Here is a 72,089-nt window from a genome sequence, read left to right as displayed (position 1 = left end):
ACAAAACCCCTATGACACCGTGTGGGGTGGTTGGAGCGCAAGATAACTCTCCAACGGATCTGCTGATTGGGTCCAAAATTTGGCCTTAGTAATATTTTGTCCAAACATAGTTTAAGGTCGAAGATAAGCAATATCGGTCCACTCCTTCAGGTACCTCCCCCACAAAATTTCAAAAATGTTCGGAAATATTGTTCGTACGGTAACTCTTGAAGGGAGTGGCCGAATTGGTCCTTACTTTGCACATCCTAATATATCTACCAGGTATAGATCAGGTCCAAATATGGACTATATTTGTCCACTTCATCCAGTACCTCCCAAACAAAATTTCGGATAAGTTCACTTTAAGACCTGCTATCGAATTAATTTTATTTTTGTTGACGCAACTTTCATTGGCTGCCTCAATTATGATGGTAAAAGTTTTTTCAGGGGCAAAACCACACTTCTTAAGCAGACAGCCCGAAGGGAGTAAAACCCCCCTATGGCACCATATGTAGTGGCTGGAGATCGACTTTCATAATGGTCAATGTCGATCCATTCCTTTAAGTAATTCCACCGCAAAACTTCTGCTCTTTAATCTAATTAACATTTTTGTCGGTTCATGCGTTCAAAATTTTTAAAACCCTCTAAATACATACGTTTTTTGGGAAAAAATTGTTTCAATATACACAGGCTGAGGGTATATCTCTGCCGGCCAAGCCGACTGATACTTTTTTTACTTGTTCTTAACTAATGTTAGTTATACAATTTTCCACTTATTTACACTTTTGTAAGTTAGCACTTTTTACTTTACGTTGACACAGTCACGACGGGGGTGTGGGTATGTACGTGTTAATCGCTTTAAAACTCAAACTTCGAATGACGATCTTCTAATTTACATCGTCATAAAAAACCTCTTTTGTTTTCCAATGTTGAGTGGAATGCATAAAGAGGAATTGCAAAACATAACAATGTTCTCCCGCTTACATATTTATACGTATGTATGTATGTATGTACTAAAGCATACCGCTACACTACAGTATGCATCAAATAAATAGCACATACAGTATCTGAAAATTATATTACCACTTTAAATAAATGGTACAATCATGTACAGATGGTTTTAGCCTCATTATCACACCGCAGTGGCTGAAATTTGATATTTAGTCTTTCTCGGGGCTACAAAACTTTCCCCCAGAAATTTGCCGGTATCGATCTACGTTATGATATAACCCCCATAGAACGGTGCCTCCCGATTTTTGGTATTTTGAAGGTTTTAGCTGCATTATTACACCGAAATGCATAAAATGTGGAATTTAGCCTTCGTTCGGGGTACAAAACTTTCCACCAGAAATTTATATATATATACTAGCAAAATGCCCGCTACTTCGTATGCGGAAAGGATATAAAAAAACAAATAAACAATATATAATATGGAAATGACAAACACTGAAAATTTGGTCGCACTAATACCAATTTTAATCAATATTTATTTTTATCTTAGTACTGTACGTACCCTTAAGTTCGTTTTTAAAAAATATCAGCCGTATCTCACCCTTACACATTAACAGCGAGATCAACGTTGCACACCAATACACACCCTAACTCCAAAAAATAAAAATTCCAGCACTGTCCCTACACCCAAAAACAAATTGAGTACCATCAAGTAATTTTCGTATACTTATGGTACGTATTTCGACGACATATCTCAGCCATACACGGACATTAATACAAAATAATTACAGTAAATTCCATAATAATTACAGTAATTCCAAATCTCAAGATTCCAGCTGTATCCGTTCGTCCAATTCCAAATTGTACCAAACTTAGTATCAAGTCGAACTCCTCGTACCCATAAGTAAGATTTTCCAAAACTACCTCAATCCTTCACTTTAGTAGTAATCTTACTTACAAATTTCAGGATTCAAACTCTATCCGTTAAACCAAATTAAAATTGTACTAAATTTAGAACAATTTAGAATTTTCGTACCAATTTTCAAAACTTCCTCAACGCAACAGGGCTACAATAATCATACTTTCAAATTGCAGGATTCCACCGCTATCCGTTCACCTACATACAAATTGTACTAAATTTAGTACCATTTAGTGCTTTTCGTAACCATAGGTTTGCTTTTTCAAAACAACCTGAATCCTACTCTTCGACTATAATCGTAATTCCAAATTTCAGGATTCCAGCTCTATTAATTCACCCGAATCCAAATTGTATCAAATTTAGTACCATTTCTTTCCCAAACAAAAATTTCAGGATTCCAGCTCTACCCGTTCACCCAAATCCACATTGTACCATATTTAGTACTTCTCGTACCCACACGTACGACTTTTCAAAATTTCCTCAATACTACACTCCTACAGTAATCTTAATTCCTATTTCCAACACTATCCGTTTACTAAAATTCAAATTGTACCAAATTTAGTGCTTTCTGTACCCATAAGTACGAATTTCCAAAACTACCTCAATTCTACTGTCCGACAGTAATCTTAGTTCCAAATTTCAGAATTCCAGCTTTATCCGTTCATCCAAATCCAAATTGTACCAAATTTAGTACCATTTAGTACTTTTCGTACCCAAAGGTACGAATTTCTAAAACTATCTCAATCCTACACCCCTACAGTAATCTTAATTCAAAACTTTAGGATTCCAGCTCTATCCGTTCACCCAAATCCAAATTTAGTACTGCTCGTAATCATAAATACGAACTTCCAAAACCATTTCCTTATTTCAACGCCATTTCCCAACCTTGATTCCCATACCAAATTTGAAGATTCTAGCTTTATCCATTAAAAATATGCAATTGGTACCAAATTTAGAAACTTTTAGTACTTTTCGTACACTTATAGGTCGAGTTTCTAAATACCCTTTGGTACATCTTCCTAACTCTCCATCAATGACCACTCGTTCAAAATTTCAGATTTCTAGCTCTTCGCGTTTGCCTAATACAATGGATTCCATATTTAGTACACTTTAGCACTTTTCGTACCTTTCTACGACGAATTTCCAAAAACCCCTTTACACAAAAACAAATTGTACCAAATTCTGTACAATTCGATTTTCCAAAACAACCTTAATCCTTCACTTCAACAGTAACCATAATTCCAAATAACAGGATTCCAGCGCTATCCGTGCACTCAAATCCAAGTTGTACCATTTGGTACATTTCGTACCCATAAGTACGAATTTCAAAAACTACTTCCATCTCAATCCTATACTCCAACAGCAGTCTGACCAAATTCCAGGATTCCAGCTCTATCCGTTCCCCCAAATCCAAATTGTACCACAGGTAGTACCACTTAGTACTTTTCGTACCCTTACTACCTCAGTCCAACACTCCAATAGTAATCCTAATTTCAAATTTCAGGACTCAAACACTATCCGTCACCCAAATCCAAATTCTACCTCTATAGCCTACCGCGAACGTGTTGCAAATTCTAACTCTTTCCGTTTACAAAAATTCATACTTTAAATTAAAATAAATAAAATTAAAATACTTAAAATTCAGGATTCCAGTTCTATCCGTTCCCCCAAATCCAAATTGTAATAAATTTAGTACCATTTAGTACTTTTCGTACACATAAATACGAATTTCCAAAATTTCCCCAATCCTATGATCCAACAGTAATCTCAATTTCAAATTTCAGGATTCCAGCTCTGTTCGTTCACTCGAATCCCTATTCTACCAAATTTAGTACTTTTCGAACACATAAGTACGAATTTCCAAAACCACCCTCATATCTCAGTCCTACACTTCACAGTAATCTTAATTCCAAATTTCCAGCTACATACATACGTTCACCCAAATCCAAATTGTACTAAATTTAGTACCATTTAGTACTTTTCGTACCCATAAGTACGAATTTTCAAAGCTACCTCAATTCTACACCCCACCAGTAATCTCAATTCCAAATTTCGAGATTCCAACTATATCCGTTCACCCAAATCCCCATTGTCCCAAATTTAGTACCATTAAGTACTTTTCATTCACATAAGTAAGAATTTCCAAAACTTCCCCAGTCCTACACTCCAACAGTAATATCAATTCCAAATTTCAGGAATCCAGCTCTATCCGTTCACTCAAATCCAAATTGTACTTAATTTAGTACCAATTATTACTTTTCGTACACTAAAGTTTCCAAAAACCCTTTGGTGCATCTTTCTTACTCTTCATCAGTGATCCTCAGTCCAAATTTGAGGAATCAAGCCCTATCCGTTCACCCAAATGGAAACTGTACCAAATTTAGTGCTATTTAGTATTTTTCGTACCCTATGTACGAATTTCCAAAACTTCCACAATACTAAACTCCACCAGTAATCTCAGTTCCAAATTTAGAGATTCCAGCGCTATCCGTTCACCCAAATCCCCATTATACAAAATTTAGTTCCATTTAGTACTTTCCGTACACATAAGTACTAATTTCCAAAACCACCCTCATATCTCAATCCTACACTTCAACAGTAATATTAATTCCAAATTTCAGGTTTCCAGCTCTATCCGTTCATTCAAATCCAAATTGTACTAAATTTAGTACCATTTAGTACCCATAAGTACGAATTTTCAAAACTACCTCAATCCTACGCCCCACCAGTAATCTCAATTCCAAATTTCGAGATTCCAGCTATTATCCGTTCACCCAAATCCCCATTGTATCAAATTTAGTACCATTTAGTACTTTTCATACACATAAGTACGAATTTCCAAAAGTTCTTCAATCCTACACTCCAACAGTAATCTCAATTCCAAATATCAGGATTCCAGCTCTATCCGTTCACCCAAATCCCTATTGTACCAAATTTAGTACTATTTAGTACTTTTCGTACACATATGCACGAATTTCCAAAACTACCCTCATATCTCAATCCTACACTACAACAGTAACCTTAATTCCAAATTTCAGGTTTCCAGCTCTTTACGTTCACCCAAATCTAAATTGTACTAAATTTAGTACCATTTAGTACTTTTCGTACACATGATTGGTAATTTTGCATTTCCTTTTAGAAGCACCACTTCCCAACCTTGATTTCCATACCAAATTCCTATATTCCTATATTCCTGGGGCCTATTACTGATTTCATTAATTATTTAGCGATTTCTTCAAATTACAGATTTTGAAATTGAAAATTGAATAGTTATGACTGTACATCTCCATATACGATAAAATTCTTAATTGCAAATAAATCGTGGTAATATGCACAATTCTATTGCACTTTCATTGATTTGCAAACATTTAGTTATTACCAAAAAGTCAGGTCCATACAGTTTTTAGTTGTTGTTATTTCTGGCCGATTTCTGAATTTATTCCCCTAATGTTGTCTTCAACAGCAACTCATTTGTTCATTTGCGTAATTGATGTTTATACACCATTATCACCAACTGCGACATCTGTTGCAATGGAAGATAACAAATGTCTTGTCTTTCTATTATTTAGTGGTTTACGATAAAATAAGTGCGCCTAGAAGTAAACTACAAAATTTTAAATTATGTGTGATCTCTTACCATATGAAGAAGTTATGGCATTGTTAATTTGACACATGTCTTGCAGAGGGCCAACTAAGTGAATAAGTACGTAATAGTAATGAAAAATAAGGATTTTTGTTGTTATTATTTTTTGTGGTTCCAGGACGAATTTTCAAAACCCGGCCTTATCTCGCACATTTGCATCAACAGTGACCCACTGGTAAAATTTCAAGCTCCTAGCTTTAGCCGTTTTGGCTGGGCGTTGATGATGAGTCAGTCACCAAGCTCATTTATATATATAGATATATAATTGTTCCACAAACATCCCATACGGGACAAGGGAGACTTCTCTCATATCATTGAGTGCACCCCGATTCATATTGGCTCAATGATAAGGGATCTACTGTTTATTGCCGAGTCCGAACGGCGTGTCTAAGACACCACTTTTGTAGAGAAGTTTTACAAGGCTGAAATACTCAGGAAATGTCGCCAACATTACTGAGGGGTATTTTGCCACCGTCGAAAAATGTTTGATGTTGACTGGCCGGGGAATCGAACCCACGACCTTCAGCGTGCAAGGCGGGTGTGCATACCATTGCACCACGGTGGCACCCAAATGAAAATAGGCTATATCATTTTTTGAAATTTAGCGTTGACCTGGAGATATAGTATCAAAATCGGAGGTATCTTTAGAACTGTTACAGATACAATCCCCAAATTTTGTATGTGTGACGGAATTTTATGTAGAAACAAAATTTACAAGATTATATTCAAATCGATTGAGATTTGGATATAGCTCCCACATACATATATTTTCGGCCGATTTCCTTATTTTATGTACCAAACATGCTATTTATGTCCAATTTCAATGAAATTTGGAATGTCTGACGGAATTTGGTCTGGAAATAAACGTGCCTAATTTTATCAAAATCGGATTTTGGATATAGCTCCCGTACACATATATTTTCGTCCAACTTCCTTATTTTGTGCACCAAACACGCTATATATATCCAATTTCGCTGAAATTTTGAATGTCCGACGGAATTTGTTCTAGAAATAAATGTGCCAAATTATATTGAGATCGGTTCAGATTTGGATATAGCTCCTATATATATTTTCTGCCGATTTCATGTATTTGAGGCCCCAAACACGCTATTTATATACAATTTCAATAAAATTTGGAACGTGTGACTGATCTTGGGCTAGAAATACATGTGCCAAAGTATATCGAAATATCTTCAGTTTTGGATGTAGCTCCCATATATATCTTCGGCCGATTTTCCGCATTTGATGCACCAAACACGCTATATATTTCCACATTCGCTGAAATTTAGAATTTGTTACAGAACTTGGTCTAGAAATAAATGAACCAAATTATATCGAAATCGGTTCAGATTTGGATATAGCTCCAATATATATTTGCGGCCGATTTTCCACATTTGATGCCCCAAACACGCTATATATGTCGCTGAAATTTGGAGGTTCTGACGGAATTTGTTCTAGAAATAAACGTGCTAAATTATATCGAGATCAGTTCAGATTTGTATATAGCTCCCATATATATTTTCGTCCGATTTCCTGTATTTTATGCAACAAGCCCGCTATATATGGCCAATTTCGCTGAAATTTGGAATGTGTTACAGAACTTGCTCTAGAAATAAATGTGCCGAATTATATCGAAATCAGTTCTGATTTGGATATAGCTCCTGTATATATTTTCGGTCGATTTCCTGTATTTTATGCACCAAACTCGATATATATGTCCAATTTCGCTGAAATTTGGAATGCGTAACGGGATTTGGTCTAGACATAAAAGTGCCAAATTATATCGAAATCGGTTCAGATTTGGATATAGCTCCTGTATATATTTTCGGCCGATTTTCTGTATTTGATGCATCAAACGCGCTATATGTGTGCAATGTCGCTGAAATTTGGGATGTCTGACGGAATTTATGCGAAAAATAAATGTGCCAAATTATATGGAGACCGGTTCAGATTTGGACACACTATATATGTATGTCCAATTTCACTGAAATTTGGAAAGCGTGACGAAATTCGTTCTAGAAATAAATGGAACAAATAATATCGAAATCGGTTCAGATTTGAATATAGCTTCCATATATTTTCGGCTAATTTTCTGTATTTTATGCACAAAATACGCTATGTATGTTCAATTTCAATGAAATTTGGAATGTGAGACGGGATTTGGTCTAAAAATAAATTTGACAAATTATATCGAGATCGGTTCATATGGGAATATAGCTCCCATATATATTTTCGGTCGATTTCATGTTTTTGTTACGTATGTTCAATTTCAATGAAATTTTGAAGACTTAGCAGTCAGTAGAAGTCATCATTATTTACACAAGTACTTATAGATGGGAAGAAATTGACCAATGATATAGCTATTAAGTATCATATCTTTGAGAGACTTCTTAAGATTTATGTTTTATTATGATATATCTAAATCATTAGGAATACTTATAGGCGAAAAGGCTTTCGGAGGAATGTTACCTCCTGAAACATACGAAAATACCATACTAGCTCCATAACAACCCTGAATAGGTATATAACGCCTTCATATCTCCTGTATTTATTCGTTAAAATATAAAAAAGTTAATATAATTATGGTATTCCATTATATTTTATCGTAGCCGGGGCAGCAAAACGCACCGGGTTCAGCTAGTTCCTTATAAAAATAATACTATATGTAAGTTATGGACAAAGTCGGTTACAGCCTTCGAGGATTATCGTGCTCACCATTTTAGCGATAAAGTGAATGTAACTCCATTAGAAGTGAAGTTTTTAAATCTCTGTTTCCGCAAAAACAAATGTGCTGTACCAGTTTTTTCATCGCAGTGGAAACGACCCCCAGAAAACTAGATAAAATACGCGATAATTTCAAAATTTATTTTAGGTGAATTTCTACACATATACCAAATAACTCAGAATCGTGAGTCTTACATTCCTATACATGATTTTTTGAAAAACCTGTTTGCGGAACGATATTAGAAGAAAATTTCAAAAAACACATAAAATCTGGCTTCAAAATTTCAGCATAATTTAGTGGTAGACGCAGATCAAATTTTGAAAAGTTATACATTGGTGAGATGATCCATATTACGTTGTCTTCTACTTTTACTTTGGCAGGAAAATCGTGGAAAGTGCAGTTTAATCACAAATCGAGAGAAAACAAAAAAGACACGTAAGCTTCAACCCATTTTTACCCATTTTCTAACATATGTGTAGGCAAAGCTTCCACGCAAATTTTATTTTAAGGCCAATATTTTTGCCAAATCTAAAAACATTTTATTTTATCCAAAAGCATTTAAATTGTACATTATACAACCACAATTCGCGAGTGGTAAATGGGTAAACCTTGGCTTCAACTATGTTAAATTTTAAAAACTATTGGCCATATATCCTATTGAGTCTAAATGTTGAGGGTATAATTAATGGGAAACTCGAGAACATTACACAAGTTTTTGAAAGGATAAAACGCGGAACTACAAAAAGTGAAAAGTTTTTGGACATTGAGAAAAATATTTCTGCGAATCTTAGATAAAGTTCAAAGATGTTGCATATCGGTCCACTCCTTCCGGTACCTCCCAAAAATAGGGGGACATCTCTTGAACGGTGTAACAGATTTTGTCCACACTGTGGATGTATTAATATTTTGTCCAAATTCAGTTTAAGATCGAAAATGGGCTACATTATGCAAGTTCAACATATTTGTTTAATTGTAGTTAAAGGTCTGTCTATTCGAGGATCCTTTGGACAATTTTACCGAAAATATTCTTTGTGGTCCTATTTATAGCGATATTGTGAGTTTCGTGGTATTATGAGTCAATGCTTCCTGAAATAATGTCCCCAAAGCTCTAAATTATACTAAAAGAATGACTTTCAAAATAAGATCAACTTTCAAAATGGACTGTTATATCCAGAAACTCCACCGCAGCACTTTTGAGCTTTAATCCAAATACAAATTTTGTCTACTTGTTCAAATGCCGGCGTGGACGATTGATACGTTTTTATTTGTGGTTATTTTAAATGTTAGCCTTTCTGAATATGGACTATCATCTCACTCTCTTATGTATCTCTTTAATAATTTAATATTGTTTATTTGTTAACTACCACATCAAAGTTCAACAAAGGGTAAATGTACTCACATACAATTTGCAACAATTACAAATGCCTTGCTTTGCGTATGCACGCACAAACACATACTAACATTCACTCAAATACGAATTTTGCCCATTCAAAACGCCCATCGTAATAGATCCAACATCTAATAACTGCCTTGAAAATGCAGAGAAATTATTGTTGTCATCATCAGCAGAGTGTAATGCATGATTTATAAGCATTTGTTGTACCAACACCTTCCACACCAGTTCCATATTACATAGCTTTGAGTTGTGGAAAGCTGAAAATTCCTTGCAGCACAACACATACATACCTAGCAGGCAAACATTAATCCTGCGTTGAAACAATATATTTTACAGAATCTTCATTTCATCTAGGGCGGAAGTTGAACCCTTTCCTTGTCATATTTATCTATGTATGTGTGTGTGTGAAACGTGTACACATAGCGCACATAATAACCATATTTATGCATAGGTATGTGCAGGGACGTACGAAGGATTTCATTTCGGGGAGGGCCCAACCTGAACAAAAGTTTTAAAATGTTGTGAAGCGTGACGTAGAACTTTTTTAAATGTTGTTTTTAGTTGTATTTATATTAAATGTTGTTAACAATAGAGTTTGCAATATTTAAGATGTCATTTTGCCATAAACCATATCGGACCATGTTCGGTATAGTCCCCATAAAAGAGTTCCCCCTGGTGTTTTTGGTATTTGAAATTTTTAACCATATATGTATATATGAAACCTATAGGATTTGCTCTTAGTTGGCGTTTGTTCTAATTCAAACAGAAATTGTCATTGTTTTCGCTACAGTAAGATTTTGTGTATTTCGAAGATCTTAGCCATATTTTTAAGAATATTGGCTATCCCAGCAAAATAAATTGGAAGTAGTGCAATGTAGACTAGTTCTTTCACGGCATGTTTTTATGCAGTTCAAACGGAGTCGTGAAAGAGGCACTCCATTCCTCACATTTTAACCGCATTTGGATGCAATCCAAAGAATCACATCCATTTGTCACATTTTAACAACATCCGGAGGCAGTTCAACGGAGTCGTGAAAAAGTCACTCCAATTCCTCACAATTTAACAGCATCCGGATGCAGTTCAAACGGAGTCGTGAAAAAGGCACTCCGTTCACTACATTTTATTAGCAGTTGTTAGAGATCCCTACATGTACATAAATCAGTTTGTACATCTCTACGAGCCCTAACCACTATTTATTCGTACACACAGCATTTTTCAACAATGTGATATTAAAATGTGCATATCTTTAGTACTATAATGACTACACAAATAAATTTGTATTATTTTTAAAGATAATTTTATTGTCTTTAGATATATATTAATAAAAATAGATATTAAAACAAGTAAGCAAAGGCTATAGTCGGACAGGGCCGACCATACGATACCCTACACCACTACCCTGCGAGTTAGCTTTCAGCAAATCAAAGTTTCTTTTGGACAAATAAGCTCATTGTAAGAAATAAATTTTTGGAGTCTGCAACCTTATCACATTAAGTTTAAATAACAATATAATATTTGTTCCACAAACATCACAGAAGGGGAGGGCGTGCACCACGATTCATATTACAGCAATAGTATGGGGCCTACTGTTTATCGACGGGTCCGAAAGGCATGTCTTAAAACACCACCTGTAAAGAAGTTGTACATGGTTGAAATACTCAGTAAATGTCTCCAACTTTACTGAGGGGTATTTTGCCATCGTTGCAAATTTGATGTTTGCTGGCCGGGAATCGAACGCCCGACCTTCAGCGTGCAAACAATTGTACCATGGTGGCACCAATAAGTAATTTTTGATCGGACATTTAGTCTGGACCTAATTTTTTGCATATTTTGACATATTTGCTAAACCATATGCATGACTTTGTGTCCTAAATATCCCATCGAATTGGCTAAAAGTTTGTATTAAGTATTCGTTCATCACAATTTTCGACCTGAAATTTATCGGTATAGGTCCAGGTGTTCATATACATAGCTCCCATAGAACCGTACCTCCCGATATCCGGTATTTTGAAGGTTGTGGCCTCAATATCAAGCTGAAATGGCTGACATTTTGTATTCAGTCTTCGTTGGAGGTAAAAAACTTTCCACCTGAAATTTGTCGTTATATGACCACGTCTTCATATAGCTCCCATAACCAGAACCTACCGATTTTCTGTACTTGAAGATTATGGTCTCAATATCCCTCCGAATTGGCTAAAATTTGGTATTAAGTCTTCATTGGGGGTATTAAACTTTCCATCTGAAATTTGTCGGTATAGGTCTAGGCGTTCATATAGCTCCCATACAACGAAAGCTCCCCATTTTCGACATTTTGAAGATTGTAGCTCTGGTTACAGATTTCTCTATTTTATTGACTTGTCTGAAGTGAATTTCAAACAGAAAAATGTAAACATAAACATTTAGAAGATATTTTGTAGCATACGAAAATATGTGAAATACAGAAATTTTCCATATGCAAAAATAATATGTGCATATGCATAATTTATACATTTCGTATATTTTTGCATATGTGTTATATTTCGATTGGAATTTAATTAGAAGCCAAAAATATGCAAATTTTACAAAAATAGGTGTTGCATAAAATTCCGCTGTCTACATATCATTGAGCTGATATTAATCGGGGTGCTCTGATTGATATGAGAGAAGGCTCCCTTGTCCTGGGATGTTTGTGGAACAATTATATACAGTACATTTTAAGAAATATTCTTAAATTTGAAAATTGGCGTTGTTTAGCAATTTCTGCTACATCTTTAAATTTTGGACAATTGGGCAGGTAATATGAAAGGGTTCCACGCAATTTGTAAGAACTGGAAATTTGTCTGTCATGATAGAGACAATTTGTAGCATGGGAGGAAGATGTGGTTCTCTTCACAAAACTCATTATATCTTAGGTAGTAGGTCCGTTACCAAGCACACATATTATTGAAATTTTCATCAGAGGAAAGATCGATAGTTAATTTTTCATATATAGACGACTTTGCCGGTATATGGCCTCCAGGGATTCAAATATGGACCAAAAATAAAATGTTTTTATTTAGCATACAAAAGTAATGATCCATTGCACCCGCTAAATAATATCAGATCATCATCAAAAATTGTAGGCATCTTCTTCGACCTAAACCCCTACCTCATGCAAAATTTTGTGACTATTGATCTATAATTGCGACCTCTAGTATGCTTTTGATTACATTACAAGCAAAACACTGGATATATTAGGCTGTAACTCTGTTATCTGACCACATAAATAAACATAATTGGCATTAGTTGAAAGGGCAAGAGTTGTCCTTCCAAATATTATTTATGTGGGCGGAATGCGTGGTCCAGGAATAAAGATATTACCGGTATATTAAAAATTTTCACAATTTTCACACAAAAGTTGTGGTCCATTTAACCCTCTAAACATCATTCGATCACCATCTCAAATTGCAAGCTTCTTCTTTGTCATATAATCTTACATTATTTAAAATTTCGAGGCGATCGGACTATAATTGCGACATACAGAGCAGCTACAAAATCGGATAAAAATTTTGTTTTTGGTCCATTTCACCCGCTAAATATTTCTCGATTATCACCAATAAGAATAGGGATCTATTCTGGCCTGAACCCGACCTCCATACAAAATTTCGTGACGATCGGTCCATAATTGCGGCCTAGAGCGTGTTTACAATTTATAATGGACAGACGGACGGACGGACGGACGGACAGACACACATCTCAAAATCGCTTTATCTCGTCCAGATATGAAGATTGGTATACCACATTGGGGGTCTCCGACGAATATTTCGCGGTGTTACATGAATTCTTACCAAAACAAACTTATAATACCCTTTTCCACATTGTGGTATAGGGTATAAAAAGGCCCTTTTAAAAAATAAACAAAAACGAAAGTTCATTATTTTAAACAAAAATATTGTGACCACTATTAATTCGTACAGTCACCAATTATCATTGTTAGAATTATGTTAGGCCATCATTGTTTTTTACAACGGTCTCGACCCACTTCAGCATGATACTGACTAGCTTTTGACAAACTTCTCGGGTTATGTAGTCCCAAATTTTCTTAATTTTGGACTTTAACCCGTTAACAGCCCATTGGGGTTCATTTCGAAGCTTTCTTTTCATAATAGCCCACAAATTTTCTCTTGGATTAAGGTCTGAACAATAGGATAGCCAATCCAAGACCTCAATTGCATTTTCTTCAAGCTACTTTTTCGTATTTTTAGCAGTATCGGAAAAAACACCATCCTGTTAGAATATGTTTTCCCCATAGTCTGCTAATTTTAATACAGATGGTATCAGATTTTCTTCCTGGATTTTTATATATTTTATATATACATTTACCATTCCATCTATGAAATGGAGCTGACCAACACCTTTTGAAGACATACATCCTTATACCATAACGCTAACTGAAAACTTTACTCTACGTTTTAAGCAGTTTTTATTGTATGCCTCGACGCTTTTACGTACTACCCTTTTTCTTACATCACCAAAACAGACATATATCAAACTTGGATTCATCACTAAAGATAATGCTATCCCATTGCCGTTATACTCAAAATCTTCCCTTTTTAGTCCATAATAGGCGTTTATTTCATTTTAAACGCTGTAAACAATGCCTTTTCCTTGGCTTTTATGCAAATTATAAGGTTGATTTCGAAATACCGGCTTAATCTTTAACTTACTTTACAGAAATTATAACATTTTCATATGCAGTCGGGTCCACTCGCGTTCTAAGGGCTTTCCAATTGCTTCAGACCACTTTATGGCTATATCTCGAACAGTGCTTCTACGATTTAGTTTTTATCGCGAGGACTTATTTTGGAAGTCCGGCCTCCGTTTGAAACATTATTACTGAAATATCTTAATATTTTCCCTTTTTTCATATTTTCTTTTTTTCATATTTTCTTTGTATTGTAGATCTTGGAATTTTATGATCAGTCGAAATCTGTCCATACGTCGCTCTAGATTTGAATTTATCGATGATTAAAATTCAAATTTCCTCCCAAATAGGTTTGCCACGTGCCAGTTTTAGAAACGATGAAAATTAAAAAAAATAAAGTGAAAATTTTATCTTTTTTGACTCCTTTACATACCAATTTTCTCATTGTAACGATAAATTTAAATTTTTTTGATTAAACTTTGCTTGTTCGTTTAGATTGAGCGCAATTTATAAACTGAACGAATAAATAGTGGTCAAATAATTTGCTGCAATAATAAAAGGTCTTTTTGTTTACTTAATATTTTTGGCATTTTAACACCGTGTTTAATATTATTTCTATGTCAGTTTAGAGGAAATAAAATGACCTTTCAGAAAAGTATAAATATGTCGGTGTTATTATAATAATTAAACCTTTATTCTGGCGTTTGATGTTAAAGAGTGAAAAAATACCTGGTGTACGAATTAATAGTGGTTAGGGCTCGTACAGGCAGCGGAATAAATTTCCAAAAAGAGATAATCGTGTTAACATTTCCAAACATTTGTTAATACAAACTAAATAATATTTAATTTGTGAACATTTTTCCGGTAACTCACGAGAAGAAAATTTCCCAATGGTGTGCTGTTGGAGTACATGTCGAAACCTTAACTGGTGATGGGAAGACAATATCAAACCCATTTAGCAGATGAAGAAAAAGCACTTAAGCTTGGATTAAATGAAGAGCGGAGGAAACACACATGTTTGCAATTGAATTCAATAGAGAATTTTCATAATTTGTGTTAATTTAATAAAGGTATTTATATTTTTGTTTTACACAAATAATAAATGTATTTTATTTTGTTATTCAAAACATGTGCTCTGGACTGCCTCCTATTCTACCCCAAAGGGTCAGTTAAAATGCAATGCCAAAGGGTCAATTAAAATGCAGTGCCAAAGGTTCAGTTAAAATGCAATGCCAAAGGGTCAGTTAAAATGCGATGAAATGGAGTGCCTCTTTCCGGGGTCACTCCCTTGTAAAAATCATGAGTGAAAATTCATAATTTGATGCACTTCCAAATCACTTGTACATATCATTTAACTGCCTCTTTGGAGGCAAACTTTTCGCTGGGTATATTATGGAGTTTGGGATTCCTTTCGGTTGGAGAATTTTAATGCAATCCTTATGAAATTATTTTCGCGAATATGTCGAATGGAGTTATGCAGGGGTTTAATGTCATGTAGGTTATAAAAAGTGCGTCGAGTTATCACACTCTAACTTCAGTTCCATATTTCAAAAAGTTTTAATTATCATTAAACCTTGGACATTAAACTTTTATTACTTTTATTCTTATAAACATTTTAATTGCATTTGGTATAAAGTAATCTGACAAGGTATATTAATAACTCAGCATTCATCTCTACATAAACTACTCTTATAATATTTATCTTAATAAGATCTGCATAGGTTTCTTTAATTCCTAAGGGCAACTTTAACGACTTCTATGAAAAAAGAAGAATAATTCGAATCCGAGAGTGCAGATTGGACTTGTATTGAATATTTCCAATGCAGCTATTGTATCGATAAATTAGAAATTACTCGTAATACTCTTTGATGCCATCAAAACACTACACTAAAAAATTTACATTTAGAAAAAAAGGAGTCGGGAGATACAGACTACAGTTCGTAACTCCGAATTCTACTCGTAGTATTGTTTGAGACTACGGAAATAATTTTTGGGCATTGCCAAACCATGGTCGAGCTAATATCTCAGAAAACAACTTTCAAAAAAATTTTGCTCCTGACAAAATTCTACAAGTGGAAAAAACTTTATGAATTTTGGTCAGGGTGTATTCTCCACATTTGCTATAATGTTACAGAAGAAGTAATATTTATTTCTTAAAATTTTGCTAAAGACCGTTTTTGCCATTTGTTGGAAATAGAATTCAAACAATTTTACAATTCAATTTATTGCTTCAAAAATCACTTGTGCCCAAAAGCGTTTTTAATTTGTCATAACTTGTAAACGGCTGAAAATTATAATAATTGTTCCACAAACATCCCAGGCGGGACAAGGGAGACTTCTTTCATATCAATGACTGCACCCCAATTCATGTTAGCTCAATGATATGGGACCTACAGTTTATTGCCGAGTCCGAACGGCGTGTCCTAAGACATCACTTGTAGAGAAGTTTTACATGGCTGCCGTTGAAATTTTTTATGCTGCCTGGCCGGGGAATCTTACTCACAACCTTCAGCGTGCAAGGCGGGTGTGCATACCTTTCCACCACGGTTGAAAATAAACTTATGAAAATTTGTGACTTTTATTTTCTGGAAAACAAGTAAAGAAGCTTTGCGACAATGATATGCCACCAGCCTGTGTTAATTTAGACGTTTATCTATTACAGATCGAATACCGGCTATACAACCAAAATCTATTCTTTTTTCCACAAAAGTTATGCATTCAGGCAGTTTTCAGACTTTTATCAACTTTTTTGGACGTATGAACTTCCTGATAAAAATATTGAAACTGTTGTGGTATTTATCTTCACGATTGTGGACGTTCCGAATAAATCTTGCATTTTGTTAATAAATTTGATTTGAATTACAGGGCAAAAGGGTTACACTTTTGCGTAGAAAGTACCTGAAGGAATTTACCGATATATAAATTTTGGAAGTTTATCTTATTTTGAGAGCCATTATTTTCGATAGTTGTAACACATACTAGCCATTTTAGGTGTACAGAGTCTAGTTTTTGGATCCTCGAACAGTTATGTTGAACTTTTGAGTGGGACATACCTGAAAATGTTGCTGACATTTTGTTTGGGAGGTACCTGAAGGAATGGACCAATATAATCCAAATTCGAACCTGAAATGTTGAACTTTTGTGGGGAGACTCCCGAGGAGTTGAACCGATATGACTTAAACTCAGTTTGGACAAAACATTAGGAGGTCCGAAATTCATTTTTCATTATTAAATTTTGCGGTAGTTTTCGACTACATACATATGTGTGAAATCTGACATTTTGGAAAAAAGTGGTTTTTGATTTCCTTTATTTTTGCTGTGTTGATTCTGCTCCTCAGCAAAACTTTTAAGTACATTTTCAGGTTTTTTGACGGTTGCGAAGATATCACACTTGGAAAAAGTCGAATTCTATAAAAACTGTATGCAAAGAAATACTCATAACTTCTTTAATATTGATCCAAATAGAAGAAATCTTGTTTTTTGTATCTAAATAGTTTTTATAGAATTCGACGAACTGAAATATTTTGTCGAGGAGCAGCATCAACACGACAAAAAAGGTAAATCAATAAACACATTTTTCCAAAGTGTTCGATTTCACTCAGAAATCCCCATATCTATATTACATCTACAACTTCGTTGATGATAGGAAAAAATAATTAGATGCTACATACAGCAGATTTTAGCAGTTACCGACACACAACAATTCTTTTTTATACCCTATATCACAATGTCGAAAAGGGTATTATAAGTTTGTTTTGGTAAAAATTCATGTAACACCGCCAAATATTCGTCGGATACCCCCAATGTGGTATACCAATCTTCATGTCTCGACGAGATAAAGCGTTTGCTAGTTAACGGGCCTACTGCCTAGTATATAATGGGTTCTGTGTAGAGAAGCACATTTTTATCCCATGCTACATATTGTCTCTCCAAAAGTTTATGTAACACCACGAAATATTCTTCCTAGACCCCTTATTTGGTATGCCAAAATTCATATCTCGACGAAATAAAGCGATTTTGCGACGTGTGTCCGTCCATTAAAAATTGTAAACAAGCTTAAGGCCGCAATTATGGATCGATGGTAACGAATTTTTTAAGGAGGTTGGGTTCGGGCCAGAATAGAAATGATTAGTTTTTGGTGATGATCGTGAAATGTTCAGGGGATGAAATGGACCAAAAACAAAATTTTAACCAATTTTGTAGCGGCTCTGTAGGTCAAAATAATAACCCGCAAAATTTTAAACAAAGTTTGAGTTTATGATGACGAAGAAGCGTACAAACCAATGTGAAGATCAGATAATACTTAGCGGGTTAAATGGACTGAAACTTTTGTGTGAAATTGGTAAAAATTTCAATAACGTAGCGGTTAAACAACGGAAGTAGTAGTAGTGGGTTTCATTACATTTTAGTTTGTGTGAACTAAATTTTCCTTTCCTGCTACAAAAATGCCTTTGTCATACTATATAACTTTTTGGTTTTGGTCATAAGTATTATACATTACATCTGTGATATTTGATAATTAAATTTTCACAATCATTGAAAAGAAGTTCCGTGGAGAGCGATTGTCCAAGGATAGTGGTATAGTGTATCCCATGGTCGGCTCCGTCCGACTATAGACTTTTCTTACTTGTTACTTTATAATATTGTTTACCAAGAAATTGTTATACCCTCCACCATATGGAGGGTATAATTAAAATTTGTCATTTCGTTTATAACACATCGAAATATTCGTCGGAGACTCTATAAAGTATACATATATTATTGATCAGCATAAAATTCTTTGTCGATTTAAGCATGTCCATCTGTCCGTCGGTCCATCCGTCTGTCTGACTGTTAAAATCAAGATACAGCTCTCAATTTTAAAGATAGAGAGTCAATATTTGGTAAAGACGTTTTTATTACTTGCAGAATGGTTCGTATTGAAAATGGGATATATCGGTCCACGTTTTGATATAGCCCCATAGAACGGTACCTTCTGATTTTCGGTATTTTTAAGGTTTTAGCTTCATTATCCCACCAAAATGGCTGAAATTTGGTATTTAGTAATCGTTGCGTGTATAGAACTTTCCACCTGGAATTGATTGGTATAGGTTCACGCCTTCATATAGTCCCCATAGAACGGTACCTCCGGATATTCGGTATTTTGAAGGTTTTAGTTTCATTATCCCACCAAAATGGCTGAAATTTTTTAATTAGTCTTCGTTAAGGATATAAAACGTTCCACCTGAAATTTGTTGGTATAGGTCCACGCCTTTATATAGCCCCATTTAGTCGCTATAGTTGCACGTTTCGATATAGCCTCCTAGAACAATACCTCGTAATTCTGAAGGTTGTGGAGGGTATAACAAGTTCGGCCAGGCCGAACTTAACGCCGTTCTTACTTGTTCTATAATAAAATTACAAAATGTTATCGAAGGCAGTGAAACAAATTTCTTATTCGATTTCGAGGTATAAAAACCTTGATTTCGTGCACTTTCAATCACACAATGGTGAACTTGAAGTTTTTCTGGGCACAGGATAAGTGTAAAGTTATCTATATTAATCTCGAATATGACATATCAAATATGGAGTAAATTCGTTACGGAATTCTGTGTTAAAGAAGAAATTCAGTTTTTAATGGAAGTTTATCTCAACAGGTGTATTCAAACAACAAATTTGAAAATATTTCTAAACAATTTGAAAATATTGTTACTAAAAACTGATAGATTTAAGTTAATTTAGACGGATCTCTCTTAATTTAAGAATTTGAATTGTAACGTAAATTTTCAACAACAACTCAACAACAATAACTCTATAGAATTCCAATCATTACTTTTCTATGTTTGTTTTGTTATACGCTTTCAGTTTCAGGGGTCCGGACCTCCTGGGCCCAACCCTGCGTTCCTCCCTGGGTATGTGTGAGCTTTACTGTAACAACAAAGGCCGGCATCTGCATGCGTGTAGATGTGTTTATAATGTAATTTTCCCCTCTTCAATTGTTTCCATGCGAGTCTGCTCGAAACGTGAATGTGTGCATTGGAAAATGTATGTGTATGTCAGTCGTTACATGTTTGTTTAAAGTTTATTCAACTTTTTCTTCTTATTTCTATGGGGGAAATAAATCATAGTCATGAGCGGATGTAAAAACTGAACTGGAAGGAAGTCTGCTAAATTTGTTTCAATAATACGGATGTAATATTTTATGCAGAATTCTGCATTTTGATGTTGTTGTTGTTTCTATTTTTCTCACTACTTATGTGGTATTACCAAGAATGATCTGTAGTTTTTAGTTTATGCTTCATGTAGGAAGTATTTGTGACCCAATAAACCTTTAAATTTTATCTTAAGTGTTGTTCAAAAGAATGACATTTAAATATTAGTTACCTCTTAGAAGAGATTTTGAATAGGATTTACCTGATTTTCTTTTCGAAAGCACCAATCTCTGCCCCATTAATGTGTTAACTACAATCTCTCTGAAAATAAGGCAGTATGCAATCAACACCAAAGCGATGACAATGATGAAAATGAAGAACACGATGGAATTTACAAAATTTCAATGAATTCAGGTGACATTCCTTCAACATTAATTGCAATATCATCTTGCTTATGCGAGAAACAGAAAATTAAATTGGATTTCTTCACTATTATGGCATTGATTAATATTCTTTGTTTGCTTTTTATTCTACGAAAGTAATTCATTAATGGTCGAATTCATAAAGGAGGATATGAATCTGGTGTGAAGGCTAAGAATGAAAAATAATTGATTAAAAACGCGAAAATAATGGAATGTTTATTAAAGTCTGTAATTGAGTGATGAAGATACGCATATATAACAGGCAAGAGCCCCGAAATTCTTTACCATAACAAAGTGAAGAACAATAATCTGAACTTTGGAAAATATTTTTGAAAATAAATTCAATACTTTTTATACCCTCAGCCTTTAGGCTAAAGAGGGTATTTACACTTTGATACGACCAAAAATGTGTCTCATCGAAATAATGGTTTGATACCCCAAGTATGTTTGTACGATATCCGTTTCAGACTATTTTGAGTAGATCTCGAAATGTCCGTCCGTCCGGTGCGCACGATAACTCTCGAACGGATCAATCGATTCGGTTCAAATTTTGGGTATCGAAATATTTTGCCCAGATTCGATTTAAGTTCGAAGATGGGCCATATAGGTCCACTCCTTCAGGTACCTCCCCCACAAATGTTCAAAAATTGTCGCAAAACTTGTGCGCACGATAACTCTTGTAGGGAATAACCGATTTGGTCCATACTTTGCACATCGTGTAATTTCTACCAAACTTAGATTAGGTTCCAATATGGACTCAATCGGTCCACTCCTTCGGGTACCTCCCACACAAAATTTCGGGAAAGTTCAGTTTAGGACCTGTTCTCCAATCGCTTTGATTTTTGTTTACGCAAGTTGTATTCGCTGTCCTCTATACGACGCTGTAAGTTTCATTAGGGGCAAGTCCATACTTCTGGAGAAAATAGTCGAAAGTTACAAAAAACCCTATGACACCGTGTGTAGTGGTTGGAGCGCATGATAACTCTCGAACGGATCTGCCGATTCGTCCAAAATTTGGCTTTCGTAATATTTTGTCCAAACTTAGTTCAAGTTCAAAGATGGATTATATCGGTCCACTCCTTCCGGTACCTCCCCACAGAAGTTCGAAAATGTTCGGAAAATTTGTGCGTACGATAACTCTTGAAGGGAGTAACCGATTTGGTCCAAACTTTGCACATTATGAAATTTCTAACAGACTTAGATGAGGTTCCAATATCAATCGGTAAACTCCTTCGAGTACCTCACACACAAAATTTCGGAAAAGTTCAGTTTAGGACCTGCTCTCGAATCGCCTTGGTTTTTGTTGTACCATCTTGTTTTCACTGTCCCCTATACGAAGGAACAAGCTTCCTCAGGGGCAAGTGCATACTTCCTGAAAAAATATCCTGAAAGTTGAAAAACAAACCCTATGACACCATGTTTATGAGTGGAAGCGCAAGATAATTTTCGATCGAAAATGCCGGTTCCGGCCAAAATTTGGCCTTCGTAATATTGTTTCCAAACTTAGTTTAAGTTCGTAGATAAGCCATATCGGTCCACTCCTTCAGGTACCTACCCCACAAAAGTTCAAAAATATTCGGAAAAATTGTGGGCACGAAAACTCTTGATGGGAGTGACCGATTTGGTCCATACTTTACACATTATCATAATATCTACCAGATATAGATCAGGTTCGAATATGGACTATATTTGTCCACTCCATCTCGTACCTCCCACTCAAAATTTTGGATAAGTTCACTTTAAGACCTGCTATTGAATCACTTTGATTTTTGTTGAAGCAACTTACATTCGCTGCCTTAATTACGATGGTAAAAGTTGTTTCAGGGGCAAGTCCATACTTCTTGAGAAAACAGCCCGAAGGGTATAAAAACCCCCTATGGCACCCCATGGTCTATGTCGGTCCATTCCTTTAGGTACCTTTTCAGCAAAATTTTTGAAGTTTAATCCTAATCAACATTTTTGTCGGTTCATACGAGACCAAAATTTTGAAACCCCCTAAATACATACTTTTCTTGTGAAAAAAGTGTTTCAATTTGCACAGGCTGAGGGTATATCTCTGTCGGCAAAGCCGACTGATACTTTTTACTTGTTTCTGTGTATTCACCAATACGATCCGAGAAGTGGCATTTAACTGCATTTTACCACAAATGTGGTGATCCTTTGTGAAGAAAAGATCTGAAAAAATGTCACAACGTTGTCTAACTTCGTACTTGATCTTTGGTTGAAAATCACTCCTTCTGATAGTTGTCGGACCCACCAAACATTGGCCCCTATGCCAGGAGGCAGTTACTTGCGTACGAAAAATGGCATTTTTTCTGGGACACAAAGAATAATTTCGGTGAAATTTCAAAAATACACTTAAGCGAAAATCTTGAACTTATGTGAGAACAGTACCAGATGATTTGTTCGAAATAGATACATATGATGGAATTTGATGTATGTTTTGAAGAATTATTACTTGCACATAGTTTCCGCCATATCGGATACCCTACCCATAGGTTATATTCATTAATCATTTTAGATGATGGCTGCAGTGTATTTAAAGCACAGGAGGTATGGACATGCTACGTAAAACTTATATCATCGTAATAAGAACTACAATGACTGATTTTTGTGCAAATTACCAATTAACTGTTCTGTCTCTTTTATACGTTTACCGCAAGACCACTTTTGTGAGGCTATATTGATAGTTAGACTATAGCTCCTTGCATAATAGTTTGTTAGAACTTTCCGCTAATCATAATGGCCACGCCGTCAACATATGCAACGGTTTTTCTTGTACTTTATAAAATGCTATAAGTAGTTCGTGTATCACTAGAAGTCACAGTCCTGATGATAAGACACCACCTTGTGTTGTGCCCCTGGTGACAACCATGCTACTGCAATTCTTACCAATTATTCGTAAGTTTGTGAGGTATTTATGAACAAATTGAAGCTTGTCGTTATTGAAGACACCTTCTATGTAAAGAAAGCTGTAACGTTTTGTATGCCGTTTCCATATTTTTACCGATAAACCGGACGAATGAGAGGATTGTTTGAAAGCTTGGCCCTTATTTCACGATCCAACGATCTCTGCAAGTTTTTAATAGATAGGAGGATAGGCTGATTATTTCTGTTATGTATGACCTGACTTCTCCGCGTTGGGTATGTATATCATCGTAATTTTCCTCCATTGATGTTGCAGTGGCTTAAAAAGCTAAGGCATCGACAACAATGCCTGTTTGTTGGCGCGGACTCAGGTTCCAACCTCAATCAATAAACAAATGACATCAGGAAGAATATCAAGTTAACTCAAAGTGGTGGTATCCCTTCGCGTCTTATCCTTATAACCTACTGAGGTGTCAGTAGTCCTTGGGTCCCCGACCTAAAACTCCTCTTCTCCCTTCATAATCCTCTGAGGCATACGCATAGTGGTGGCACTTACTTGGGAAGGTGTGACAAAAATACTTCTAGATAATATATAGAACTGAAATTGTTGTTTTGGCCTAAAAACACTCTAACAAAAATGTTGTAGTCCAAGGTCCAAGTTTTTGCGTGGTTGCCATCATCCTGAATTTAAGTATTTTACTGTTACAAAACATTATTCAATCAAATTTGCTGTAATACGGTACGGCATAGTATACCTCACGGCGGAAAATTTTCAGTATGGGTTTATGATTTAGTATACTCCTATATGATTTATATCTCGATTTATTTCCGCAGATGTTAACCAAATACTTAAACCCAATGGGTTTATATAATGAACGCAGAGTTCAGAAAACCACCTTATAAATAAATGTGATATAGATCCACTTTTGACCATAGCATCAACATAGGGTTATCATCAATTTGTCGGTACTTTATAAGATTTAACCACCTTTTTCTGTAAAATTACCTATAATAATGTATTTTTGGTTCCCAGCGCGGAGAGAATTTCCAAGCTTTGGTGTGTAGCAACAAAAAAAATATTTATTTAAGTGTATTCCCCCAAAACCATTTTATTTTTCTTTCACGAGTTTTAATTACGGTACCAAGTTACCATGATAAAATAAATCACTATTTTCACACAAAACATTACTTACTTACTTAGCTGGCCCATTACAGAACATTTGTTTGAAATACCGCACCTTGTCATCTCTTCTACTTGTTTGCTCCATCGAAGCCTTCGCCTGCCAGTTTTGCGTGACGTGTTTATAAGCCTTTTTAGCGGGTTCATCATCGCTCATTCTTATGATATGGCCTAGCCAACGCAATCGTTGCATCTCGATGCGTTTATCTATACTGGTGTCGTTGTATAGCAAATACAGCTCGTGGTTCATACGACGTCGATATTCACCATCAACGCAGATTGGTCCGTAGATCTTTCGAAGAATTTTTCTCTCAAACACACCAAGCACTGCCATGTCTGCTTGCGCAAGTTCCCAGGCATCGGAGCCATACATCAGCACGGGTAGTATCAGTGTTTTGTAGAGCGTTATTTTCGTTTGACGAGATGTGGCTTTGTTTTAAAACTGCTTACTTAAGCCAAAGTAGCATCTGTTGGCCAATACAATTCTCCTTTCTATTTTACAACTGATGTTATTTGTTGTGTTTACGGCGGTGACGGGGTAGACGAGGCCTTTTAAAACCGCAAAATTATAAGAGCCAACTTCAACAGTTGGACTGAGCTCTAAGGACGCATTGCGCGTCGGCACCATCAACTTGGTCTTCTCGCCGTTTACTTCTTATACTGATAGACCCTTGATGCCTATATCATCAGCATAAGCAAGTAACATGTGGCTATTGGTCTCGTATAGCATTTTCCAGCAGGATGTTAAATAAATCACACGAAAGGTTATCTCCTTGCCTGAAACCTCTTTTGGAACAAAATTCTTCGGAGAGGTTGTTTCATATTTTACCTGAGGATCGAGTGTCAGTTAAAGTCATTTTACAAAGCCGAATGAGCTTTGGTGGGATACCAAATTCAAACATGGCTTGGAATACCTTTGAACGTAGACGGCTGTCGAAGGCTGCTTTATAATTGATAAAAAGGTGATAGGTGTCGGTCTGCATCTCTTGGGATTTCTCCAGGATTTGCCACACTTGCCAGGTCTAAATTCGCATTGGTATGGACCAATGACCATAGACTTTAGTCGTTCGCACAATATCCCTGACGCGATCTTGTAGGTAATAGGGAGTAGATTTATGCCCCTGTAGTTGGAGCGTACAGTCTTATCTCCTTTCTGTGTACGGGACACAGGATGCTCAGGTTCCAATCGTCGGGTACTCGTTCTTCCTGCCAGATGTTGCTAACTAGCTGATACATACACCTTATCAGCGTGTCGCCTCCGGTTTTGAACAGCTCGGCTGGTAGGCCAACGGCTCCTGCTGCCTTATTATGCTTCAGCCGGTTTATTGCTGTCTTTGCCTCATCTTGGCCGGGTGGTATACATTCAATACCATCTTCTGGGATTGGATCTGTTGTATCTTCGTCGACTTCGCTACTATTGGATACCAACAGTTTAGAAAAATGCTCTTTCCATATCCTTAGCACACTATCTGTATCAGTTACCAAATTACCTTGCTTGTCTCTACAGGAGGATATGCCTGTACCAAAGCCATCAGTTTAATGTTTCACTCTTTGATAGAATTTTCGGACTTCATTCTGTCTCCTGTACATCTCGATTTGTTCACACTCCCGCTTTTACATCTCTCTCTTTTTCCTGTGGAGAAGACGTTTCTCCTCTCTCTTTTTCTCCCGATATCTCTCTTGTGCGCTACTCGTGTTGCTACTTATTGTAAAATAGCCCTTTTTTCGGTAGCAGCACGACACGACAGGAGGTCTCTGGTATACAAATACTGATTTTGCGGCTGTTTGCATGGAGTGGGCAATATTTTGCCATTGTGCTGATATGTAATCGGGACGAGAAGTGCTCTGATTAAGCAATTGGGCCAGTTGAGTGAAATTAGCTGTGGCTATTTGTCGTGATTGAAGCTTACCGATGTCCAACTTCCGTGTTGTGTCTATTCGTACCTTATTTGCTACGTTTAGTCTGGTACGCACCTTTGCTACAACAAGGTGGTGGTCCGAATCTATGTTTGCTCCTCGGAACGATCGTACATCCAACACGCTCGATGAATGTCTTCCATCTATCACAACATGATAAATTTGATTACTTGTTCTTTGATCTCGAGGCAGCCAGGTGCCCTTATGGATATCGAGATGCTTAAATCTGTTACCGCTAACTACCATGTTTTTTGCCGATGCGAAGTCTATCAGCCTCATTCCATTGTTAGATGTTTCACTATGGAGACTGAGTTTCCCAAAGATATTCTCCTTTCCAATTTAGGCATTAAAATCGCCTACAATAATTTTAACGTCATGGGCAGGACAACTGTCATATGTTTCTTCTAGCGCTCGTAGAATTTATCTTTGGTCTGTTCGTCCTTATCTTCGGTTGGGGCATGAGCGCAGATAAGGCTAATGTTGAAGAATTTTGCCTTTATTCGTATTGTAGCAAGTCTTTCATTCACTGGTATGAAGATGGAGACCAGATGTTTTAACCTCCGACCAACTACAAATCCGCAACCAAACTCATGCTCTGTGTCATGGCAACTATAATACAGTGTGGCACCTTTAGGTGTTGTTGTAAGCTGATTTTTTTAAGGGAGGGTTACTAACCCGGCGACCAAACCCAAGTTTTTAACGTTCTTATAGGTGAACACGCTGCACATTTTAGCTCACTTCCTTTAACGGGTGTTAAAGGCAGCTACGCCAGGTGCCACCACGGGGAGGTCAGTGTTCACTTGAGATGAGAGAGGGACCAAGATAAATCCTGGACTTTGCCATGTTAAAGCCGTTCAGGACCATTCCTTGGAATCTTTCATCCCCTATGTCACACAAAACATTATATTGGGCTAAACTTTTGGTCATAACTGCTAAAACCGCTAATATCCGCAAAGAGTCTAAACCGTTTTGAAATCTACAAACACTTGGCTTTACTTTGGTACTAGTGGCGATTATAGCAAATGTTTGGAAAGTAAGTAAAACTTTAAGGAAATCCGTACATATATATTAAATATTTTAATTTTCACCAATATTATAACCAAAATATTTGGTAACCCTTGCAAATTAGAGGAAATGTCATAAGTAGGAAAACGAAGCTTAGGATGTTTACTAAATCATTCAACTTTTGTTAAGGCGTGGATAATATTCCTTTGTTTCAGAAACACTTTTACAATAAAACCATTGTTTCTCATTTTAAAAAAAATATTTTTTTTTTTTTCAAAATTAGTGATACTCGTATTTGTAAGCCTTTTTCTCCTTAAGAACCGCAAAAAATGTCAAAAATAAGTAGGGTTTCGAAAGATTTGAAATGTTTAGAAGTGATGTACATCTTTAAATGTTTTAAAAAGTGACATGCATTTTTTGATTTTTGTCGTTGGGTGCATCCACTGTGTTGTACGTAGACCTTTGGACCCATCGGCTTGGGTTTTCACTTAGAATTTGCACTTAATCCCCTAATGTATCGGTAGCCTTGGGTCCCCAGCCCAGAACTCTGTCCTTTCGCTTAACCCGCCACCCTTGGATATTACTCTCTGAAGCATCGTCGTCTTTGGGTCCTCAGCTTAGAATTCGATCTTCGCGCTTAACCCCCTGAGGGTCGGTAACCTTTGGGTCCCCATCCTAGAAGTCCGCCCCATAAATCCTTGTACAAGACCACTGACGTGTAGGACGACGTAGCCGTACAACAGAGGACACAGGGAGTACTTAGCCATGTCTGCTTCGAACGACAGCGAGAAGTACTAATTCAGGTCTCTATCATGTTCCGAACGTAGCCAAAGTCTGGAAATCACAGATTACGCGCGTACTTATAAAAGTCACCGCTGTGAGTCGAATCGTCGGAGTCAGAGGAGCAGCTCAGACCGAAGATAACCCTCTATTGTTTCACTTTTCCAACATATTGCTAAATTATGGAAAGCTTAGATGTATCTATGATATTTAATATGCTTGTCTTCCTATAGACTAATAAATGGATAGACAGAGAAGTTGTAATTGTACGGAAAGTGTCAGAGTTTTCACTCAAGTGCACAATCTGTTGGGGTAAAATGAAAAAATTTTGTTGAATATTTTTATATGAGGATGTAGATGCGGCCAAGATTGCCCAGATATTGTCTTTTACCAGAATTAATAGTTTAAAAATGTGTAGTTATTTCCATTTTAAAAATTGAGTGCTAGCAAACTGACTCAATTCAAACTTAGTGCGAGATTTTTTTTATACTTTTATTAGTATATGGTCCTACCGTTTACAACGTATTTATTCTATGTACATACATATTTTATAATACCACAATATACATTACCCTATACCATGTAACATATTTTTAAAAATAATAATCATTTGTATTTCACATTTCTCTAATTATCACTATTTTCTAATCTCATGAACTTACTTGTGTATATAGTACTAGCAAAATGCCCGCTACTTCGTATGCGGAAAGGGAATAATATACAAATAAACAATATTTCATATGAAAATGGTGGACACTGAAAATTTTGATGTACCAATACCTATTTTAATTGATATTTAATTTCTTTTAACTACTGTTCATATACCTTATGTTCGAATTTCCAAAAAATACCCATTTTAATTTCAATTCCATCTTTTATTAGAACGGTACGGGTATTTTGAAGATTTTATTCACATTTTCTTACCGAAGTATCTGCAATTTCGGCATTTGTGATATCAACCTGTAGCAAACCTTTAGTCAAAAAATGTTACTTAAGACGCACGCTTTGTTTGACATGGCCCCTATATGTAACTGTTGTTTTTTACACATTTTAATTTAGCCCTTTTTGTTCACAGGGGATAAAAACCTTTTTGTAAAACAATAGTTGCATAGATCTTCGTTTTCAAATGTACTTTCTAAAACGTTCAGTATAAAAAAAGAAACAATTTTGTTCAAAAGATACGTTTGACTGTTTGATTTCAGTGTAAAATTTAGAAAACACCTTCGTGTTAACATGAAAGCATTAGCACACTTTTCGATACAATTTTAAAACTTCATGGTATTACATGCAGACACATTGCATACATTTTAAAGGCGGATTTTTATAGACATTCTCAATACCAGTGCTTCAATATTTATTACTACTTAATACTTCTAGTACACTTATTGTACTAACACCTTAGCCCAATACCAAATTTATTGCACTTTCGTACTTTGCGCACTGTAACTATAAAATTTCAGCATCACCCAACATCAAATTTGGTACTATTTTGTATTTTTTTATTTCTAATACCAACTCAATAATTCAGTCCTTAGCGACCTCCATACCTAATTTCAGAATTTGTATGGATTTCAAAACCCCTTATCTGAACACCAACAAACAACCAATTTTATTACTTATAATAGGTAATTGTGTCAAAAATAACATCGTATACCATTTAATACTTTTCGTACGAAAGGTCGAATTTCAAGAACTACCTCAATCTTCCACTCCAAATTGTACCATATTATACCCATATCCAAATGGTACCAAATTTACAATTCGGAAATTCGTACTTATGTGTACAAAAAGTATTTTGTACACATAAGAACGAATTTCCGACATCTGTCTCAATCCTCCACGCAAAAGTAATCATAATTCCAAATTTCACGATACTTTTCGTACACGTAAGTACGAATTTCCAAAACTACCTCAATCCTGTACTCCAACAGTAAATTGTACCATTTATTTATTACTTTGTACTTTTCGTACACATAAGTAAAATTTTCCAAAGCTATTTCCATAACTCAGTCCTACCCTACAACAGTAATTGTAATTCCAAAGCTCTATCCGTTCACCCAAATCCAAATTGTAACAAATTTAGAACAGTTTAGTACTTTTCGTATACATAAGTACGAATTTCCAAAACTACCGCACTCCTATACTCCAACAGTAATCACTATTCCAAATTTTAGGATTCCGCCTCTATCCATTAATCCAAATACAAATTGTACCAAATTTATTACGCTTTTGTACTTTTCGTATACATAAGTACGATTTTCCAAAGCTACCTACATAACTCAATCCTACATTTCAACGGTAATCCTAATACCACATTTCCAGGTTTCCAGCTCTATTCGTTCACTCAAATCCAAATTGTACCAAATTTAGAACAGTTTAGTACTTTTTGTACACATAAGTATGAATTTCTGAAACTACCACAATCCTATACTCCAACAGTAATCACTACTCCAAAATTTAGGATTCCGCCTCTATCCATTTATCCAAATCTAAATTGTCCCAAATTTAGTACTTTTCGTACACATAAGTACAAATTTCCAAAGCTACCTCAATAATCCACGTTTCAGGTTTGCAGCTCTATCTGTTTACCCAATTCCAAGTTGTACCAAATTTAGTACCATTTAGAACTTTTCGTGCACATGAGTACGAACTTCCAAAACCATTTCCTTCTATAAACACCACTTCCCAACCATGATTTCCAGACCAAATTCCATGGTTTCTAGCTATATCAGTTGAAATTATACAAATGGTACTAAATTTAGTAACTTTTAGTACACTTATGGGTCGAATTTCCAAAACCCCTTTGGTACACCTTGCTAACTCTCCATCTGTGACACACATTCCAAATTTTAGAATTCCCGCTCTATCCGTTCACCCAAATCCAAATTGTACTAAATTTAGTACCATTTAGAACTTTTCGTGCACATGAATACTAATTTCCAAAACCATTTCCTTCTATAAACACCACTTCCCAACCATGATTTCCATACCAAATTCCAGGATTCTAGCTATATCAGTTGAAATTATACAAATGGTACTAAATTTAGTAACTTTTAGTACACTTATAGGTCGAATTTCCAAAAACCCTTTGGTACACCTTTCTAACTCTCCATCGTTGACCCACATTCCAAATTTCAGAATTCCCGCTCTATCCGTTCACCTAAATCCAAATTGTACTAAATTTAGTACCATTTAGAACTTTTCGTACACATGAGTACTAATTACCAAAACCATTACCTTTTATAAACACCACTTCCCAACCTTGATTTCCATACAAAATTCCACGTTTCCAGTTAAATCCCTTCAACATATACAATTCGTACAAAAATTAGTACTTTTCGTACACTTAGAGGTCGAATTTCCAAAAACCCTTTGGTATATCTTCCTAACTCTCCACCAGTTACCCTCATTCCAAATTTCAGAATTCTAGCTCTTCCCGTTTGCCCAAAACAAAGGGTACCATATTTAGTACCTTTTAGTACTTTTCGTACCCTTCTAGTTCGAATTTCCAAAAACCCAGCCTTATCTCACCCCTACACACCGACAGCAACCCACAGTCAAAATTTCAGCTTTCTAGCTTCAGCGGTTTCGTCTGGGCGATGATATACATGTCACTCACTCACTCACTTATCACTAAGCTCTTTTATATATATAGATACTAGCAAAATGACCGCTACTTCGTATGTGGAAAGGATATAAAAAAACAAATAAACAATATATAATATGGAAATGACAAACACTGAAAATTTGGTCGCACTAATACCAATTTTAATCAATATTTATTTTTATCTTAGTACTGTACGTACCCCTTAAGTTCGTTTTTAAAAAAGATCAGCCGTATCTCACCCTTACACATTAACAGCGAGATCAACGTTGCACACCAATACACACCCTAACTCCAAAAAATAAAAATTCCAGCACTGTCCCTACACCCAAAAACAAATTGAGTACCATCAAGTAATTTTCGTATACTTATGGTACGTATTTCGACGACATATCTCAGCCATACACGGACATTAATACAAAATAATTACAGTAAATTCCATAATAATTACAGTAATTCCAAATCTCAAGATTCCAGCTGTATCCGTTCGTCCAATTCCAAATTGTACCAAACTTAGTATCAAGTCGAACTCCTCGTACCCATAAGTAAGATTTTCCAAAACTACCTCAATCCTTCACTTTAGTAGTAATCTTACTTACAAATTTCAGGATTCAAACTCTATCCGTTAAACCAAATTAAAATTGTACTAAATTTAGAACAATTTAGAATTTTCGTACCAATTTTCAAAACTTCCTCAACGCAACAGGGCTACAATAATCATACTTTCAAATTGCAGGATTCCACCGCTATCCGTTCACCTACATACAAATTGTACTAAATTTAGTACCATTTAGTGCTTTTTATACCCTATACCACAATGTGGAAAAGGGTATTATAAGTTTGTTTTGGTAAGAATTCATGTAACACCGCGAAATATTCGTCGGAGACCCCCAATGTGGTATACCAATCTTCATATCTGGACGAGATAAAGCGATTTTGAGATGTGTGTCTGTCCGTCCGTCCGTCCGTCTGTCCATTATAAATTGTAAACACGCTCTAGGCCGCAATTATGGACCGATCGTCACGAAATTTTGTATGGAGGTCGGGTTCAGGCCAGAATAGATCCCTATTCTTATTGGTGATAATCGAGAAATATTTAGCGGGTGAAATGGACCAAAAACAAAATTTTTATCCGATTTTGTAGCTGCTCTGTATGTCGCAATTATAGTCCGATCGCCTCGAAATTTTAAATAATGTAAGATTATATGACAAAGAAGAAGCTTGCAATTTGAGATGGTGATCGAATGATGTTTAGAGGGTTAAATGGACCACAACTTTTGTGTGAAAATTGTGAAAATTTTTAATATACCGGTAATATCTTTATTCCTGGACCACGCATTCCGCCCACATAAATAATATTTGGAAGGACAACTCTTGCCCTTTCAACTAATGCCAATTATGTTTATTTATGTGGTCAGATAACAGAGTTACAGCCTAATATATCCAGTGTTTTGCTTGTAATGTAATCAAAAGCATACTAGAGGTCGCAATTATAGATCAATAGTCACAAAATTTTGCATGAGGTAGGGGTTTAGGTCGAAGAAGATGCCTACAATTTTTGATGATGATCTGATATTATTTAGCGGGTGCAATGGATCATTACTTTTGTATGCTAAATAAAAACATTTTATTTTTGGTCCATATTTGAATCCCTGGAGGCCATATACCGGCAAAGTCGTCTATATATGAAAAATTAACTATCGATCTTTCCTCTGATGAAAATTGCAATAATATGTGTGCTTGGTAACGGACCTACTACCTAAGATATAATGAGTTTTGTGAAGAGAACCACATCTTCCTCCCATGCTACAAATTGTCTCTATCATGACAGACAAATTTCCAGTTCTTACAAATTGCGTGGAACCCTTTCATATTACCTGCCCAATTGTCCAAAATTTAAAGATGTAGCAGAAATTGCTAAACAACGCCAATTTTCAAATTTAAGAATATTTCTTAAAATGTACTGTATATAATTGTTCCACAAACATCCCAGGACAAGGGAGCCTTCTCTCATATCAATCAGAGCACCCCGATTAATATCAGCTCAATGATATGTAGACAGCGGAATTTTATGCAACACCTATTTTTGTAAAATTTGCATATTTTTGGCTTCTAATTAAATTCCAATCGAAATATAACACATATGCAAAAATATACGAAATGTATAAATTATGCATATGCACATATTATTTTTGCATATGGAAAATTTCTGTATTTCACATATTTTCGTATGCTACATATATTTCAAAAATATCTTCTAAAATGTTTATGTTTACATTTTTCTGTTTGAAATTCACTTCAGACAAGTCAATAAAATAGAGAAATCTGTAACCAGAGCTACAATCTTCAAAATGTCGAAAATGGGGAGCTTTCGTTGTATGGGAGCTATATGAACGCCTAGACCTATACCGAAAAATTTCAGATGGAAAGTTTAATACCCCCAATGAAGACTTAATACCAAATTTTAGCCAATTCGGAGGGATATTGAGACCATAATCTTCAAGTACAGAAAATCGGTAGGTTCTGGTTATGGGAGCTATATGAAGACGTGGTCATATAACGACAAATTTCAGGTGGAAAGTTTTTTACCTCCAACGAAGACTGAATACAAAATGTCAGCCATTTCAGCTTGATATTGAGGCCACAACCTTCAAAATACCGGATATCGGGAGGTACGGTTCTATGGGAGCTATGTATATGAACACCTGGACCTATACCGATAAATTTCAGGTCGAAAATTGTGATGAACGAATACTTAATACAAACTTTTAGCCAATTCGATGGGATATTTAGGACACAAAGTCATGCATATGGTTTAGCAAATATGTCAAAATATGCAAAAAATTAGGTCCAGACTAAATGTCCGATCAAAAATTACTTATTGGTGCCACCATGGTACAATTGTTTGCACGCTGAAGGTCGGGCGTTCGATTCCCGGCCAGCAAACATCAAATTTGCAACGATGGCAAAATACCCCTCAGTAAAGTTGGAGACATTTACTGAGTATTTCAACCATGTACAACTTCTTTACAGGTGGTGTTTTAAGACATGCCTTTCGGACCCGTCGATAAACAGTAGGCCCCATACTATTGCTGTAATATGAATCGTGGTGCACGCCCTCCCCTTCTGTGATGTTTGTGGAACAAATATTATATTGTTATTTAAACTTAATGTGATAAGGTTGCAGACTCCAAAAATTTATTTCTTACAATGAGCTTATTTGTCCAAAAGAAACTTTGATTTGCTGAAAGCTAACTCGCAGGGTAGTGGTGTAGGGTATCGTATGGTCGGCCCTGTCCGACTATAGCCTTTGCTTACTTGTTTATATATATAGATATTCACAGTGGTGTAGGGTATCATATAGTCGGCCCGCCCGACTATGATCCTTTCTTTACTGGTTATTGTCGAATCCGAACAGCATGTAGAAGATGGTAAGACACCAACTCTAGAAAAGACTTTCATTGATAAACTATTCAGGAAACATAAATTAATTTATCCAATACGAAATTATAATTTGTCCAATACGCATTTTAATTTTCCAAAAAGTTTATAACCAATGCTCCACCATGAATATTAATTTTCTAAACGTAAATTCACCAACTGAATATATAATTCTCCATAATTTTTCAAAAACAATTTAATTTTTTATCCTGAAGCAGGTTCGAAACCAATAACAACACAGATAACATCATATCCAAGGCACATTAAATGCCAAATTATTATTAAATTAAATGAGAACATATTTTTTAGCTCCTTCGTGGAAATCATGAGAAAACTTCATTATTAAGGAATAATATTTCGTTTGTTTGGTTGGAAAATGTTTTTCTTTTATATTCTGTTCAAAACTTTATGGTAGAATATTCTTTGTGTTAACGGAAAAACAACACCACTGGTAACGGCAACAACATCAGTAGAACCACCAGTAAAAACAACATTCCTTGGCTCAATTTAATATTCATTTAGTAGAAGAATCAACACAATTGTTTTCCATTTAGCCATGAAAATAAAACATTTTTACCGCTGATGTCAGTGCCATACGTGCACATTTCAAAAACTATTTTATAACGGTATATATCGAAGAGAATGTGTGTACGTAAACATATAATTAACAACACATGGTCAATTGAGTGCGGCGGATCAGTGTTGTTGTTTAGGTCACTTTCCCCAATAAAAGATAATAATAGGTCGGATTGATTTTTAGCAGGAATCGAAATTTCTTTTTTGAAGAAATAACGATAAGAGATAACGGTAAGCACGAGAATAATTAATTATTTGTATGCATAGAGTTGGATATGGGATGGGGAAGAAACTGATCCACAGCAATTGGTATTGTTTAAAAAACTATACGATGTAGATTTGTTGAATTATATGGGTAGTTAAAAACTGAGGTGGTATTAAGGGCTCATACTTAGGGTAATAGTTATATTACATGCTTTGTGAGATTTCATTAAGTTATTTTACCAGGACTAAAGTTGTACCAAAACGGAATTATTTTTGCCTGCAGACTTTGAACTTCTGTTCCACACAGAAGCTTCGACTTTGTGTCCCTCACAGAACTTCGCTTCCCTCTTCGTAGATAATGTTTGAACAATTGTATCCAAACCAGTAATTTTAGTAGCTATAGGTGGTCATTACAATCATCATTCTCGACCATCATTAGCAAAGTTCTCGAACTCCATAATATCGTAGAACCCGATCGTCATAATTTCTTATTGACCAAACAGTGACATTCATGCAGATTTCGCATAATTGGATGTTAAACCCAATCAATTGGCCCCATATTAATTACGGACTCATCTCGTGTCTGAAGATTCGTTGAGTTTTCTACCCAGAATATCTGAAAAATTACCGGATTCGGGTCAAGAAATATTTTGGTATTAAAACCAAGTAAGATGCGGCAACACTTGAAAATGTGCTTGCCTGAGTATGCATTTGTGAAATTCGCACCACACAAAACTGTGAAGAAATGTACATTGCTGTGGGTTGTACTGCCGCGTTTATACGTTGATATGTGTGTATTAATTTGTCTGTTATTGGAGTTGACGGAAAACTTTCGTTGCCATAAGGCCTCAAACATCTCCAGGAAAATAATCAAATATGTGGTTTCGGCTATACTTGTTAAATGTTATATGAGGCTGTCATTGATGCCTAAAGTTTCACACATATACAAACACCCGCATGCCAAAATGAACTCTCCTACCCAATGATATGAGGAAACAAAAGTGTCAAAATATTATTGTTTATACTAGGGTTTCGCAGTCGAAGCCGGAGTCGGAGTCGAGCAATTTTGCTGGAGTCGGAGACTGAGTCGAAAAAAATTACTAGATTCCGACCTGGGGCAAATTTTTTTCTACATATTAATACACGGTTTATTTTATTCTTATATGAAAAATATTCGAACAAAAAATTTTGTTGGCCCAATTGAGCTCCACCATAATCAATTCCTGTCTAATTTGCCATGTCAGTGTGTCTGTTGATTTCAGTACAGGTTTTAAGTTATACATTTTAAATTCGTCACATAATTCTTATCAAGCCGAATTATTTTAATTGCAAATATTGTTTCCTGTAGAGTTCAGCATTTTTGTAGTCCTTTGAATCTGAAAATGTTCAATGCTTAAAGATTTTCTCACGGGGAAGTTTGCCAGTCGAACATAACTTCGGTTTTATTGAACTTTAATTTCAATGTGATAAGTTCAGGAGTTATATGCCAGTTTTGTAGTTGAGTATTATATTAGAACGAACGTTCTCTCATGAAAAAGCTAACAAATAGGAAAACATTGGAGACTTGTACATATTTTATTAATTTTTAGTGGTATTGGAAATTTCCCTCGGAGTCGACTCCAGAGTCAGAGTCGGAGACGAACTAAAAATGGCTCGACTACGAAACTCTGGTTTATACTTTGTGCGTGAATTTGTGCTATAACATGAGATTATATTTTTCCGTTATGGTTGTTCTTGGTTTTGCTGTTGTGAAACTCTGACGACCATGGTTCATTATAATTGCTGATGTACAGAACTCTTTCTGCTTTTAATGCAAACATGTGGTTTTTCTATAGAAATTTAGAATTTCAATAGAATTTTAATTTTGGGGTGAACGAAAGGAAAATTTGACTTTGATGTAGAGATTGACATACGTGTTTGATAGAAATATGAAGGGAGAAGAGGTGAAAGAGAAATGTATAGCAAACAACCGAGTTTATGAAATGCAAAATTTTGGTCGTTATTAACGGTAATTTCTAGACAAACAAAAAGTTCAATAACAAGGAAAAAGTAAACGTTATTTTTTAAATAATTGTCTATTGCATATGCAGTAGAATGTTTCTCTTTTTCCGAACGAACCTACAATAGCTATCCATGGAACATGTGCTAACCAAAATACATTATCATGTGCAACATTTCAATTCTGGTGCAACAACTAAAGCGACATTAAATTCTGGTTCTGAAATGCATTCTTTCCGAGAATGTTTTTTATAAACTCCTATTTCCACATACAACTACTATTAAAATAATCTTTAGAACGCATAGGCTTAGGCTAAGGGTATATTCTATTGAAGTTATAAATTTCAGTGACATCGTAATGTGAAGGGTAATTCCCTTTCCACATTGTGATGTAGGGTATATAAACAACTAAAATCGTGAGGTACCGTTATGTGGATGCTATAGATAACTAATGGCCTCTGTTGACGATATTTGGGAGAGAAGTTTCGCGACCCCTGGGAGCCTCAATTGTCAAATTACAGGGGCTAATATCTTGATAACGCCGAAAATTGGGAGGCGCCGCACAATTTCACGACCGTGGCCAAAAATGGTCAAAATCAAATACTTCTGAATACAAATTTATTGATGAGAATTTATAGTAATCATTTCAATTTGAAGGAATTTGAATGATGGAATTGAATTGATTTGTCAAGTAGTTTTGTCCATGTGAAGGTTCAAATCCGATAATTGTTGGAAATATGTATTTTTGGCCTTATTTTACTAAAATTAATAACTTTTATTATGCTCCAATATTTTAGTATTTAAAGTATTTTATCGTTCTAAATTTTTTTTAAAGTTGCTGAGGATGTTATAAACATGGATTTAACTTTGTTTGGAAGTAAATAGTGATCATATGGTGTTTACAGCTATCCAAGTCTGCGGTACTTAGTACATCGATTTTGTGAATTTTAAATTAGTTGAGTGGGAAAAATATGTATAGAAGTATATATCGATATTATTTGCTGTTTGAGTTGTGAAAATTAGTACTTCAAACGTTTAAAGGTTTCAACAGCAGAGATTTGCAGACGAACATGTTATTTCTCTTTTTCAGTGACCACATCACTCTGGGTTTTTTAACAAAGCGTTTTGCGGTGTTGGCTATAGGGCGAAAACGAATGAACCGATCATCATATATTTTTGTGGGCTTATTAAGTACGTAATAGTCTTGCTGCAAAATGAGAGACATTTAAAAATATCAATTTTAAAAAAATTGGTGAACAGCGAAATTCAAAATTTGATTTTTTACAAAAATGGATCGTTTTTGACCATTAATCGGTACCGCCATATTTCAGATGGAAAGTTATAAACCCCGAACGAGGACTGAATACCAATTTTCAGCTATTTCGGTGAGATAATAAGGCTTAAACCTCCAAAATACCGAAAATCGGGAGGTACAGTCCTATGGGGGCTATATGAAGGCGTGAACCTATACCGACAAATTTCAAGGTGAAAGTACAATTAATATGAACTCGCGACATGGTTCGCCGTTATATGGGGGCTGCACCAAAACATGGACCTATATTGAATTTTTAGTGGAGAAGTGTTTTGAACACAGATAAACTCAAATGTCAAATTACGGGTACTTCGGTCAATAGATATCTCTAAAATCCACAAAATGCCTTAAATCGGAAGGTACCGTTATATGGAGGCTATATTAAAAAAGTTTTGTTACTACTTGGTACCTCAAATGTCAAATTACACTGTACAACATTTTTAAGGTGATCTTGTGCAAACAATTCGAACTGAGGATTTTTTGGAAGTACAGACCCAAACGACAAGAAACCCTAGTTGGGTTTTGTTGTGTCAGATCCAGCTCGGATTTTATGGCCCCATCTAAACATGGTTAAATATTGTGTTTCTGTCTCTGAAACCAATGCGAATCTTCTTCTGACCTCTGTGGCAAATTTGTAGATAAGGACAAAAATAAAATATTTGGAGAAATAATGAACTCGAAAAAGCCAACATATAGGAAAAACTATATTTATTGCCTTAAATATTAAAATATATGCAAAAATTCCACAATTTTTATACATTTTGCACCGTATCTCCAAAACCGTTAATTTTTTCTTAATATTTTCTTTTGGAAAAATATTTCCTGGAATGTAATACACAACTTGTCAGAACATGTAATTGTTGTAAAATGCCTCTATACCGTTGTTTTCAGTACATTTTTCAACGACGATTTAATAAAAATGTCAATAATGTAGTGAAATCCGAAATGCGAGAATAAACTGTTGGTGTGAACTGTGTTTGAAATATGTGTTGTAAAAGATATGATGCAACATGAAGTAAGTATTTTAGAGTTTCAGAATGTTCTAAAGAATTGTTGAGAACTTTATTTGGAAGATTTTTGCAAAAGGTTACTTGGTTCAACTCCCAATAGTTTAGCCGATACTTACCACAATTTCAGCAATTTTCTATATTTTATAGATTTTGATGCTCTAGACGGAGTTTTTCTTATGTGGATTTTTCAAAAGATAAGTTCTACTAGTTTAGGGCTACAATATAGCTAAAGACAGCAAGGCCAAATTCCGATTCGTTTCTGAGATAAAGGCCTGATAAATGCAAAAAAGTGCAGATTTAGCTTGGTTTAGATGAGGTCATAAAATCCGAACTGGATCCGACAGAACAAAACCCTACTAGGGTTTTTGTAGTATAAATATGTACTTTCCAAAAATGAATATTAGAAATTGTTTGCATTTTCAGTGTTGCGTAGTGTTATAAAGACAGCAAAATACCTAAAATCGGAGGGTACCGTTATATGGGGCTATACAAACACATGATATCTCGTCGACAATTAATGTGGAGAAGTTTTGCAACCAGTGGGAACTTCAAATGTTAAACTACAGTTAGTTTGGTCAAAACTGTGACTAATATCTTTAAAATACCTAAAATCGGGAGGTACCATTTATGGGGACTACACCAAAATACGCACCAATTTTTGGGGGAGCACGCTTTTAACTACTGGGATTCTTAAATGTTAGATGATAGATAGTTGGGTAAAACAAAATAGCGTTTGTCATGAAGAAATACAATTCTACTGCCAAATATCCGTTAATATATAAAACACATTTGCATTTGAAAAACCAAAAAGTTCTGGGACAGAGAAGCCATCCCACAGTCGATACATCTGAAAAGCTACTCGACTAATAGCGAAACCAGGTCACGTAATTTGGTGACTGTGTGGGTTCGAGTCCTTGGCTTTCCTTTTTCACTTGCAAAGAATTGTCGATCATCAAGCTTAACTCTAAACGAGAAAATTAATAAAAATCACTAAAAAAATGATCTTCGCCCAAACAGGCAAAATTTCAAAAAAAAAAAAGAAGTAAGAAAAGCTTTAAGTTCGGCCGGGCCGAACTTTTTATACCCTCCACCACGAATTGAGCAAAATACATAAAATTGGGCAAAACTGACTAGACCTAAACGTGGATATTCTAGATTTGGATAGTTAACAACATGGGGAGCGCCGTTCTATGAAGGCTGTATAAAATGTTAACCTGTACCGATAAATTTCTGTAGGAAAGTTTCGTAACTCCAGCGTAGACTAAATACCAAATTTCAGTTATTCCCATTGAATATTGTGGCTAAAACTTTCAAAATACCGAAAATTGGGAGGGATCTTTCTATGGAGGAAATTTTCAGGTGGGAAGTTTTATACCCTGAACAAAGACTAAGTACCATCTTGCAGCCATTTCCCTGTTATAATGAAGTTAAAACCTTCAATATTCCGAAAATTGATATATACCGTTCTACGAGGAAACCACCCAAAACATGCACGTATACCGACAAATTTCCGAGGGAAATTTTTGGGGCCCGGAAAAAGACTAAATACCACATTTCAGCCACGTCAGTGGAATAATGAGGCTAAAACCTTCAAAATACCGAAAATCGGGCGATGCCGGAGCTATATGAAGACGTTGACCTATACCGACTATTTTCAGGTGGAAAGTCTTATACCCACAACGAAGACTATGTACCAAATTTCAGCCATTTCGGTGTTATAATGAGGCTAAACCCTTCAAAACTGGTAGTATAGTATAGCTAAAAACTTCAAAAATACCGAAAATTGGGAGATATCGTCCTGACAAATTTCATATGGAATGTTTTTGAAGACTAACCACCAAATTTCAGCCATTTCAGTGGAATATTAAGGCCACAACCTTCAAATACCGAAAATCGGGAGGTACCGTTCTATGGGGGCTATATGAAGGCGTAGACCTATACCGACAAATTTCATATGGAATGTTTTGTACCCCAAATGAAGACTAACCACCAAATTTCAGCCATTTCGGTGGAATATTGAGGCCACAGGCTTCAAAATACCGAAAATCGGGAGGTACCGTCCTATGGGGGAAAGTTTTATACACCCAACGAAGACTAAATACCAAATTTCCGGGGGAAAGTTTTATACACCCAACGAAGACCAAATACCAAATTTCAGCCATTTCGCTGACATAATGAGGCTAAAACCTTCGAAATACCGAAAATCGGGAGATATCGTCCTATGGGGTCTATATCAAAACCTTTACCTATATAAACATTTTATGGTAGACATATTTCTTAGCCTGTGGAAACACAAATACAAACTTACAACCGATTCTGTGGTCAAATGGGACTAATACACTCAAAATATCTTAAAATGACGCGTACTATATATGGGGCGTTATATGGGGGCTATACCAAAACGTGGACCTATGTAAACATTTTATGGTAGATATGTTTCTTAGCCTCTTTAAACGCAAAATGCAAAGTTACAATCGACTCCGTGGTCAAATGGGACTAATACATTTAAAAATATAAAATGGCGCGTACTATATATGGGGCCTTATATGGGGGCTATACCAAAACGTGGAAATATATAAACAAAATTTGGTAGAAATATTTTTTGGCCTCTGGAGACACAAAATACCAAATTACAAGCAATTCGGTGGTCAAATGGGACAAATATCCTAAAATTTCCTTAAAACGACGACGCGTCACTTTGTATGGGGGCTATACGAAAACGTGGACCTACATGGCCCGCTGTCAATACCAAAAGTCCTACATACATACATATAATAGATTTTACCAAAATTTCATCAACCTACTTCAATCCGTTCGGAAGCTAGAGTGATTTCCACAGACGGACGGACATGGCTATATCGATGTAGAATTGAACACTGATCAAGAATATCTATAGTTTGTGGGGTCGACAATAATTATTTCGAGTAGTTACAAACGGAATGACAAACTTAATATACAGCCATCCTATAGTGGAGGGTATAAAAAAAACAAAATACCTTAAGTCGGCAGGTACCGTTATATGGGGACTGTACCAACACGTGGACCCACATTCAAAAGTTTTGGTGAAGAATTTTTTGTCCACTGGGAACATCATTTCGGACAAAAAATGCAAAAAAAAGTCTCAAAATACCTAAAATCCTAATGAGGTACCATTATATGGGGGCTATACTAAAACGCGAACCTATATAGCCCATATGTGAATTCAAATTATTTTAATTGTATTTCGTAACATTTCATTTGTAATTCGAGAATTCCATTTTTAATTCGAGAATTCCATTTGTAATTCGAATTATTCCATTTGTAATTCGAATTTTTCCATTTGTAATTGGAAATATTCCATTTGTAATTCGAATAGCACCATTTGAAATTTGAATTATTCCGATTGTAATTTGAATTATTCCATTTGTAATTCGAATTGTTCCATTTGTGTCTTACAACACCAATAGTAGGGAAGTTTCTCATGGCTAAAATACTCAGGAAATGTAACCTACATTACACAGAAGGGAATTGAAACCGCCGAAAGTGTTGATGTTGTGGTCGGAGATTGAAACTTCTGAGTGCAAGGCGGACGTGCATACAACTCCACCACGTTTAATTGAGGCTTTCGAGGCATTTTATTACTTTAGGACCCTGTACTGCAATGTAATTTGCATCAATTAAAAAATGAGAATTTCCTTATCAAGACTTAAAAACTTTTCTATCATGATTGTGACATTTTGTAGCATGTAAGTTAATAGTTCGTTACGAAAAAATCAAAACGATGAAGGAACCCACTTATATGTTAGACAGTAGTTCCATTAGAAAACCTCTACATTGTTATAATTTGCATCAAGCGAGTGGACAATATTTGGTTTTCAAGCTTCGTTTCCGTAATTTATTGGAATATGCCCCCAGAATTTAAAATTTTACCAATAATTTAATTTGGATATATTTCACACACAATTATGGTCAATATATATTATCCGATCATTATCCAAAAGTTATTGGCATTGTACTTGACAAAAACTCTTACTTCGTCCAAAAACTTGTCAATATTGAACTATTGCTGCTACCTCTAGCTTGATTATGGTTACACTACTCACAATTAAAAGTGTGGAATCCATGTACATATTAGGCTGTAACTGTGTTATCTGACCACGCACATCAACATATTTCGCATCTATGGAAAGGTCAAGAGTTCTTCTTCTAAATGAAAACTAAGTGGTATTAACATATTTTTCAGGAATAAAGATATAGTCATTACACTAGAAATTTTACAAATTTTTACACAAAAGTTTTTGTTCATTTTACCCGCTAAATATTATCTGATCATCATATTAAATTGCCAGCTTCTTCCCTTTCATAAACTCAAACCTTATTTAAAATTTAGCGCCGATCGAACTATTATTGCGGCATACAGAGCCGGTCCATTTCACCACCTATATATTTCACGATCATCGCCAAAAACTATAGGGGTCTATTCTGGTTTGAACCCGACCTCCATACAAAATTTCTATTTCGAAATTTGGTCCATAATTACGGCCTGTAGCGTGATTACAAATATTAATGCACTGACGAACGTTTCTGATTCCTGAGATTGAACTGAGCAAAAAAGTCCACTAGAACATAGGTCTACGGTGAAAATCGAGCCTCCCGATTTTGACTTTAAGTTTTTTACACACGTTTTTAGACATTTTAGCATATAACAGCCAAACCTTTGAAATTTTCGATCCAACACAAGGACAAAAATTGTAGCCAAGACAGTAATTAAGATCTCTCTAATACATCGCAAATGCATTGGAACGCTCCTTCAGGCAGTTTTGGCCTTGAGGAGGTACAAACTTTTCGAAAAATGTCGATACATGGCACTGTGCTACAAAAGTTGACCAGAAAAATATTCAAGCATTCTGATGCAATATTATATCGCGTTGGGATCCATGGACAACGACAATGTCTTAAGTTAGTTTGGGTCACTTTTTTTAAAACGACAAAAGTAGTGAAAATCTGGGTTTCTTACATTTTCAAATTTAAACGGACATATCTTCTTTTTTCACAACGGTTTTCTATTGATCCTTCTTCCTTTTAAAGGGGCGAATAATATCTCTCGAACAAGTTATTATTTTTTTAAATCGGACCTATGGTCTAGTGGACTTTTTTGCTCAGTTCAATCCTAGGAATAAGAAACACAAAAGGCCCTATAAGGTTTTCAAAGCGCCCCGGCCTAATGTATATATTTATAAAAAATATATTTAGCGCTCAGTGGTCTGCAGCTGTTCTCAATAACTCCACTGAATGCAGAACAATGGTGTTAATTGTAATGACATTGGCGATAATACGAAATGATGTTGGTGTCATTTATCGCTCGCATAGTTACGAGTATTTATATCAAGAACATCATTGTTTTATATGTACGTAAGTATGCATTTTAATTATCCTTCTACAGGCTGTCAATGAAAATATTTATGCCATTGCTACTCTCTTCAACATCAGCTTCGACGGAATTTTTTTTTCATTGCCTTGACAGGATTATCAATAAGTTTTTCTTTTAAGTGAAAATATGTATATTGTAAAGATATACTCATTGGCTCAATTGTGACAACGGATATGCACGCACGTTGTTGAACACACATTACACCCATTAAGTCATTAACTGATATACACATTTTCTGAAGATTTTAATTAATATTGCATTTCGTCGAAGTGAAAACTGAGAGGAAGATGTAATGTTACAGTGAAAAAATTGTAAATCGTCCGATGTTCTGACACCTTTTAAATGTAGCTGTGCAATGTAAGTAGAGGAATTAAATGCGGATTCCACGAATATGAAACAGAAGCTTCTGTTTATGGAAAATATTTTTGTTTGTTTTGTTTTTTGTTGAAGTTCAATCTCATTTTCGATTGTTTGAGTGGAGTATTCCCCCATTGGCTCAACTTCATTTATTACCCTCTATTGCAGAGAGTAATGTTTTTCAAAACGAACTGACAGTGTTGCAAAATTTTACTGATCGCTACCAATATCATGATTTCATCCCGGCGAAGGGAATTATCAATTGGCTTCTCAGTTTTTGAAATGATGCCTTTTTTAGCGAAAAACCGAACTCTTTAAGTGTCTAGTATTCTCATATGAATGAGAATCACACTCACTTTTCGGCTTTTCCAAAGAAACACCAAAATCAAAATATTTTGCAACATGTCAGCACGTATCAACTAAGAATTCTTCGAATTCTGTGAGTTGAATATTTTTAATAAAATAAATGTAAAACCAATTCCGGTGAAGTCCAAAAAGAAAAAGGAACTAAAATGAAAAAATAGCTAGTTCGGTTAAAATCTGTATCTTAAATCCTTAAAATACCGAAAATCGGAAGGTACCGTTATATGGGGGCTATACCAAAACTTGGATATATGTATGTTGACGATTTTTGCTGAAAAAATTTCGTGACTACTGAGAACCCCAAATCTCAAATGACAGTTAATCCTAAAATTGTCAAAAAACCGAAAATCGGGAGGAACTGTTATATGGGGGTTATAGCAAACATAAACCTATATTTAAAATATTTGCTGGAGAAGTTTCGTGGTCTCTGAGAATCTCAAATGTCATATAACATCTAGTAGCTAAAATCTTCGAAATACCGAGAATAGGGAGGTACCGTTATATTGGAGCTATACCAAAACATAGACTTATGTTGACGTAGGAGAAGTTTCGTGACCGCTGAATAAAAACGTCAAAATACCTGAAATCGGGCGGTACTGTTATATGTTATATCAAAACGTAGACCGATATAGCCCATCATCGAACTTGACCTGCCAGCAAACAAAAGACGCATGTTCCAAAAATTTCAGCGTTCTATCTCCATTTCTGTAGATGCTAGCGTGATTACCACAGATAGACGGACATGCACAAAAAGACTCAGAATATTACCCTGAGCAAGAATATATACACATTACAGGGTCGCAAATTATTATTTCAATGCGATACAAACGGAATGACAAACTTAATACACCCTCCATACTATGGTGGAGGGTATACAAATGATTCGGCCCGGCCGAAAATAGCACATGTTTACTTCGTTTATTTACATTTACATATCTAACGTCTACACTTTTCATTGATTATCCAGCCCTTCAAATAAAAGCTTTCACAGGTCAAACGACATCAACATTTTTCTAGCGCAAATTATGTAAAATTTTTTAACGCAGGTATAGAAATTATCAAGAAATTTTCAAGACTCTCGCTAAAATCTATGATGTTATGTCGCATTTGACATCTTTATTTTCACTGGAAGATATTGTATGTACTCATGGGATGCCTTGATGACGTAATTATGGTTTAAAGTACACAAAATATGCATTTTTAAGAAAGTCTTCTATATTTTCCCAATTATATGCACAATGAATATAGCAAAACATGTTTCGATAGATCACACGACATCTTAATAAACTCATGTTTAACAAGTAAAAAAGTATCAGTTGGCTTTGCCGACAGAGATATACCCTCAGCCTGTACATATTGAATACATTTTTTCCCAAAAACGTATGTATTTAGGGGTTTTTAAAAATGTTGACCATTTGAACCGACAAAAATGTTCATTGGGATTAGAGATCAAAAGCTTTGCGGAGGAGATACTAAAATGAATGGATCTACATTGACCATTATGGAAGTGGATCTCCAGCCACTACATATGGTGCCATAGGGGGTTTTTACACCCTTCGGGATGTTTGCTCAAGAAGTATGAACTTGCCCCCGAAAAAACGTTTACCATCGTAATTGATGCAGCGAATGCAAATTGCTTCAACAAAAATCAAAGTGATTCGATAGCAGGTCTTAAACTGAATTTATCCGAAATTTTGTGTGGGAGGTACCGGATGGAGTGGACAAATATAGTCCATATTTGGACCTGATCTATATCTAGCAGATATATTAGGATGTGTACAGTATGGACCAATTCGGCCACTCCCTTCAAGAGTTACCGTATGAAAAAAATTTCCGAACATTTTTAACTTTAGTGGGGGAGGCACCTGAAGGAGTGGACCGATATGGCTTATTTTCAAACTTAAACTATGTTTGGACAAAATGTTACTAAGGCCAAATTTTGGACCGAATCGGCAGATCCGATCGAGATTTATCTTGCGCTCCAACCAACTCACACGGTGTCATAGGAATTTTTTGCAACTTTCAGGCTATTTTATCAGGAAGTATGGACTTGCCCCTAGCGAAAATTGTACCGTCGTATGGAGGGCAGTGAATACAAGTTGATGAAATAAAAATCAGAGCGATTCGAGAGATGGCTCTAAACTGAACTTTTCCAAAATTTTGTGTGGGAGGTACCCGAAGGAGTGGACCGATTTAGTCTATATTGAAACATTATCTAAGTCTGGTACACATTTTACGATGGGCAAAGTATGGACCAAATCGGTTACTCCCTTCAAGAGTTATCGTGCGTACAAATTTTGGAACATTTTCGAACTTTTGTGGGGGAGGTACCGGAAGGAGTGGACCGATATAGCCCATCTTCGAACTTAAACTAAGTTTGGGCAAAATATTACGAAAGCTAAAATTTGAACCGAATCGGTTCATCCGTTCGAGAGTTAGCGTGCGCTCCAGTCAGCCAGACAGGCAGACAGACGGACGGACATTGCTCAATCGACTCCAAATTGTCTGAAACACATTTCGTCCAAACATACTTGGAGTCTAAAACCATTATTTCGATGAGGCATATTTTGCCCGTATGAAAGTGTATATACCCTCGTTCGCATAAATGCTGAGGGTATAAAAAACACCGATAAAATATTTGTGGTAGCCACGATCTGAAAAAAAATCGCAAAATATGGCCCTGAGCCATATCTCTAAAACAAGAGCTTATAAAAAAACTGCTTCCGGATTTGAAAATAACTGGACAATTTTAGTTAGAAATGAAACATACAATTTTTTTATTTTGTTGACCAGTGTAATTTATTGTACACAATTTGATATCTGTCTTCATTTTTCTTATATCTATACATCTATCTTTATTTACCTGTCAATTGTCTTGACATTGTTTTACCTTTCATTCATATTTCTAAAGTAATAAAATTTTCTAATTACATAAATTTTAATTGGCAATATTTTTATTCCTAAATACAATTTTTATAACAATTGTAACAAAGGAAGTTAATTATATTTGATTTCATTGTTCTTTTGCCAAATTCAATAAGAAAAAATTTTAAATTCATTAAGAAATACGGATGTCAAATACAGAACATTGACATCATCATTAGTTTGGAAAATGCTTTTCACAGCATGTCTTGCCAAATCGTTGATGAAAAGAAAACATATCCTTCCAACAAAATGGAAATGATAAGCCATTTTGACGAAATGTAATATTCTGACACGTGTGTGAAATTGTATTTCAACTGGTTGGAGTTGGAATGTAATTAGGTTTCCGAGTAATTTCCTTCGAAATATAAAACCTAAAATGCAAAGTCATCTCGTTGGCACAGTAAAAGCTTATATTGACAAATAATATATTAATTACGTTCTTTGGAAGTACATACATATGTATGAATGTATGCATGTAAATTTCAAACGGAAAACACATGCTGCCTCAATGCACGTGTTCTTTAAATGAAATCGTCAAACATTTAAGTAAAAGGAAATTTCCAACATCCACTTAGTGAAATAAATTAGATTTCTTCTTGTTCTCATGTTCAATGTCTAATACATTTGTATGGGTAAGAAAAATAAAAATGGAGTGGAGATAAAAACACGATTTTTTAAAACGCCAATTAATGTTTTCGTGAAGCAAGTCAAAGTCTGCTGCAAACACATTCTAAAAGATCCGAAAAGTGTCCTTAGACTGAACGTTTGGACACAACTTTGAAATTTTGGTAACCGAAGCAGCAAACCTGAGTTCGCCCCAAGTGTTTTCAGTCGTTTCTAAACGCAGTTAGGACTAGGCGATAAGATGAAGGTCCTACATCATTGAGCTAAATATATAATCAATCTATCCTCATTGATATTAGAGAAGTCTCTCTCCCTTGTCCATTAAGGGAATGTTTTTGTGAAATAGTTTTTCTTGTAAATTCAACTGAATAATAAATATATTAAGCCAACGTATTTTTATTGTTTATCCTCACCTACAATTTACCTAAAAAATAAAAAAAACAAGTTGAATAATAAACACATTTTCTGTTCAATCAGTTGTATTATTTTTTTACACTTGATTAGTTAAATAGTTGAAAAACTACTTAATATTCATTAGGTAATAAATTTGCCTATTTAAATTAATTTGCATAAACAAACAAATTGTCCGTAGTTGTTATTATTACAGCAAATTAAATGACATTTTAAAATAATAGCATTAATTAACATTTATTATTTGTTTACTGAAACTAAGGACCATTAATTTAAAACGGCCAGGGAAGTAGACAAAAATTTAAGCTACTCCTCTAAACAATATCTATTCAACACACACTGATAAATTTTGCTTTTATTTTCTTCAATTATTTATTTCACAATATGTCTATTGACACAATTTATTGTCAATATAAATTTTTGGAAATTCTATTGTTTTATTTTTTCGTCCATCATCAATTATCGCATGACGTTTTTGTTTGAACAGCTCTAAACGCCACAATGAGATATCGAATAACAAATCGATTGACAACAAAATACAATGTCGACACAAAATGAAACAAGCGGCGCTCGAAGCCCCAGGAGATTTGCACACCGCACATACCAAACCTAACCAAATGAATATTGAATAAATATTTGTATTATAAAATCGTTATTCATATTTCTATACACAGTAAATAGAGTGCAGATTGTAGCAACGATGAATGTCCTTGCAAATATTTACATAAATGAAGCAAATAACACAAAAAATAAAAAACAAGTAAAAAAGCATTAAGTTCGGCCGGGCCGAACTTGTCATACCCTCCACCATAAAATATTGATTCCTGTCCCCAACTTTAAGTGAGTACGTTAAAATGTCAGATAATGTACATAAAATGCTTCATTCGGGAGGCCCTTTTTTATGGTGCCTATATCTAACTGTTGACAATTTTTGGTGGGCTAGAAATTGGGAGGTACTGTTATATAGGGGTTATAATAAAACATGGGCCTATGTTGACAGTTTTTGATGGGAGCCTTTAATGTCAAATAACTCCTAATTCGGTTAAAAAATTTAGCTAGAATCCTCAAAATATCGAAAATCGGTACATAACGTGGGAACTTCAAATATCATTAACAGCTAGTTCGGAAATATGAACTTAAATGAACAATTTTTGTTGACTTTTAAATTTCAAATTACAGAAAGTTTGTCCAAAAAATAAAGCTAAGGTACGGAAAATCGGGAGGTTTGTTTTGGGGCTATACAAAAACATGGACCTACGTTCGGTTAAACATTTTAAGTGAAATCCTCAAAGTACCGAAAATCGGGAAGTATCGTTATATTGGGGCTATGTGGAAAATTGTTGATGCAGATGAGTGGTGACCACTACAACCTTCAAATGTCAAATTACAGTTAGTTCAGTTAAAAATTGTAGCTAAAATTGCCAAATTACTGAAAATTGGGAGGTACCGTTACATGGGAGCTATATCCGAACACGGACCTATGTTGACAATTTTTGATGGAGAGGTGTTGTGACCACTAAGAACTTCAAATGCCAAATTACTGCTAGTTCGGTTTAATATTGTAGCTAAAATCATCAAATTACTGAAAATCGGGAGGTACCGTTATATGGGGGCTTTCTTGACAATTTTTGGTGGAGAGGTGTGGTGACCACTAAGAATTTCAAATGTCAAATGTTCAAATTACAGATAATTCGGTTAAAACTTGTTGGTAAAATTCTGAAAATACCTGAAATCGGGCGGTAACGTTATATGGGGGCTATTCCAAAATATGGACCTATGTCCACTAGTTATATAAGTTTATTGACATTTAAGAACCCTAAATGTCAATTGATAGCTAAATCGGTCTGAAAATGTAGATAAAAACGTCAAAATGCCGTGAATCGGGGGAACTGTTATATCGGGGCTACACCAAAACGTGGACCTAGGTCCCCAACTTTTGTTATATATGTTTAGTTACACTTAAGAACCCTAAATGTCAAATTATAGCTATATCGGTCTGAAAATGTAGCTAAAAACGTCAAAATACCGTAAATCGGGGGGTACCATTATATGGGGGCTATACCAAAACCTTGACCTATGTCCACAAGTTTTGTCACATAAGTTTATTGACATTTAAGAACTTCAAACGTCAAATTATAGCTTCATCGGTCTGAAAAAGTAGCTAAAAACGTCAAAATACCGTAAATCGGGGGGTACCGTTATATGGGGGCTATACCAAAACGTGGACCTATGTCCACATCTTTTGTTATATAAGTTTATTGATACTTAAGAACCCTAAATGTAAAATTATAGCTAAATCGGTCTGAAAATGTAGCTAAAACCGTCAAAATACCGTAAATCGGGGGGTACCGTTATATGGGGGCTAAACCAAAACGTGGACCTATGTCCACAACTTTCGTTATATAAGTTTATTGACATTTAAGAAACCTAAATGTCAAATTATAGCTACATCGGTCTGAAAATGTAGCTAAAAACGGCAAAATACCGTAAATCGGGGGGTACCGTTATATGGGGGCTATACCAAAACGTGGACCTATGTCGACAAGTTTTGTTAAATAAGTTTAATGACACTTAAGAACCCTAAATGTCAAAATATAGCTAAGTCGGTCTGAAAATGTAGCTAAAACCGTCAAAATACCGTAAATCGGGGGGTACCGTTATATGGGGGCTATACCAAAACGTGGACCTATGTCCACAACTTTTGTTATATAAGTTTATTGACATTTTAGAACACTAAATGTCAAATTATAGCTACATCGGTCTGAAAATGTAGCTAAAAACGTCAAATTACTGCAAATCGGTAGGTACCGTTATATGGGGGCTATACCAAAACGTGGACCTATGTCCACAACTTCTAATATATAAGTTTATTAACACTTAAGAACCCTAAATGTCAAATTATAGCTACATCGGTCTGATAATGTAGCTAAAAACGTCAAAATACCGTATATCGGGGGGTACCGTTATATGGGGGCTATACCAAAACGTGGACCTATGTCCACAACTTTTGTTATATATGTTTATTGATACTTAAGAACCCTAAATGTCAAATTATAGCTAAATCGGTCTGAAAATGTAGCTAAAACCGTCAAAATACCGTAAATCGGGGGGTACCGTTATATGGGGGCTATACCAAAACGTGGACCTATGTCCACAACTTTTTTTATATAAGTTTATTGACATTTAAGAACCCTAAATGTCAAATTATAGCTACATCGGTCTGAAAATGTAGCTAAAAACGTCAAAATACCGTATATCGGGGGGTACCGTTATATGAGGGCTATACCAAAACGTGGACCTATATCCACAACTTTTGTTATATATGTTTATTGATACTTAAGAACCCTAAATGTCAAATTATAGCTAAATCGGTCTAAAAATGTAGCTAAAAACGTCAAAATACCGTATATCGGGAGGTATCGTTGTATGGGGGATATACCAAAACGTGGACCTATGTCCACAACTTTTGTTATATAAGTTTATTGATACTTAAGAACCCTAAATGTCAAATTATAGCTAAATCGGTCTAAAAATGTAGCTAAAAACGTCAAAATACTGCAAATCGGGGGGTACCGTTATATGGGGGCTATACCAAAACGTGGACCGATATAGCCCATCATCGAACTTGACCTGCCTGCAAACAAAAGACTCATTTTCCCAAAATTTCAGCGTCCTATCTCCATTTTTGTAGATGCTAGAGTGATTACCACAGACGGACGGACGGACGGACGGACGGACGGACGGACGGACGGACGGACGGACGTGCTCAGATCGACTTAGAATTTTACCCTGATCAAGAATATATATACTTTATAGGGTCGCAAATGAGTATTTCAATGCGTTACAAACGGAAAAACAAACTTAATATACCCTCCATACTATGGTGGAGGGTATAAAAACAACGAAGAACAATAAAAAGGCAGCAGTGTGATTTTGTTGAACAAAAATGTATTTCCAATTATAAATTTCTTTGAAAAATCGTCAGGTTATTTAACGAGTCAAAGTATATATCGCTCATTTACCGAAAGAGTGGCATAATCCAAATAAAAAATAATTTAAATAGTTTACGAATGGCGTAAAAAACCGTATGGCACCATATGTAGTGGCTGGAGAGCACGATAACTCTCGAACTGATCAACCGTTTTGGTCCAAAATTTGGCCTTCATCATATTTTGTCCAAACTTAGTTTCAGTTCGATGATGGACAATACCGGTCTACAACTTCCGGTACTTCACCCCAATATTTAACAAAGGCCACTAAAATGGTATGCACGACATCGCTTGAATGGGGCAACCAATTTGGTCCAAACTTTGGATCTCCTAATATTTTGTCTAAATTTAGTTTATCTCGGCCCGTACCGCTCCTCCCCGTAGGGTACCTCCCCCACAATAGTTCAACAGTTGTGTCTAAGTGCAGTTTAGGGCCTGTTCGAAGATCCTGTGGAAATGTATAGAGATGCTGTTCGTTGTGGTCCTGTTTACAGCGATATTATGTTTTCGTGGACAAGACCATGTTTCCTGGCATACTGGTCCAAAAGTTATATGATAACCCACTGAAATGACTAGTGGCCCACTTCCAAAATAGACAAATTTCAGAAAAGACTCTAAATATATTCGATCTGTGTGTAGATGAAAGTTTCAATTCACATAGGCTGAGGGTATATCTCTTTCGGCGAAGCCGACTGATACTTTTTTACTTGTCTAATGAAAATTAAATCTGGCATAAGACTATGTATATTCTTCTCCATTCTGGAATCTCTCAAATAAAATGCTTGTCAATTAATTTTGCCACCATTTTTAATTAAATGCAAGCGTTTTATTTGAGAGATTCCATCATGAGGAAGAATATACTTATTGAGGCTAAGTGACAAATTATTTTATAGTTTTAAGTGCATTTATAATTAAAACACTGAGACTTAATTTTTAAATTATTTTTAATTTTTAACTTTTTAGTAAATACATTTTTCACTACTGAGAAGTCCATAACCAAATTACAGTCAATTTAGGCCGAAAATGTAGATACAAACTTTAAATTGCCTGAAATCAAGTGGGGGCTACACCAAAATCTGACCAATGTCCACAATTGTTGGTGGGCGAGTTTCTGTACAATCGGTAACTTCAAATGCCAAGTTACAGACAATTCGGACAAAAACCTATAGTTAAGAATGGACCCATATTGGTTTTAGTTTCATATTCATGTATTGTTATCCAAATCTGAAAAGTGCGCAAAGTTTCAGTTCGATTGGACAACTGCAACTGTGTTAAAAATGAGTTACTAAATTTGAATAAAAAAACGCCGTAAGAAGGCGTTTTCTGAGTTAGCAATTTCTATTTTTTCTCCGACTTCCACTTTATCTTTTTATTTTGACATCTCTCAAAACTCAACGAGATACAGCACATTTACTATGGGTTTGGTATAACAAAAAAAAAAATGAGATTTTGAAGCACTAAAACACATCAAATCCTACTTGATCTCCACTGGAATTTAGCACTGATATCTAGCTACACACTAGCACTACAATTATGTTCTTTTTCACACAAGCCTTGCACGCTAAAGGTCGCGGGTTCGATTCCGATGCCAGGAAACATCAAAATGTTTCAAGGGTGGCAAAATATCCCTCTGTGATGTAGGCGACATTCCTGAGCATTTCAACCATGTAAAAACTTCCCTACAAGTGGTAGTTAGATCACGTCTTTCAGACTCGGCAATAAACTGTTGGTCCCATATCATTGAGCTAATATGAATCGGGTTGCACTCACTGATATGAGAAAAGTCTCCCTTGTCCTATCTGGGATGTTTGTGGAACAATTATATATTATTATAGAAGACATAAAAGAAGACCATCGTAGGTGTCTTTCATCCTATCGTAGGGGTATCCATGGGGTATTCTACAAGATAAAAGACTATTGTGGACATAGAAAAACATTTATTCATTGAATTCTTCTATAGAATATGAGACCAGCATAGGGATATTTTATGGCATAGAAGACCATCGTACTTCTAGATGATTAAGAAAGGGAAAAGAAAACTATTTTTCTGCAAAATATGAGCTGTACAGGAGTCAGAATAAAGACCGCCCCTGGTTTCTAAAGAGATACGCAAGCTAATCTGATAACAGATACATACAGCCTGCCCTAGATATGGAAGAAACACTTACCACACGACGATACTATAGAACCAATCCTAGAATAATCTTCTAAGAAGATGAAGTAGAATGTATGCAGCTCAGTCAAAATAGGGTCGTGAAAGCAATAGGTCCGCTGAAGAATATTAAGTACGCAGGAGCCAACGGCTTGCCAGTTGAGCTCTTTAAGACCTCAGCAACATATAGTGGTACAGAAAAGTATACATACACCTTACAAAAATGCTGTTTAAGCTAAATCGCTGGAGTTTTTATAGCAACAACTGTACTATGTGGCACCTTGGTGCAAATTTATTTTAATAAAATCCGCTTATTTATTGCAATTAAAGAATTTGATTGCTTTTAAGTCTGGAGTGTTACCCCAATGGCTTGAACTTCGCCATTACTTTCTGTTACAGAGTGTAATGTTTTTCAAAACGAACCGACAGTGTTGCAAAATTTTACTGATCGCTATATATCATGATTTCATCCCGGCGAAGGGTCAATGCCATCAAAAAGCCTGATATTCGTAATTGTAAATATTAAGTAGGGGGTCGGTTAGAGTTAAAATCTATTCTCCTTTTATAAAAGTGCGCTAAATAGACTGATATTTTCTTACTTCTCGTCTGAATTAATTCGTTTCACACTACGTAACTAAACAGCGTTTTACTTTCTTGTCCGGCACAGTTTACCATGCCTTCTCAATATTTCATGCTGCTTTCAGTTTGGAGTAAGAAACATGAATTGTTATATTTTAACCTCAACACGCTTTATTTGGACGTCACAAAACGTTCACTGATTTTCGAGTTGTGATGCGTTTGAAAAGTTTATATATACGATTGAGATATACACCTTCTCTTAAATTCTATATTTATAGATAAAGGGAAACAATATCCCATAAATTGTTGGTGCCGCATTTCCTCCCTCCTCACACAGCGCCCAATTGCAGATGGTTTGTTGTTTTTTTTTTTTTTTTAATTTACAAATTACTGAACATATCTAATCCCTATAGAATTATGGTCATTTAATAACATAGATATGTTAACTAAACACAAAACCGCATGTTAATTCAGTTTGTTCTGTGGTTGCTTTAATACCACCAAATCTCTGTACCCCAAAAAAATATGTCAAAACACCTGTTTGAAATCCCTATATCAATGAAATTCACCCTAGCTTCAACTTAAATATTTAATCATTATTTTCCAAGTAAAGGATCAAATAATACCCGCACACAAAACCACAAAATTTATCTGCTATGAAAGGACTTAAGCCGAACAATATTTGTTTTGATACTCAAGATTTCAATTGAACTTAAAAATCAATAAAAATAAAATGAAAAGTCTGACACAAAAGTCGTTTTCACTTGATGATATGGTTTTGGATTGTTTTGTTTTTCATTTTCTGCTCTTTCTGTTCAACTGCTTGCAAAAAGAGACAAAAAAGACTAACAAATCACATCCCCATCAACAAGTATAGCGAGCGAGCGACGACAATAACGAAAATATCAGCTCACAGAGTGCTGTTGTTATGGCAAACACTTATGGTTGAACGGTTCACGATTAAGCCAAACAAACGGTGTGTATGTGGAACGACATGAAGTCATCATTTGTTGTTATACACCACCATTCCTACCAGCATATGTTCTACTTGTGGTCATTGTTTTCAACAAATAAAAAATCGTCAAGTAATATTGATTTTGAAGTGGAAACTTGGCGAAAATTGTTACATTATACACCACTTCGTCTGTACAGAAAAAAATCGATATAGGCTGTTTTTTTTTCAAGAGATTTGCAACGATATTAAATATTAAATTGGTGTGTTTTTAATGCAATAATGAAATGTATAGTTTGTTTTTCTGTTTGTAACTCTTTGACATTATCATTTGCGACCCAATATTCCTGATCAGAGTAAAATTCTGAGTCCATCTAGTCTGTTGTAATCACTCTAGCGTTCTCAATAATTCAGCTAGAATGCTATATTTTTGTTCCCATAGGCAGGTCAAGCTCGAATATGGGCCTTACGTCCACGTTTTGCAATATCCCCATATATCGGAATCCGCTGATTTTAGGTATTATGAGGATTTCAGCTACAATTTTTAATCGAACCAGCTGTAATTGGACATTTTATCTTCCCAAAGGTCACAAACTTTTGATTTAAACTGCTTTTTATCTATATACTCGGCCATCTTCTACATCTTCCTTTGGCATTTATGGTTTCAGTGGTTTAAAACTTGTCCAACAAAAATTGTGGACATATGTCCACGTTGTGGTGTAGCTCCATATAATGGTACCAGCCGATTTCAGACATTTTCAAGTTCTTAGCTGACCGAATTAGCTGAAATTTGGTGTTTGGGGGTCCCAGTGCTTAAAAATTTTCTCCAAAAGATCAATTCTAAATATCTACTAACCATTAACCATAACAAAAAAACCGAAAAGGAAGACATCTGCACTGTCATTAGGATGGTTCACCTATCGAAATGCCTGCAAGTAAGAATAATATTAACCCAGCTGAAGATTTGGAAAATGGTGAGGAAATTCCGCTTCCAAAACCTGCCAAACCAGCTAGAAGGGGATATTTACATCGTTAGATTTAATTCTTGTCACCGCCAAGGTTTTGGATTCTCTACTGCCAACCGCCATGACATTTCATCTATGTACTGTACCACACCACAGTATGGATTTAAAAAGACTCAAAGCACCACCACAGCACATACATATGTTTGTCGCCAACAACATTGTAAAAGGCCTAACCGAAACTAGACAAGAAGGGACGATAGAAGTATCATTCGACTTGTCAAATGCATTTTACACAGTCGATCATGTAGTGTTTTTTGGCGACATATTGAACACCAATTTGCTTAGTCCGAAAAAATGGTTATGCAACTATGTACATGAATGGCAGGAAGGCACATGTGGAATGCTGAGGAAAGAAGTCAGTGAGTCGGACAGCTAAACACGGCGTATGGCAACGAAGTTTAATCTCCGCCTCCAGACGACGCACAGTGGTTCAGAATCGTTCTTTTCTGGTCAAAACTCTGTAACTTTTGAATGGATAGAGATATTTTCGTATTTTTCAGCTTTATGACGCATTAAAAGCCACTAAATTCGGTCTAGCGGTTGCAAGGGAAATCAAGGTCAAAATTTTGAGTTTTTTTATATTTTGCATCAAAATATATGTGTTTTTGAGTTTTTCATATGTTCTAACTATTTAAAACAGGTCAAACCCCAATAAACAAACCAGAAAAATACAAAACATTAAAAAAAAAAAATTGGAAATTTTTTTCAAAATTGAAAAAATTACCCTTGGGTTTTTATAAAAGTTATAACTCTTATAAAATCTCATATATTAAAAAAATGTCCATTTGTGTGAAAAAGCTGTAATCTATACGGGAAACGGTATGGAAAAACACACATTTTTACCCATGTAATTTCAAAAAATTTAAAAAAGTGTTAAATGGACGAAAGGAACGGGATGGGTACAAAAGTGTATATAGGCTGTTCCCTAAAAGTACTAGTCCACTTAACTTGGAATTTCACTAAAATTTAGTAGCTGAGGAAAAATAAAATACCTCACTTCGTGTAAACGCTTCGGTAATTTATTAAAACGAATCTTGAAGTCAACAATTCAATCTACCTAAAAAACAACAAAAACAAAATAAATGTTATAGTTTCTGAGAAATAGATGTTTCTTTATCCTGAAATTTGCAAAAATTATGTATTTTCAAAAATTGGGAAACATTTTTCGTCTTTAGGAGCACGCCACGCACACAACTTTCAATATTTTGATATAATTTTGTACTTTCCTTCTATCGAATCTCATATTACTTACTTACTTAGTTGGCCCATTACAGAACATTTGTTCCATAGACCGAACTAAGAAAAGATCTCCATTCCTATCTGTTTTTCGCTTGACTTTTTGGAATACCGCGCCTTTTCATTTCTTTATCCACTTGTATGCTCCATCGAAGCTTAGGCCTGCCGATTCTGCGTGCACCGCCATGTGGCATGTATTCATACGCATTTTTAGCGGGTTCATCATCGCTCATTCTCATGATATGGCCTAGCCAACGCAATCGTTGCATCTCGATACCTTTAACTATATTCATGTCTTTGTATAGCTTATATATATCGAATCTCATATAGAAAACTAAAAATGGGGGTTTTGGCTAGGAAAATCGATTTCTGAACCACTGTGCGACGTATAATTGGTGACTTAAGCAGATGAATACAGTATTGTGGGCATCAGAGTACTAACAATACAAAAAGAACTTGCTTACTTCTTTTAAGTGACACTAAGTGACAGACAATGCAGACCACCGGATATGTTCTGATGTCGAGTGTGGACTATCGGCATCATTCCCGTTTGGAAATCCGCACCTCAACGTCGATGAGATATAATTGATGTAGGGAATGGGTTCACCTCCCAGGCTTACTCCATCTTTTTCGCTTCCAGGATTACTGGGGTAGGAGTTGTGAAGCTACTTGCTGCGCCAGGAGACGCGCTGCACTGTGGTCCCAGCCAGCGACAAAAATAAAAAAAAATTATGTCTACAAACTATGGTAACTCTTCAAATCTTTTGTAGACACATACAATTTTAGTTTTTCGGCTTTCCTTTTACAACTTCTAACGGTACTTGCTAAAACAGAGCCACAGAAGTGAACAGTTCCATTTGAAGAAATTGTACATTGATATTACCATTAACGTAGTGACAGGTTACAAGTGATATCACAAAAAAGTATTGTGTAAAATTACAATAGTAAGAAATGGAAGCTGAAGTCAATGGTATTGTTATTGTTTTTAGTTGATAACAACATAAAGATGTGTTTTTATATTGTAGTAAAATTAATCTTTTTTGAAATATTTTTTTGACAGTTTTTATATAATCCCAGCAAAATGTTCGATTCCAAAGATGCCATTCAATCATGGGTGAAAGTGATCTGGCATGTCATCTTTTTAGCATCTTCATCGATGAATTTTATATGAGCGTGGACCCCAAAAGATGCTATTCATTTTTGGATCCAAAGCCTGTCATTTACACCAATGCTTTCACATGTCATTTTCACCAACCCTTTGTAATGACATTATTATTACGACGAGAGTTTTAACAACGTTGGTTGTGGTTTCGAGTCTCCGACAACATCAAGCCTATTTTAAATAATGAATCTTATATATGTAGAAAATTTGTATAAATAAAACCACAAATCTCATCTCTATTGGATCGATGGAATGGGTTCAAATTCTGATGAAAAGATCGGATCTTTCACGACTTCCTTTGCATGTGTTCAAATGCTGATGAAAAGATCGGATCTTTCAGACTTCGTTTGAACCAATGCAAAAGATGCCATGAAATCACGTCATCGCATGGAACCCCTTCCTTCAAATTTTGCTGGGATATTGTGAAAAGAAGTAGACTTTTAGTACCTTGGATCCTCACGGATCCTCACGTTATTTTTATGAAAATGTTCTTGAAAGTGTCTAGAATTAGAAAAAACTTTTCTCGTCTGCCGAAAGTTGCCGAGCGATATTCAGTTTTCATTATACTGAGTATACTCGGAGTTTAGTGAATGTTTAGTGTAGGGCTATTGGATGTTTTCAAGTAATCGATGTTGTTATTTTACATTTTCTTTCGATCTCATTTTATGAAAAATTATATTTTTAAGTTTGAAGTGAATGCATGTTTTCACAGTTATATGTTTTTGAAGTATGGTGTTCAAAAAACTTTGACAATGACGGTTTTTGAAGAAATTATAGCAAACCTTCAGGTGGATGTGGCGGAATATGATTTCTCTGAGTTGCCAGATCGTATACACTATATCTGCAAAAGAATTTCAAAAATCTGGATACAGAACAAGAGAGAAAATGTATAAACATCATGCAAATTAGCTTGCTATAGAAGAAACCATTATTTTTGAAAGATACGCCGAAGATTTTTTAAGCTCTACACAGAAACTGTGTCTCAAGGTAGTCTTGTTTACTGTTTATATATCGTGGTACATTTTTAGTCTATCTGGAAACCCTCCTAATCGAGATATCATAAAAGGCCTTAGTTTTCAGATATTCCCGGTTTGAGACCTATAGGACATTGTTTACATCTATAATCTACATGTTAATCGACCTAAGAATATTCTGTGCCTCATATTGTTGATACTTGTAGCCAGATAATCCATATCAAGAATAAAATTCATAAAATGTTATGATTTTTACAAACGTTTCTGTAGAAAATGTTTCCCAAATACTTAAATATGCCAGATACCGGGAGTTAACATGAACATGTTATAGGACTATAAAAAAGGTGGACATACACATATTGATATGTTGATAAATTTTTGCAAGAATGTTCGATACAGATTATGAGCTCGAAATGTCAAATTGCAGCATATTCAGTTGGAAAATATGGCTTAAATTGTGAAATTATAAAAAAGGATGTACGTCTATATGGGGGATGTACCAAAACATGGACCTCTATCGATAAATTTTTTAAAGATGTTTAATACCACCAAAGAACACAAAATATCAAATTAGAGCGAATTCACTTGGAAAATATTGACAAAATCTTGAAAATAATAAAAAAAACGGGACGTAACGTCTTGGGGGTCTATACCTAAAAATGGACCAATCGATTTTTGGGGAAAAATATCTTCTAGTCACTGCGAGTTTACGGTAAAATTTTCAGATCGATATCTCGATTATAAATATTTTTGTCGCTCGCTCCCATACAAGCTAAACCACAGTGCGCTGGTTTAAATTTCGCTACTATTCATCGTCTCTATACAAGAGTGCGGGGGTGCAGTCTTCCCAACGGCAACAAAAACATGGGTCATATTCGCAGATGCTCAACTTTTATCCACGGTCTTCCCAGAAATCTTATGGCTACGTTCCTCATAACCATTTTTGCTGTTCAGCGCACGCGGAAATGATCATTCTTACAATTTAAATGCAACGGCCTCGGTGTAACAAAATGGTCGCCGCGATAAAGCAAACTAATGCATCCTGCAAAGTTTCCGATGGTGTGATGGTTTTTCGGTACTTATCTTTCTTGGACTCCAGTTTGTCCACCACCACATGTTTCGGCGATGTCCGGATTATCGAATTGTCCAGATTACCGAGTAGTCACAAAACACACATAATTTGTATGTTAAAATCATTAATATCGGACGTTTACTAGATAATAACCTGACATCTTAAGTAAACGACTTCATATTAAGCAAATATCACGGGTTGCGACCATTTTAAACAGCTGTCCTGGCTTCCAAATTTACTTCTTAATTTTACTCCTCCAGCGTAATTTAGGTGACATTTCCAATACACAGGTAGTCTAAAACTTCTTTATAATTGGTGTATATTTTTTCACAGTTTTTTTTTTTTCAAGGATATAAACTTTATAGCCCATGTACACATAATGATTTTCAGTCAAAATTCAAATGCACTCATCTCTTTATGGTGAATATATTTTAGCCATTTATATGATCATCAGCAACTGACTTTATCTCGTCGTCGAAACCAAAAAATGTATTGTTAAATATATATGTTACAGCCTTCGAATAAGACAATGGAATTTAAATCTATTGGCGGCATAATTACAAGAATACAATACAACGATCCGTAGTTGCCTGTGATTTTTTACATCAAAGACTAAAAATAAAAGGAGACCATACGTTTTTTAAATAATTTATTGAAATTTCTATAAAAGAAGTGCGATTCTCCAACTAATTTTTTTGCGTTACCTAAAAAACCGGTAAAATTAAATTGCTTAAAATTTCAGTAATTAATGATATGTTTCAGTAAGTTAGCGACCACAAAAGTGGTCGCTAAGTTCTTCCTATTGCAAGGGTGCTGCCAAATTTTATTTAAATTTTCATTCATCATTTTGCTTTTTATACCCTCCACCATATGGAGGGTATAATTAAATTTGTCATTCCGTTTGTAACACATCGAAATATTCGTCGGAGACCCTATAAAGTATACATATTACTGATCAGCATAAAATTCTATGTCGATTTGACCATGTCCGTCTGTCTGTCTGTTGAAATCAAGATACAGCTCGCAATTTAAAAGATAGAGAGTCAAAATTTGGTACAGAAGTTTTTATTACTTGCAGGATGGTTGGTATTGAAAATGGGATATATCGGTCCACGTTTTGATATAGCCCCCATAGAACGGTACCTCCCGATTTTCGGTATTTTGAAGGTTTTAGCTTCATTATCCTACCAAAATGGCTGAAATTTGGTACGTAGTCTTCTTTAGGGCTATAAAACTTTCCCCCAGAATTGTGTCGGTATCGGTCCACACCTTCATATAGCCCCCATAAAACGGTACCTACCGATTTTCGGTATTTTGAAGGTTTTAGCTTCATTATCCTACCAAAATGGCTGAAATTTGGTACGTAGTCTTATTTAGGGGTACCGATTTTCGGTATTTTGAAGGTTTTAGCTTCATTATCACACCGAAATGTCTGAAATTTGGTACTTAGTCTACGTTGGTGGTATAAAACTTTTCCCCAAAACTTTGTCGGTATCGGTCCATGCCTTCATATGGCCCCCATAGAACGATACCTCCCAATTTTCGGTATTTTGAACGTTGTGGCCTCAATATTCCATCGAAATTGCTGAAATTTGGTATTTAGACTTCGTTGGGGGTACTCAAACTTCCCCTTTAAATTTGTCCGTATAGGTCCACGCCTTCATATAGCCCTCATGGAAAAGTACCTCCCGATTTTTCGTATTTTGAAGGTTGTGTCTTCAATATTCCACCAAGATGGCTGAAATTTGGTATTTAGTCTTCAATGTTAATAAAACTGTTCGCCAGAAATATGTCTGTACAGGTCCACGCTTTCATATTGCCCCATTTCTGACTAAAATTCATCGGTATAGGTCAACGTTTCGATATAGCCCCCATAGAACGGTACCTCCCGATTTTCGATACTGAAGATTGTGACGTCAATATCCAACCGAAATGGCTGAAATTCGTTATTTCGTCTTCCAAAAGTTATAAAATATTCTAGAAGAGTATTATCAATATAGGTCCACGTCTTCCTATATCCTCATAGAAGCGTACTTCTTGATTTTCGGTATTTTTTAAGTTTTGGCCACATTCTCTTACCGATATATAGGAAATTTGGTATTTAGTCTTCTTTGAGCCTAAAAACTTTCCGTCAGAAATTTGTCGGTATAGATCGACGTTTTGAAAAAGTCCCCATATAATTGTTTTACCGAAATTGTTGAAATTTAGTATTAAGTTTTCTTCATACACGAAAGGGAACTAATTATTCCATTTTACTTCAATACAACTTGTGGTGGAGGGTATAACAAGTTCGGCCCGGCCGAACTTAACGCCGTTCTTACTTATTAATTTTACCGATTTTTGTCGGTAACTCAAAAAATTACCAAGAAAACCTAAAAAAATCTAAATCTTAAAACTAAGCTATTCGACAGATTCAAATAGTTAATTCCATATTGACTGTATAACTGAGTCAACAGTGGGTAGCCAGAAAGACGAGATGTGGACAGAAAAATTTGAAAACTTAATTTTTCTTATTTATACACAAATTGCTATTGCTAAGAACGAAAACGTCAGTGAAATAAATAAGAATCTAATGCCCAAGATAGGAAAAAATATTGATGTCCGGATTATCGAGGTACGAAAAATATGAGATGTCCGGATTACCGAGTCTACAATGTAAAAAATGTTAGTGTCCGGATTACCGGATTAACGAGTGTCCGGATTATCGAGATTATACTGTACATCAAAGTTTAATTTTTAAAATTTCATCTTTCGTTCTGTATCTACTGGCCTTTTTGGTGGTTGACACAGGCAGATCCATTTTAGAGAATTAATTTGAATCGTTTGCGAAGATTGGAATAAGGTATAAGCTCAGAACATTTTTGCATTATACGTAAACTTATCCAGAAAGATAGATAATGCAGGAAGCAGTTTGAAACATCTTGTAAAATCCTATGAGCAATGTTGTGCTGTGCTGTCTTAAACAGTCACGTGCAAAATTACTATCAATTAATGTGACTTCTGTCTGTCTTCTCAAATAATTTAAAACTAACCCAATCTCTCTCATGAAATCAGCTTCAATATTGTCCCCTCTTCCTATAGAGTACATATCTTTAACATATTTAATTACACACTCGTATACACACTCGCATATAATTGTTCCCTAAACATCCCTAACGGGAGACTTCTCTCATATCATATTAGCACAATGATATGACATATACTGTTTATCGCCGAGACCGAACGGCGTGTTTTAAGACATCACTTTGTAGAGAAGTTGTACATGGCTGAAATACTCAGGAAATGTGGCCAACATTACTGGGGTATTTATGACACCGTTAAAAATTTGATGGGAATCGAACACTGTCATTCAGCGTGCAAGGCGAATGTGCATACCATTGCACCACGGTGGCACCCACGCTCGTACATTTATTTTCTTATATTTAATGGTCAACTATAATGACCATGTTTAGTAGGTCTTTGCCAACAAACAAGCCATTTGAACTAATGGCTTTATGGTTTCATTTTGAACTCAAGATACAAATGCCGATATCAATTCTTAATTAGAACTCAATTGTGTTGTGGTGCCATTATATTTTCATTTATTTTGGGCTTTGTTTTAGTTTACTTTAACACCCCAGCACACACAAACACACTGTCACACAAATTCTACACAATCACACAGTTCAGGACATTTGTGACCCAAGGTCAATGTGTTGTATACATTAAACAAATGACTCTCTGGGCCAATTGTTGTGTATTTGAAAAACAGTGGAAAAATCTCAAAATAATTCCTATGGCTTGAGTTACTTGTTGAGACAAAAGTTGCCACTTTTCGAAAACAAAACCTAACTGTTTCACTTCACAAAACAATAGAGAATGCTTTCGAAAGCCACAAAGTAAATACGACGACTCACTCCCTCTCTCATTCTGTTGTGGTTGTGGCCTTCAAACCAACAATGAAAACAAACTTCCATTGCTTGTGGTAGTGAATGGCAACATATGGCTCAAGGACACATTGGTAGGTTGGCTGGTACTTCAATGGTTTTTTGTTTGTGCATGGGTTTATGTTTGTATTGGTATAATTATTTTAATGAATTTTCATACACAGTCTTTTGTTAAGACTGATCATTAAGATAAGTGATATTCCTTAATTAAATGGGTAATTTATTTGCCATGAATTTAATGAAAGCAAAACAGTCGTAAAGGCTTATGTTGACATGACCATATGATGCACAAAATCAATAATCCGAATGAAAATCAAGTTTTCATTGTGCTGAGTGGATATGAAACAAGGATAAAACAATGATAAATGCTGTAGATATAGCATTTTATTGGAGAATTACCTACCTAATAGTCAGAAGAATTATATTTCCGCTAGCCAGGAATGCCAGAATGTAAAATCTACAATACAATTAACAAATACGTAAGATTATAAACCGTAGCTCATAGCTTTGTAGGACTCAGCATAAACGATTTTGAGATCTAGAAAGAAGTGCAAGTTTACAAACAAACCCAAACCTTACATAAAATTTCGCGCCGATCAGACTAGCGCCGATCAGAGCCGCTACAAAAATGGACAAAAAATTTTGCTTTTGGTCAATTTCACCCCCTAAATATTTCACGATCATCGCCAAAAACTATAGGGGTCTATTCTGGCGTGAACCCGCCCTCCATACAAAACTTAGTGAATAATAGCGGCCTGTAGCGTGATTAAAATTTGTAGTGGACGGACACACATCTCAAAATCGATTTATCTCATCGAGATATGAATTTTGTTATACCACATGGAGGGTCTACGATGAATATTTCGCGGTGTTACATGAATTTTTCGAAAAACAAACTTATAATACCTTTTCCACATTGTGATGTAGGGTATAATTAGTGCTATAAGTTGTAAGGCTCTGTTCTTTAATTTGTTGAGGAAAAATAAAACGATGAATTAATTTATGTGTGCTTTGTCGCCTGTCTTAAATTCAGCATCTTTCATAATTTATTTCTTTCAAAAAACGTGTTTATTGTCACGTTTGTCAAAGTCATTAACTTTCGATGCTTTTATTTAAGGGGAAGCTTTATTATGGTATTCTCGTTTCAAGCGAAGCACAAAATTAAGGCTTATATGGTCTCAAATTCTATTGAAATGCCGTATTGGCATTGTGAATGAATATAGCTGGCATTGAAAGTGTGTACATAGAAACGAAACAGTGTTTTGAAAAATAGCCATTAAAAAATAATAAAATTACTTTAACAAAAGAAAGTGTCGATGTCCACAATTTTAGGTGGAAAAGTTCTTTGACCACTGGGAACGCCAACTTTCTGCATTATCCTATGTCCAAAATTTTTAATGGATAAGTTTGTTAACCAATGGAACCCTAGATATCAAAATACAACCAATTTAGGTCGAAAATGTAGATAATAACTTTAAAATATCTGAATGCGGCCGGTACTGGTATATGGAGGCTGTACCAAAACGTGGACCTACATATGTTTGTCTTTGAACCCCAAATTACAGCAAACTCAAAAATACAATCAAGATAAAATCTTCCAATTTACTGAATGGGGTCCTATAAAGAAACATGTGCTTTCGTTCAAAGTTTTTAAACGAAATGTTTTCTGACCAATTTTCTGACCTTTTTCGGGGATCCGGGATTTCCCGGGAAATTTTAAAATACTATGATGGTTCAATGTTTCCGTGATTTTTCCATATTCCCATAGTTATATATGTATGTATATGAAATACAATATCATTTCCATTTATTAGAGAACCAAAGCAAAATTTTCCGCGAAATCCGTGTTGAAAAATAACTGACCAGTTTTCGCTCTATCGAGTCAAAACGAAAAAAAAATATAAAAAATATAAAAAATACATGGAAAATACCTCAAAGTTAATCTTGTAGGTCAAATCGCCAATGACACATTTGTTTCATAACTTTTTTCTGGTCTATAGATATCAAATTGTTCAATATTTAATGAAACAACAAACTTCAAAAATGTGTCTAAAGTAGGCCTGCTCACACACATACAAAAACATTTTGTTATTGTGTTGGTTTTGAAATACACAAATTTCAATGTTTTCATTTTGCCTCTGTAGACTGTGAGAAATATTGTACAAGTTTTTATACCCTACACCACTATGTGGAAAGGGTATTATAAGTTTGTTTTGGAAAAAAAATCATGTAACACCGCGAAATATTCGTCGGAGACCCCCAATGTGGTATACCAATCTTCATATCTCGGCGAGATAAAGCGATTTTGAGATGTGTGTCCGTCCGTCCGTGTGTCCGTCTGCCCATTATTAATTGTAATCAAACTACAGGTCGCAATTTTGGACCGATCGTCACGAAATTTAGTATGGAGGTCGGTTTCACATCAGAATAGATCGCTATTTTAAATGGTGATGATCGTGAAATATTTAGCGGGTGAAATGGACCAAAAACATAATTTTATCCGATTTTGTAGCTGCTCTATAGGTCGCAATAATAGTCCGATGGCCTCGAAAATTCGAACAAGTTAACAGTATATGACAAAGAAGATGCTTGCAATTTGAGATGGTGATCGGATGATGTTTAGAGGGTTAAATGGACCACAACTTTTGTGTGAAGGTTGTGAAAATTTTAAATATACTGGTTATATCTTTATTCCTGGAAGACACATTCGGCCCACGTATATAATATATGGAAGACCAACTCTTGCCCTTTCCATTGATACCAATTATATTGATTTACGCGGTCAGATAACATAATTACATCCTAATGTATCCAGTTTTTTGCTTGAAGTGTAATCATAAGCACACTAGAGTTCGCAATTATAGCTCAATAGTCACGAAATTTTGCACGAGGGAAGGGTTTAGGTCGAAGAAGATGCCTACAATTTTGGATGATGATCCGATATTATTTAGCGGGTGAAATGGACCATTACTTTTGTATGAAAAATATACAAATTTAATTTTTGGTCCATATTTTTATTCCTGTATGGCATATACCAGCAAATTAGCCTACATATGGAATAATAACTACTGACCTTTCCCCTGATGCAAATTGTAACAATGTGTCTGCTAGATAACGGGCCTACTGCCTAATATATAAGGGGTTTTGTGTAGAGAACCACAATTTCCTCCCATGCTACGAATTGTCTCTATCATGACGGAGAAATTTTCGGTTGAGTTGTCCAATTGAATTTTTATACAAATATTGCAGCATGGGGTCGCGTCGCCACATATTTTATAACCTCAGCCTTTAGGTTAATACAAATACTCCCCAACGGAACTACCGATTCGGACCAAATTTTGCACTTCGTAATTTTTTTCCCAAACATAGTTTAATTTCGAATATGGGCTATATCGGTTCACTCCTACGGGCACCACCCACACAAAAGTTCAAAATTTTTCTGAAAAATTGTGTGAACGATAACTGTCGAAGTGCGAAATCGATTTGGTCCAAACTTGCCATATATTATTATTCCTTCCAGATATAGATCGGTCAACACCTTCGAGAACCTCCCACACAAAATTTGGAAAAGTGAAATTTAAGAGTCCTATCGAATCATTTTGGTTTTTTCAGCAGATTTTCCATGCGGCCCCCTTTACGATGGTACAATGGCAAGTCCACACCTCCAGAGATTATGACCGAAAAGGTCCAAGAAACCCTGAAAAACAAGCAAGAAACCTTACTAAAATGGCAAGTCCGCAAGATAACTCTCAAGGGGATTTTCTGATTGGTCCAAACTTTGCACATCCTATTATTTCATCCAGTAATGTATCTGGAATATGGACTATATCGGTCCCGTCCTTCGAGTACCCCCTACACAAAATTTGGGAATAGTGCAGTTTGGGGGCCAGTCTCGGATCTATTTGAATTTTTGGAAGAAGGTTCTTTTGACGGTACCTATTGCAACGGTACAACTTTTACGGAGTAAGTACATACTTCCTGAGATAATGGTCCAACATTTCCAAAAAGATAACTCTCAAGGGGATTTTCCGATTGGTCCGAACTTTGCACATCCTATTATTTCATCCAGTAATTTATCAGGTTGGAATATGGACTACATCGGTCCCGTCCTTCGAGTACCTCCTACACAAAATTTGGGAATAGTGCAGTTTGAGGACCATTCTCGAATCTATTTGAATTTTTTGAAGAAGGTTCTATTCACGGTACC

The sequence above is a fragment of the Musca autumnalis genome, unplaced genomic scaffold (assembly GCF_047663935.1).
Source record: "Musca autumnalis isolate F117 unplaced genomic scaffold, ASM4766393v1 scaffold_4, whole genome shotgun sequence".
Taxonomy (NCBI): domain Eukaryota; kingdom Metazoa; phylum Arthropoda; class Insecta; order Diptera; family Muscidae; genus Musca; species Musca autumnalis.
This window is presented reverse-complemented; position numbering follows the sequence as displayed.